At 39.9% G+C, this 72,089-nt stretch overlaps 2 protein-coding genes across 3 annotated transcripts in view; both read left to right on the top strand.

Annotated features, from left to right (window-relative positions):
- The window catches only part of LOC128507987 (vitelline membrane outer layer protein 1-like), a 3,342-nt gene extending 3,025 nt beyond the window's left edge, over positions 1-317 (top strand). For both annotated transcript variants that reach the window (XM_053479177.1, XM_053479178.1), the window contains exon 5: positions 1-317. This exon is cut by the window's left edge and continues 356 nt beyond it. The gene's annotated coding sequence lies outside the window, so the exon portion shown is untranslated.
- Positions 318-29,600: 29,283 nt separating this feature from the next.
- Positions 29,601-50,943, top strand: LOC128507988 (vitelline membrane outer layer protein 1-like). Its single transcript, XM_053479179.1, has 4 exons — positions 29,601-29,795; positions 30,454-30,569; positions 49,924-50,037; positions 50,763-50,943. The coding sequence occupies exons 1-4, from the start codon at positions 29,601-29,603 to the stop codon at positions 50,941-50,943; spliced, it is 606 nt and encodes a 201-aa protein (XP_053335154.1).
- Positions 50,944-72,089: the final 21,146 nt, after the last annotated feature.

The raw sequence follows: 72,089 nt of genomic DNA, 5'->3' as shown, positions 1-72,089 counted from the left end.
ATCACCAGCACCAGTTCATTTTTACTGAACCTTGGATTGCGAGCATAATACATTCAAGAAGCGTGCTCATTTATCCAAAAAAAACAAAAAAAAAACAAAAAAACAAAAGCGAATTTCCTCCATAAGAAATAATAATCAGATTATTTGTTACAGTACCTAAAAAATAAATACATAAAAATAATTTATACAAAATATAAAGGAAAAATAAAACAAATTAACCTGCACTTTACCTTTGAAAAGTAAAAATAAATCCCGAAAGATAAGTGTTTTTGTAAGTGCGTTTTTGTGTGTGTTTGTGTGTGTATACGCTGTGTATGTGTTTGAAAAGCTAACAATCACAGCTGTAAAGTAAAAATAAAACAAATAAACCTGCACATTACTTTTGAAAAGAATCGTGACAGAGACTTGATTCCGTTTGAGTGTGTGTGTCCGTGTATGTGTGTGTGTAAAGACGAGAGGAGGAGGTGTGAATGTGAAAGTGAGAGGAGGAGGATGTATGAAGGGGCACGATGTCCAATAACTCGTGCACACACACAACGAAATCAGTGCAGGGTGACACAGAGAAAGAAAGAAAATGGATCTTTATCCTCTTTAATGAGATTTGATTTTGCTTTACACGTACACACACACACGTTATAATAAACAGTAAACGTGCGATGTACACACATACAAAACAACATATAATATGCTTTTCGTGCACACACGTGGTCACACTGTAATAGTAAACAGTACACTTGTGTGCATGGATGTTGATTATACCAGTGATAGATGGGCACTAAGCCCGAGCTGGGGAGACTACCCACAGGGGAGCAGGGACGCTCACCCACAATTCCGCAGCACAAGAAAGAGAAAATATATTGGTTCGGTTGTGATCACGTGACGCTCGCCGTCAAAACAAGAAGCACATGCGTACCACATGATACTCTGTACTCGTAAATCAAGAATTGCTCGTTTATCAAGTCAAAATTTATTAAAAATGTTTGCCCATCTTGCAGAACACTCGCAAACCGGGTTACTCGCAATCCGAGGTTCCACTATATTTTTAATGGCTGGTGTAAGGACTTAATACTAATGCAACAATAACAACGTCCTATCTTGGATGTTTTTTTTTTTTTATTACCTACAAATCCTTCTACTCCCAGTTACAATTTAAGAATATGTATTGTGGCAATAAAAATATGCTGATTTAAATCACAGCTTTAGTTTGTGTAAACTTCATTTGTCATCAATTGACTGACCTGTTGAACCAGGCCAAACAAAAAAAACGGACAACATTTGCAGTATTATATCTTCGGAAATTAATACAGCATGAACATTTCTGTTTAAAACAGCAGTATAGTCCCACACAATGCTGCTATAGAGCCTTAACTAAAATGGTGCACCCGGTTGAAAACATTGAAGTGCGCCTTCTTCATAATAAAGCGCCAGCCAATTCAGCTTACGAAAAGAAGAAACTTGCAGGAAACTTGGGGTACAAAATTCTGCCTTATCCTCCCCACATTCCCCACCCCCCACGGCCTCATACCCACCCATAGCAATATTTTGTTGCTCAGAATGATGATTTCTTCATGAGACTAAATTGAGCTTTCTGATTACAAGCTTAACATTGTCTTTTTTTTTTATTTCTCCTTAAAGTGAATTAGAAGAAACAAAGAAATACAACTGAGACAGAACACGAGACTTAAACACTTAAGAGAAGAGTGGTCCATATATAAGACCATAATGAGATTAAAGTCAGATAAATATGAAGCATGAAACACAAATAGAAAATGTAATAGTTTTATTAAACATATAAAAAATCTTTAATTAACAGTATATAGTGATGAGCCCCCACTAGCACCACCTGAGACTATTCATACTGTGAAAACATTCAATCATTTCTACAATCTCTAAAAAAGGAACAAATTACTTCTTGGCCAAATGCATGGAAAGAATTTGGAACACTATAATTATTTACTGGCAACCTTTAACCCAAGAGTAACATGGTCTAAATCGCCACTAAGAAAATAGCTTCAATTATCGAGCCATTTGTTGTTACACCAAACTGCAACAACATGGCACTAGGAAATTAAATCCAAGTGTGCGTCATGACACTCCCCAGTACTACTCAGAAACCACTATAAGGGAATGTTTACATAAGAAAACCTCACACAATATAATTTCTCTGCTGGCATGAGATAAACTGTTTCCCCTTGATATATGTCTGAGGAATGTCTTGATTGTCCCATTCTTGGCAACACTTACAGTAGTTCAACCATTCTTACCCTCGTCACTACTGGGGAAAATCTTGGTTACGGCCAGCATATGGTCTGGGAAACCCCAGCTCTTTGCGATCCTGTCCTCCATGCGTTCCATTCTTTTTTTGCGTCTTCAGGGAGAGGACAGTCCCAGTCAAGAGCTTCAATTGAGAGTTCTCTTAAAAATGTCACCTAAATGATGGGGGCAATGAACCAAAGTGGGTCAAAGGGACTGTTTACAGTAGCAAGTATCCCTCTGAAAGTAAAAGGATTTTGAATGTCTACCACTCGAAATGTGAATATATCCCTTTTCAAATCCCAACTGAGTCCGAGACTACGTTGAATGAGAGTAGAGTAGTGGAGATCTTTGAGTCCCTTCACATGATCTTCTGTTGGGAATACGTTCATTACTTAATTGCAATTATAAGCCAACTTGTGCAGTCTCAGATTAGAAATGGCCAACCTCCTCTTTTGTTCGTGTCAGCAGGTCAATGACTACAACAGCTGTGGGTGTCGACAAAAGTCCATCATTGACATAGAAAACTCTTTCTCTCCAAAGCGTTTAGCATCAAAACTATATTCTGTCTCACCGTAAGCTGCTGCATTACAAAGTCCGTGAATTGTTACAGCAGGAGATGGACTTCCGAACATGTGCACCTTCATGCAGTACTCAATGATCTCTTTGCTGGTGTCATTGTCCTTAACCAGAGCAAACAAAGGAAATCTCTATCTTCCTCTTTCACAACGGAGCTGCAGAATGTCTGCCAACTCCCTTCTAAAACAAAAAAAAATCCAGAAGACTAATATTTAAATCTGGACCAGAGAATCTGGAACATCATTCAAGGAGATGCCCTGTTTTTGAGTGCTGGAGTCAAAGACGACTCTGATCAGACCGGGCTTCTGCGGGTGGTACACCCCAAAAATAGGTAAATACTTACATTCCTGTTTCTCCATACTTCAGCAAAATTGCAATCAAAGATGTTTTGATAAAGGTAACAAAGTGAGACTCCATCTCAGGCCTCTTTTCCAGTGTCTGTAAAAGAAAGCTTAGGCGTCTTAATACCTCATCATTATTAGGAAATTGCTGGTTAGTTGTCCTGAATGGAAGTGGTGCAACCCAACAATTGATCTTGTCCATGAACATCTCTCTGTCCAATTTCTCGAATGCACTTGTCTTCTATAGACAACCCAACCTTGATGTTAAAGTTCTCCTTGACACTAAGTTTGTTGAGACATGGACTAAGTAGAGAAGGTTGTCCATTATTAAACACATAGGTACGGCAAGGACTAGGTGTTGAAGCCTAGGTACAGATCCTAAGCAAACTTCTCCTTCTATGACCTAGCCTAGGTCTAGCTTTTGCGCATAGGGTGCATTATTAGGGCCGTTACGGTGCTCCTGTACTTAAACATGGACGACATCACGACCCAAAAGGAGAAAAATTTCCTTTGCTTCAGGATTCAAAGGAGGATTGCAGTGGGTGATGGGCCTTAGGTGAGTGTGTCAGCGTGCTGTGTCAGGAGTCGGTAGCTCAGCCCTGTCGTCCAGCATGTAGTTGTATTCAATCAGAGAGGGAAATTTTACCTTCGTCACTACATCTAAAGACTCTTAAGAAACATGTGGCTCTTTTTCCTGCCATCTGTGTTACACCTGCAGAAATAGGGTGTATGTTGAGCTCTCTTCTTTTAAATGCATTAAGTTGAAGAACTCAGTCCTGGTGAGCGACCCATTACTCTGGTCATCCAGGATCACAAAGGCTGATTGCTGCTTCTTGGTGGCCCTCTTGGTAAACCTTAGCCAGACAAATCTAGGAGCAGGACCAGGAACTACTGCCATATCCACAGACTTCAGTGCACTTGGAAGTGACAGCAGGTTGAGGCATAGCCATTTCTACCTCCCTTTGCAGCGCTTGAATCGGGCAAATCTTATCCACGTCATCCAATTCACAATTTGAACTCTGTGTCCGAGTCATTGTTTCTAAAGAGACTTCTGTTTTGTGGGTGTAGACTGGACTTTTTCTCTGCTTCTTGGTTGTTTGCTACAGTTTCAACACACTCTGGATTCCTAAATGCAGAGCAAAACTTGGGTCATTGCGTGTTCGAGCCTTTTTGCTGGTGAAATTACAGAAGAATGAGAATAGAGGAAAAGCAACTTGATATGCAGTTTTATACTAAGAGCCCTGAGCCATCCACTTTTCTTGCAGACTATAAGGGTTCGATTCCAGGCCAGGCTTGATTCCTGTCTCTGTGGGCATGGAGTTTGCCTTCAAGTGGCGCAGTGGTAAAGTGATTACCCTATCATCCGGAGATCGCTGGTTCGATCCCCGGGTGATGCTGATGCTGTTACCTCTCACAGCCAGAGGTCTAGGGAGAGCTGATTGGCCGAGCCCTCTCTGAGGGGAGGGATGTACTCGTGCTCCCATATTAATACAGCTCTACTAACCATTCAGGGGCGAAAAGAAAAGATGGTCGGTGACATCACGTGGGTCGAAGGAATCAGGATAGTCTGCGGCCCTCCCGACTGAATGGTAGTAGAAGCTGAATGTGGGAGCCCCCTAGTGTCTGGGAGGAATTCGACACTACTAAATTTGGGAGAAAAAACTGGGAAAAATCCACAAAAATAGCAAAAAGGACATGGAGTTTGCATGTTCTACCCTTGCTTGGTGGGTTTACTCCTGGTACTCCGGTTTCCTCCCACAGTCCAAAGATATGCAGGTTAGGCTAATTGGCTTTCACAAATTGCTTAAAGTGTGTAAATAAAAGTGTGTGTATATGTGTGTGCCCTGCGATAGATTGGTACCCTGTCCAGAGTGTACCCTGCCTCGTGCCCCTAGTCTCCTGGGGTAGGCTCCAGGTCCCAGAGACCCTGAATACAGAATAAGGCGGTATAGATGAGTGAGTGATGAGTGGAAGTTACACCACAAGCATATTTAAGATAAGCAAGGCCGGATAGGTAGCCTTCTTGTTTTGCATACTCAACTTCTTGTAAAAAAAAAATCTCCAAGCCATTTCATATCTTTGTTGCCAATCCTAGGAAAGCTATCAATCCTGTCAAAAAGAGATTTTTGGATAATCTCCAGAGAGCCGTAGCAATCTTTCAAGCACTCCCAAGCTTGCTTTAAGCCCTTGTCCAGATTACTTGTATGCACAGCTCTGATTCTTCATAAATGATGTGAAGACTGATTCCCTAACCATTTTGACAGAAGGTCTAGATGCTCAGTAGCTAATAAGTACAACCCTTTAATGGCATAAAAAAAGATGCCTGATAATTCTCTGGATGATCATCAAAATTGAAAGGGCCAGAGTTAACAAGATCGCTGCATGTCAAGTGTCACACAAACTCATATTATTGTTGTTTAACAATGGCTGTAGTGTTGTTTTATATGGTGAAGTGAATGGCGGCACTTGAGATTTATGCAAAGTGATTTGCACCGACCTCTGAGGCTGTGTCATATTCTTATTATCAAGTTACTTGTAAGAATCTCCGACATCCCAAGCTGTAAAGCAATGCTGCCTTTGTGGTGTTTTGGGCTTCAACACAAGGACAATAGGTTCTATAGGCTAGTAAAATGGATCATCTCCCACTAATGATAATACCAGTTGGGACTGTTGTGCGACATAGTCACGAGTGTGATTAGAAACCTGTCTCACATTGGGAATCCTTTCTCCAAACTTACTTTCTGCTGCTGCTCTGTTCCACCGAGGGCTGCCGCCACCTCACTCTCGTGTTTTAAAGCTGAAAAAGGTGCTTTCATGCGTGCCTCTATGGTTCTTTTTTAAGGAATTCATCTCCGGCCAGTGCGGCTTCCAGCTTAGAGCCAGCCTTGGAAGCAGCTATGCTAGCTGATAATCTTCTTGAACTATTAGTCGAAACGGAGACTATAGATCTTTTTCTAATGCTTCACTCTGTAGCTTTTTCAACTCCCATAGCTTTTTCCGCCATCATGTATCACTGATTCACAGGATGTAATGATGAAAAAGGAATAACAGAGGTATGAAATACTCTTAAACTGTCATGCCCACTGTATGGATACTATTCTGTCCTAGATGCGCATGCTGTTTACAGAGCACGAAGATAGCTAACAGTTAAAACTCAGACAAAAGGGGAAGGCAAATGCAGCTGCAAAGTTTGAAGCTTTACTATTCTTTTCTCTTCCTTTTCTTTATCTTATTCTTACTGTAAAACTGGAACTATAGTTCAAGTCCAAGGCTATATTCAGCTCCGCATCGTATGGCAATCATTGCAAAATAGCATTTTTAAATTGTAACATAAAATTTACATTTAAAATTTAAATATACACTTGTACAACCTCTAAAGAAAGGGAACAAAACACAGGAAAAAGAATAAAGAGAAACACTGCAATTATTTCCTGGTTAACCTTTAACCCCAGTCACATGGACTAAATCAACCACTAGGAAAAAACCTTTAATTATCAACATCCTTTGTTGTTAAACCAAACTGCAACAAGATGGAGCCAGAAATCTATAACCAAATGTGTGCCATGACAGTATAATTATTTTTATATATTATGATGGCAGATCTATGTTCATTACTACTTACCCTGTAGCAGCCCTCAACACACAATCTGCACTATGGCCAATTCCATTGCAGGAATAAAGGGGCAGGCCACATTAACTCTTCAGGGTTGTCAGCACGTTATTTCTCACCCATCATGGCCTAGTATTAGTCCCGAGAGTGATATATTCCGGGAACATGACCCGCTAATTTTCTCTCTCTGTCTCATCCCAGCATATAATACCAGTACTTTTGTCTTGTCAGAAATAAGTAAGTATAAGCATCCAGTGCCTAATGTCCCTCACACATTCCTTAAATGTATTAGGCTGGTGTCTCTCATCTGGCTTGGCTGAGACATACAACTGTGTCATCAGCATAACAGTGGAACCTAATACAGTGGAAACCATCTCAAACAGCTGCCTGAAGCATGGCAGGTCCATGGCAGAACCATGATAAGTCCATGCTTGATCCATGCACGGAATGTGATCCACCGCAATGATGCAGTTAGCGATGCCCCACCCCATAAACGCCCTCATGCGCTTTCTAAAAAGATGGTTGCAATGCTGTATAATCCCACCAGGTGGAGCATTGACTGCTTCAGTTAACTGTAGTGTCCAAGCAGCCTTATACTATGTTCAATATATAACATAAATTAAGTCGACATAGTTTTATAAATAGATGTGGTAAAAAAAGAGGGAAAAAATTATTAATAAAACATTTAAATCACTCAATACACAACCCATGATGCTTATGCTATTTTTAATTAATTAATTATTAATAAAACTACTTATTGAAATATTTCTAAAGACTCTAAAGACACAGTAACATCTGTAATTTACCTATACCGATCGTTGTAGGTACGGAATACAAACGCGGGCTATGTACAGTATTTTATATTACGGAGTATTTAATCTATTTCTGTTTAATACACTGGTAGATAATATTTAGCTGCAAAGTAAAGCTTAAAATGTAACTTCTGCTAGGGTTTGTTTTTGTTATATTTTTGATGTTTTCGCTGATGTTTTTTTCGCTGATAGTCATTGGCATAACAAATCGATTTATGGCGCATAATATCTGGAACAAATATCTGTCCATACGGATCAGTATTTCTTTAGTTATTTAACCACCTTAACGTTTCCGTATCAAAGATCTGATGGGCCATTAAACATTTATCACAACTGTAAATAGATACAGCAGCAGAGACAAATTAAATCCCCATTAAAATTTACACTTAAAAATAATACTAAAAGAACTAAACAATTCCAGAGGGTTAGCGCAGGACAGGGATCACCTACAGTTTACTACTGTATTTTTCACTGCTTATATCATATATTATATGTACTTTGATGTTGAAAATAAAACAAGAGACAAAGAAATCAACGAAACGTCTGGAGTCGTGAGTGACACTGTAAAAAAAAAAAAAGACACGCGTCAGAACTTGTGAATAACATGCACGTACATATGGGTCAATGACGTGACGCCCCCTTTTTCTGTCCGGGTTAATTTTATTTTGCAGAAAAAACTAAAAAATACATAAAAATTTCTCATCTACTTGTTACCTTCCTTACCTACTAAACCACTCTAACTTCTCCAAATTTTTTAGTTTTTCATCATTTTTCTGCTATCCGAAGTGCCAAAACACCATATGGGGCGACTGTCCGGCCTTGACTTTAGTTAGGACAACTGGTTTAAAAACACTTTAAATCAACTTGAATATATCTCTTTTCCTATAATTTTAAACATGTTTTACATCCATTGACAAAACTATAAAGAATTTGCTCATATATTTTTATCATGATATACAAACGAATGTTGTCCGAATTATGTTGATTCTATCCATTTCATCCGGGGGGACCATCAACAAACCACAATTTTGGGACCTTTATTTTAAAAAACATTTCAAGGATGGAATACAGCATCCGCCAGATACAAGTGAAGACCCCCTGGAAACAACTGGATAGTAAATCAGTCTCTCTCATATAGTAAGAAAAAGCTGTTTTTTAACGGCTGTGATGTCGTAGTCACTTTTGGTCATCATGTGCGGCGACCACCCCAAAACTGTAAATTATATTTTGTTGATAAATTTGATAGTGCTTTGTCACTAGAAGAAGCTAGTTTGGTTTCTGAGGCTAACTGTTAGCCTGTTATACTTGAGTAAACTTGAAAACATCATATGGGGCGACCGAGTATCATGTGGGGCGACCACTGCTAAATGTGTTAAATGATAGATACATGTCCTATATTTGTAGTTTTCATATCCTATACATCAATTATATACATAGAGTTAATTGTTTAAGTATAATTATTTGTATATTTTATCTTTTTTTTCTAAATTCAGCCATTTTCCATTCCTTTTATAGGGATAAACATTTATTTTAACTGGATAATGAAGGAGACTCTGATATTATAGAATAAACTTGTGAAATAATGGTTCAAAATGAAAGGGCACTAAAGTTTATCTTTCTTCATCAGTTTATCTACTTACTGATATGAGTTCAACTAGTCTTAATGATACATAAAAATGTGAATTCTGAGATATATATTACGGTCGCCCCAGATGACTTTTTTAAGGCTTTTTTTTAAAAAAAAAGTCTTATCTGTCAATGACCCATATACAAAAAACAAATATAAAAACAATCGACTATTATTGTTCAAGTCAGCCTGTGGCTGTTCAGGATCAAGTTTACGGGGCTTCTCAGTCTTTTGATAATTTTACTTCTGACTCAAAACCAATATGGCTTTTTAAAGATGCACTGTTTTATTGGACATGGCTGTTTTGTAATGTTCAGCAAAATAAACACTGTCCATATGGCGTTATATTCCTGCCACAATTCTGAGCGCATGGTTTGACACTTTAAGAGCAGACAATGCACTTTATGCGCGTACAATGTCTCCACTGCATGCTCAACAGCTCGATTCTCAATGTGTTGTCCACACACGCGCGACTTCTCGATTCTGTGTGCGCTCGACTCTGTCTGCATGCACGTGCAACATTTCTTTTCTGTGCGCGCTCGACTCTGCCTGTACGCTAGCTCAACATTGTCAAGCGTTACAACACCGTCACAAAACTTCCACACACTACTTCTGATTGGCTGTTTCTCCTCCAATCATGAAAGCATTGTAAATAAAGTTGGATAAGTAAAGCGAGCGAGTTGAATTTTTATTCTCTGACGTGTCTTCGGTGAGTATTTAATTATTATTGTTGAGTTACATATTAGAAATACTGATTTCATTTGTCAGTTGTCTTTTTATTTATTTATCTAATTTTCCTTGGATAGCTCATTGTTACACAATGACGACTAAACCTGATCAGGAGTATGCAACACCAAGGCCGCAGTTAAGTAGTTCCGTGTGGCTTGTACAAGCACATTATAATTATTACCTTAAAAACTAAAACTAGCTACCTCGCTGGTAGGTCGCTTAGTATCCATAAAAATGGAAAGCATGCCACCAATTCACTCATCTGAATGTATAACTAATATTTAAAAGGATTACAAGGTTCTACATCATATAGTCTCATGTTATTATGTACTTACTCTGAGACAAACTATGGTTACCTATATTTACTAAATCCCTCTTATTTGTTAACATGACCTCTTTCTCCCTGGACCAGGACATTTTGAGACAGCAGTTAATGCAGAGCCTTCTCACCACACTGCAATCTGCAATTAACCAACAGCCACTAAATATGGATCATTTGGAGTTTCTGACTCGCCATGAGCTTATTCTTTAAGAATCGTTCTCTGACCAGATAGATGGTCTGTCAGAGATTACAGAAGCACTTTAAAATCTCTATCATTTGGTCCTGTGTGAAATTAATGCCAGCTCTGGACCCATTGTTGGTCCTGGTTCTGGTCATCCCAAAATTGTGATAGAGAGAAAATGAAGAATTTGTTGGACATGCATCTGCCAGTCCCCTGCATTGCTAAATGTCTAGGTGTTTCAGAAAGCACAGTTTACAGGAGGATGCAAGAATTTGACTCGTCTATGAGAGGATCATACAGCACGATGACGGACCAAAAGCTAGACGACAACATACTCTTTATTAAAAATCAGATGCCAAATGCTGGTTATCGAATGGTTAAAGGACATTTGATTACGATGGGTCTCCGTGTTCAGTGGTGGAGAATGATGGCCCCACATCGACACAAACCACAAATACCACAAAATAAGGTAAATGAGCCTTGTTATACAACACAAGTTGAATAGCTTGATGCATGCCATACCTAAAATTGCTTTAATAAATCTGAGCTTGTTATTTTATAGTACAGTATATTAAGAGCACCATAGTTAAGTGTCTTAAATTTAAACAAAGGCTTCAAGCAAATGTCATTAAAAAAAGCATGGTAGAAAAAATAAATAAATAAATAAATATTTTTGTTGTGTAGACATGGCTGACATCATCGACAAAAAAATATAAATGCAAGTTTCTTCTTGTAACACAAGAACATTCTTATTAAACTTACTCTTCCATCAGGTACAACATTGTGGTTTTCGGTGGCGTGGATGGCTACTCAAGTAAGGTAATTGTTTTTACTGTTAAATTTAGAATTTTAATGCAGAATCTGCTAGAGGTACACATTAATATGTAAATATTATATGTGTATAATAGTTTAATATAATTATTGTATGCTCCAGTGGCGGCTGCTAGCTTTTGAAACAGGGGAAGCTTATAATAGGAATTCATTAATAAAATCATTATGTTATTTGTACGTAAATTCTGGCTAGTTTCCCCTTCCACAAGCTACTTTAATTATATGAACGAACTAACTTTACAATGCTGAAACACTGAGCAAAGTCAAGAAGGCTATAATAAGTTTTTTTTTTTATTATTTAAAGAATGATTTGTGCAAACAAAAATGGTTTATATCACCAGAAAACAATACAGAGTGCCGCAGTTCATCGTAGCACGTCACCTGCAAATCAGCATGGGCAGTGGCGGACTGGCCATCTGGAGTACCGGGAGTTTTCCCGGTGGGCGGCTGGCCAGTGTGGGCCGGACCAGTCAGTACGCACATATATTAAAAAAAGACGGAAACCATAATATTGCATCTTTTTTCTACTTATATGATAAGCGTGTTGTTGCGGGAGAGAGAGAGGTTGATTTACGACAGCTGTTTACAAATTCAATCAAATTCAAAACACTGATGCTTGCCTACAAAGCTAAAAATGGCCCAGCACCCACTTACCTCTCTGCACTAATTAGAAAGTAAAGTAAAAGAAAGTAAAAGTAACTTATATTAAAAAATACCAAACAATATTATAGTTACAGTCCATGTAACTTTAAAGTGAAGCTTTAAATTTGAGGATTACGGCTTACAGCTCATAAAAATAAAAGCTCCAGCTGCAGAGGAGAAGTTCATTCAGAGTTATCAGCCTCAGAAATCAAAAATTAACAAACAGCACCTCAGATTAGAGACGATATGAAGCTTTACAGAGCAGAAGTAGCAAATACATTTCAATATCAACTGTTTAAAGGAGATATTGTGTATTTTGGATGCATTAGGCATTATTTTACAGTGTAGAAATAAATAAAAATCAGGACCATGGAGTGGGGTATTTCCAAACTTTGACTGGTAGTGTATGTACAGAATGTATATATGTATGTACTGTGTGTATCATTATTGCTAGAATCGGTGTAGTCAAGCTGCATTCCTCATAAATATAATGCACACAATTTAGAATTAAGTAAAGCTGTGCATTTCAGATCAACATGTGTACTTAAGTATTAACTAAAGGTCAACGGCAACACCAAAAATGCACCATAGTCAGTTGTCAGGTGATTAGGTACACCTAGCTAAAACTTATAAACTACAATTAAATAATTAGTTTAAAGTTGTATTGAGATGAAAGCAGTTTTTTTTTCATGTGGCTTTACTGTAGATCTTGTACTTGGGTGCCGCAACAAACAAAGCAGAAACAGCATTTAAATTCTTCCTGAGATCAGCTGCATGGCTTACAATCAAGGTATTTTATACCGATTTAAATTCATATACCAGCAACAAGTTTAGTTAAATTTTTACTCACAGTAAGCGTTACTGATGTCATTCAAATGTAGTTTATTTTAGGGTTTGGCGAGATCAAGAAGTTGAAAATCTGGACACTGCATACTTTGTTCCCTATGAGGGGAACAGGAAGAGCAAGCTTTATCTCTGGAAAGAGTGTCTAAACTAGTTACATTTTACTAGTGTGTGGAGCGACTTTGGCGTGACGTCTGGGTTGCAGTGACTAGCAAATACCATGATGTTCTTCACTCTCTGGAGGAGGATGGTCTGCCTAATATTTCAGATGTCATTCATCTTTTTGGTGTACATTACATATTTTTTCCTCCTCTTAAGGCAGATTTTGACACATTTGTTGGAGGATGGAATAATCATCCTCTACGAACAGAGGGAGGTCTCACCCTTATGCAGGAGCTCTGCTGTGGGGATTAGTGGCATATTTGATAGTGTCCAGCATTATTCCAGTAATCCTAATTTGTATATTAAATAGACAAGTACCTAGGCCTGACTGATTTAAATGTGTTGTGTTTCTGCATTAAAGGAACTTCAAGACCCCTTTATTGACCGGGAGAGCGCTGTACTGCGAGAAGTCTCTAACGGCACAGTTGTGGTTCCTGAAATTCAGTGCCCACTGGATGAGCAAACCCTGCAAGAACTTCAGAGAACTGTCAATCCTCTGGAACCATCCCAGTCACATGGTCGGGACTTGTACATACGATTTCTGCACAGTGTGTCAAACTAATGATGACATTTTAGATTGAAAAACAAAATAACTAGTCAGAAATATTTTTTATAATTAATGCAGGCACTTGGGAGTATTTACTGACAATAAACAATTGTGCTACTTGTAACAAACAGATGAGTTCTGTACATAATGTCTACACAAAGCTGTTTAAACTGTATTATTAAAGCTATGTGGAAATAAACAAACTGAAGTGAACCTATTGCAACAGCTGATGTTTAAAACAATAAATGAGATGGTCTTAAACTCTGTAGAATCCATCTCCATATCTAACTGCTTCGCATATGATTCTTTTAGACTCTGTGTAAGTTTTTAGATGCTGCACTGGAAAAGCCTGAGCTTTCTACGGCCACTGCCACCTTTTGTGGAGAAAAAAAGATAAAAAATAAGGGTGTACACTGGAGAGAAGTGTGTGATAATAGTAAATAGTAAAGAAATAATTGCAAATAGTAAAAAAGGTGGCAAAAGCCATCCTCCACAAAGATCCTCCATTTTTGGAAATGTTACAGTCAAGAGCCTTGAAATCTTATTTCATAAAGTAAAAAAAAAAAAAGAATACAATTAAACAAAAAATAGTGGCTCATAATTCATGTTACTGATAGGATTTAGGTTAATGTGTTTAACAACCACGCTTTGTGCCAACAATTATACCTCTGTATGGTCACTGTCTTCAGAAGGACACACCGTCTTCCCATGCCAGCTTGGAGAAGTTCAATTACCTATGCTGGTATAGGTATGTGGGATGTGTTGAGAATTGAGGGGGGTAGTCTTATATTTTCTTAAGTTGCTTGGTGGGAGTTAAACACCTCTTTTTACCACGATTGAACTGGAATTTAAAATACCCTGGGAAAGATCTGGGGGACAAAAGTAATAATAAATAGCTGTACAAACACAGGCATATAGATCAATGCCATGTAGAATTAAGGCAGTTCTGAAGGCGAAAGGGGGTCAAACACCGTATTATTATGGTGTTCCTAATAATCCTTTAGGTGAGTGTGTGTGTGTATGTATGTGTGTATATGTATGTATGTATATGTGTTTGTGTATATATGTATGTATGTATGTGTGTATATATGTATGTATGTATGTGTGTATATATGTATGTATATATATGTGTGTGTGTATATATGTATGTATGTATGTGTGTATATATGTATGTATGTATGTGTGTACAGTAGTTGATCAATTGGAATGGTTATTACCGTCGCGCTCACCGCCGCGTAAAAACGTCAGCGGCCAAAATAAATCAGTTGCATTTCAAAGTCATTCGTAAAATGGCCGCCAGGTGGCGCAAAGTGACATTTTCGCTCGTTGCCGTAAATACAACAGTGACCGTTATACAGCGTATCTCTGTATCGGTTTATTGTTATTTAAGTTCTGGATTATTTCAGGTACTTTAAACACATTGTTGGGTTGCTCATGTTGGCTCATATGAGATGTAGTTTACAAATAAACACCTGGTTGGGTTATTTTGACCCAACAACTGGTTTATTCATTATTCTTTCTTTTCTCCAAATATCAGCCTGCAGAATGTTTGAAATATTACTGTTTATTGTGTTACAGGTGTAGTTTTAAGAGTTGTTTAGGCAGGAATGCGTGTGTATACAGCTCAAAACCTCCATCAGTTATTAAAGATAGCGGCTATTTAGAAAACATGCCCAGTGATTTCTGAGCTTCAGGAAATCTCCCGGCGCTCTGCGCATAACACCGGGCCAACTCATGTCGGAAAGAATTTATAAACGGTTTCTAAATGTGCGCTATTGTTTTTTTACTTATAATATTTGTTAAATTTAATTTAAATGAGGTTTGGGCTCAGGACTTTGATTCGGCATCGTGATTCTCCTCTTTAATTTACTCCATAGTTTTAATCAGCGCTCAGCCGCATGCATGGAGTTTTCCAGAGCGCACCGGCAGAAGTAGAATAATGATTATGAACGCGTCGGGAAAACAGCAAGCAGACTGACTCTGACCATTTAAAAAAACGTTTGCGTTCATTTTCTGACGCGCTCAAGTTCACCAAAAACAATACAGAACAGCGCAGCTTACAACACTTACAAAATCACAACACTTACAAAATCACAACACTTACAAAATCACAACGTTTTTTCGTTATTGTAAGTGTGCTTAAATAAAAGTTGAGTCTTATAAAGGCATGTAGTCTTATATAGTTTTATTATATAGTTTTTGCACATTAATCTGACAGTTTTTTCAGCCTGTCACGGTGTGCGCCCAAATCAATATCGCTCCTCGCTCACTAGTTAGGCGGCCTTCCCTTCAGACATGCGAAGCAGCGGGACCGCAGAATTACACATGACTGGTGAGCTATCGTTGCTATCGTTGCCCGGGCTTGCACCCCGCGCTATAAAATACTCGGGGTTTGTTGGGCTACAGTGGATTTTACTACGCGCTGTGTATGCAGCGCGCGTGCAACAACGCGGAAGTGCGGCAAATGGAACGCGCCCCAGGGACTTCAAAGGAGCGAGAGGTGGGAGGGGCCGGTCCGGCCATCCGCGGAGAGCAGAGTCAGCGCGAGCAGACGGATGGCCATTGCACTCACACCGCGTAGTAAAATCCACTGTAACCCAACAAACCCCAATCATCACCAGCCGTGCCTTATTCCGTCATGTCATGTTATAAGCTTTGTATTGAAAACTTCCAACTAAAAAGTGGCAGCTGGCACGCCTAAAAATAGACGCAGGTTATTTTTTTAATAGTCTAAATAAAAACCCTCCGATTTAATTTCCTATAGTCTAACCAGCGCTCAACCGCACGCATAGTTTTCCCGAGCGTGAGGAATTTTTTTGTGCTAAATAATGTTTATGCAGTATAAGAATTCCTATTAATCCTGGGTTGTTCTTTTAGTGTCACTATAGTGCTTTACAATGCCAGACAACATTCAAATACAAATGATTCACCCTCCCCAGGTGTGAATCGGCTGTTCTCACCTATACATTCAGAGGAACTGAAATGCACTTCTCCCCACTTTAAAAACCTCTTGAATCTGAGGCTCTTCTGGAGACTTTTAGTGATTTAAATTTGTGTAATTTTAATCTCCTGGATTCTAGATTCTAAAGTTGACATTGTTACCTTTTTTAATCATTGGAATGGAAGAACTTGTTATTTTCCTTATGATAGCATAAATTGCATTGTTTTTAATCAGTCTATACACAATAATATTCTTTGGTATTTATTTATTTTTATTTTTTTTAAACGGGTATGGGGGCTATCTTGGTTCATTAATCTCCGTGCCTGGTTTAGGTTTAGTATTCAGTGCGCATCTGTTATATTACAACTATCATAACACTCAAATACCTTTTATCGGGGGTTAAGTGACTGATGTGCCTAACATTTTTCAGCTGAGCCTTTGTTTCACTGAAAACGACCGCGACACCCCCCTCTCTCTCTCACACACACACACACACACAGAGCCGACCAAATCATTAGCACGTCCCTCCCCCAAACAGCACAGACATTTACTTTCTATCCATTTACTTACACCTGAACTGAGTTGTTTGAGTAACCTGGGTCGAACCCCTTACAAATCATAACAGTCTACTGCATTTCATTCTTATAATAACGCAAAAACACAAGCGGGGCTAAATAACCGACATCTGCTGACGCAGTACAACGTCCTAACACTGTTTTAATTGTATGGTCATTTATTTCAGTTAATAAATCTAATATAAATTTAAAGAACACCAGAAATAAGATGACACAAATCCATACACGGATTTTTTCTAATTACAAGTGATAAAATCTAAAGGCTCACTGTGTTAACATTTATTGTGCTTAAATTTGATCCTAATAAGATTTGATTTAATTTGAATTCTAGAACAGTGGCAGCTGGAACACCTAAAACAGATGCAGGATTATTTTTTTATAATCTAAATAAAAAAGCTTTTTTAAACGTGGGCTATTGTTATTTACATGCAATATTTGTTAATTTAATTTAAATGGGGTTTGGTCTCCGGAATGTTGAGCATCAGGATCCTCTTCTTTACTTTCCTACGTAGAATCAGCGCTTAATCGCACGCATTAAGTTTTGTAAATTCGTTTAATGTTTAATAGTAAATAATGACCCCCGTTGCGCTGTACCACCGCTCGGAAAACCTTACGAAATACAAGTTTAGGACAATTATGATGATCTGCCACGGCGTGCGCGTGTGATGGGTGTATGCCCAAATCTACTATAACTACTCCCTCACTCCGTAGGCTCCCTGAATAGGCAGCAAAGGGGACGGGAGCCGCCTATTTGTGCCGGCTGGCGATAATTAACGTTAATATGATCTCGGGCTTGCTCCGCATTATAAAAGCAAGGCGCGGAGGTTTGTCTGAGGTCTGGGAAGTACGTGATGTAATGGAGAATATAAAAAAAAGCATGTCAGTGGGGAGATGTGATGCGGCCCAGGCGCTTTAAACAAGGACACTAGAATTCCGCCCTTTGATCTCCGCGCTGAGGACAGCGCGAGAAAGAGCTGCGCGAGCTCCCGCGGCACCTTCACTCCCGCACCGTGCCCGCCCTCGCAGCCCCGCTGCCGAAGAGGAAAAGTGTGGTTAGGTTTTTGCGTCAGCGAGAACTCGTTCCGGCCATCGACAGCGGGAGAAGCGCCGCCACGAGGGAGCGTGCAGGAGCGCTGCCTCCGCGTGCTCAGTTCTGCCACTCCGCGCACCAACACTTAGCATCAGCTGTGTGCCCGCATGCCAGTGTGGCACAGCCCCCGGAACTGCACATGCACAACCTTTATCCCTTTCTTTCCATTCTCCCTCCTTCAACACTTTCCTTCCCCATTTTACCTAAATAAATTAGCCTTTTCCCGTAAGACCTCGCCTCGTATCCGTGCTTTATGGTGCCGCCCGTGCAACATGGGTCGAATCCGTTACAGATCATAACAGTCTACTGCATTTCATTCTTCTAATAACGCACAAACACAAGCGGGGCTGAATGACCAACATCAGCTGACGCAGTAGAACGTCCTGACAATGTTATAATTTTTATGGTCATTTATTTTAGTTAATAAATCTACTATAAATTTAAAGAACACAAGATATAAGACGACACAAAACCCTACACGCGTCTTTTCTAATTACACGTGATAAAATTTAAAGGCTTACTGTGTTAACATTTATTTTGTTTAAATTTGATCCTAATAAGATTTAATTTAATTAAAATTCTACATTTGTATCGTCATTTTAGTTCTGTGATTATAAATTTGTTTAACTACAATGTTTTACTTGATTTTATCCGCTACTACGTGCAGTTCTAAAACTCCGTGTCTCATTAATCCAGCAGAGAATGAACTAAGGCATGAGGCGTCAGCCTGTAGTTATATAGCGCCACTCAACGGTAAAAGCCAGCAAACGCACAAAGCCAAACGGTACCGCCGAGCGGGGCGACGGTAGGACCTACATTCCGATTGATTAACCACTGTATGTGTATGTATGTATGTGTGTGTGTGTATGTATGTATGTGTGTATATATGTATGTATGTATGTGTGTATATATGTGTGTATATATATATATGTATGTATATATATATGTATGTATGTGTGTGTGTGTATATATATATATATATATATATATATATATATATATATATGTACGTGTGTATGTATATATATATATGTATGTACGTGTGTATATATATATATATATATATGTATGTACGTGTGTATATATATATATATATATATGTATACACACACACTGGCTTGCAAAAGTATTCAGCCCCCCTTGAACTTTTCCACATTACTGCTCTGTGACGGCCTCAGAGGTTGTCTAAGAGAATATTGGAAGCAACAACACCATGAAGTCCAAAGAACACACCAGATAAGTCAGAAATAAAGTTATTGAGAAGTTTAAAGCAGGCTTAGGCTACAAAAAGATTTCCAAAGCCTTGAACTTCCCACGGAGCGCTGTTCAAGCGATCATTCAGAAATGGAAGGAGTATGTAACCTACCAGGGCAAGGCCGTTCACCCAAACTCACAGGCCGAACAAGGAGAGCGCTAATTAGAAATGCAGCCAAGAGGCCCATGGTGACTCTGGACGATCTGCAGAGATCCACAGCTCAGGTGGGAGAATCTATCCATAGATAAACTATTAGTCGTGCACTGCACAAAGTTGGCCTTTAAGGAAGAGTGGCAAGAAGAAAGCCATTGTTAACAAAAAAACATAAGAAGTCCCGTTTGCAGTTTGCCACAAGCCATGTGGAGGACACAGCAAACATGTGGAAGAAGGTGCTCTGGTTAGCTGAGACCAAAATGGAACTTTTTAGCCAAAATGCAAAACACTATGTGTGGCGGAAAACTAACACTGCACATCACTCTGAACACACCATCCCCACTGTCAAATATGGTGGTGGCAGCATCATGCTTTGGGGGTGCTTCTCTTTAGCAGGGACAGGTAAGCTGGTCAGAGTTGATGGGAAGATGGATGGAGCAAAATACAGGGCAATTTTGGAAGAAAATCTCTTGAAGTCTGCAAAAGACTTGAGACTGGGGCGGAGGTTCACCTTCCAGCAGGACAACGACCCTAAACATAAAGCCAGGGCAACAATGCAATGGTTTAAAACAAAACATATGTGTCCATGTGTTAGAATGGGCCAGTCAAAGTCCATATCTAAATCCAATTGAGAATCTGTGGCAAGATCTGAAAACTGCTGTTCACAAACGCTGTCCATCTAATCTGACTGAGCTGGAGCTGTTTTGCAAAGAAGAATGGGCAAGGATTTCAGTCTCTAAATGTGCAAACCTGGTAGAGACATACCCTAAAAGACTGGCAGCTGTAATTGCAGCAAAAGGTGGTTCTACAAAGTATTGACTCAGGGGGCTGAATAATTACAAACACCCCACTTTTCAGTTACTTATTTGTAAAAAATGTTTGGAATCATGTATGATTTTCATTCCACTTCTCATGTGTACACCACTTTGTATTGGTCTTTACCAGCACGCTGCTCTCACCGTCACTTGTTTAGATTTAATCTCAACATCCAAAACAGTCACAAAACCAAATTAAACAGTTATTTTTACCAAACAGTTCCAGTTGGCATCACAACAAACATTTAAATCTCTTTTTTTTTTTTCTTAACATAAAACATGAATATGAAATCAGGCAGATTAGATACTACTGGCAACCAAATATCAGTCTCCATGTTGAGTTGAGCACTGCTGAACCATGTGCTTCCATGTAGCTAACTCAGTTAAACAAAGACTTATAAAACTAATTAAATTATAGAAAGCATATACATCTTTACTATTTTCTACCACAATAAAGATAGGATTACCAACAATATGTCACAGTCTTGTAATGTTTTGTGGAGCATAATTACCTTAAATAAGCACAAATAGTGAGGGGAGAAAGATGGAAAAATAACCAGCACGCTGCTCTCACCCTCACTTGTTTAGATTTAATGAGGGAAAGTAGCGTGGGCTCCCCCTACTGGAGCTCCAAAGTAAAAGACATTACCAATGGATCAATGCATGATTAACTCACCCAGGTGATAATGCACATTACCTATCAGTACAGTATTATACCTTTTTTTTTTTTTATTATCAGTGATAATTTTAACAACCACGTTTAACACAATGATCAGTCACTGTACGCATTTGTAAATAATCAAAAATGACACACATTGAAAATAGAACACTGCAATCTCTGTGATCCAAACAAAAAAATGAACATGCATCAAAATGCATAACATCACTAACGCAAGCATATATCCCTGGGGTTTCCCTTTAGCTTTTACTTTACTGTCCAAACCACCTTGTTACACTCTCCCCTGCCCATAGTCATCGTCCTCGGTGACTACTTACATCCTACTTGTCTAGCATTCCCTGAAGTCTCCCAGAAGTATAAAGGACCATACCAGCTAAAACCTGAGACAGAACATCTGGACTAAAGGACACTGCCTTACAGGCTGGCCTAGGCAGATTATGTGGGTTACTATGGACACCTGCAGTCTCCCTCTGTGTTCTTCGTGGAGCTGGAGAAGGGACACCTGTCCTGCTACTTTTCCCTACTCTCTTCCTTGGGATAGGCACAGGTCTAGACTAAACTTCCTCAGCAGAGAGGTCAACACATACTGGCTCTGGGAGGGATGATACAGGCTTTGGCCTTTGGGTAGCCAGAGAAGCATCACTGCTATCTGTCCCTGAAACTTACTTTGCATTGGCTTCTCCACATTAAAACCAAAATCTCTTTCAGGTTCAGGAAGAAACTGACTGAACTTTTCAGGCATTGGCATCAGCACCCGCCCCTCCCTTGGATATCTAACCTTTTCCACCAACACACACTGTGAATCATGAAATTGTCCCTCTGGCTCTAAAATTGGGATAGGATTATCACTTGAAGAAGCTTCTGAACACCTCGGTCTTGGCCCTACTACCTGGTATTCCACCACGATGTGCTTCCTGCAATCTTTCCCTATGCACGGCCAACCAATTAGGCTCAACATCAGTCGCTGGCTCTTGCCCTAACAAAGCATCGACAGGGAGATGTGGCTGAACACCAAAAAGCAGATAATATGGTGAGTAACCTGTGGACGAGTGGGGTGTCACAATATATGCATAGATCCCCTCAACTAGGTGCTCTGGCCATTTGCGCTTCTTTTCCGGTGGAAGTGCGCGAAAGGGATCATGGAGAGTTCTGTTGAACCTTTTACATTGGGGGTTTCTTTGTGGGTGATGTGGTGTGGTGCGGGTTTCCTTTACCCCATATAGCCGGCAGAGCTCAGAGATTCACAGAGATCACTTTTAAAATTCCGACAGTGGTCCCAGTGCAAGCGCTGTGAAACACCATACTTTAGAAACCACTCTCGGAGAAGGATCTTTGCTGTAGTCTCTGCCTTCTGATCACGTGTGGGAAACGTCTGACTAAACTTAGTGAACACATCGGTCACAACCAGGACATTCTCACGGCCATCAGAAGCTGGTTTTAGTACCGTAAAGTTAACCGCAACCACCTCCAGTGGACAGGAAGCTAAGAATGGCGTCCAGCATGATTGAATCTGAGGCCGCAGCATTTTCGAAAGCAGACATCTCTGACACCTTTTTAACCACCTTTCAACATCCTCATACATCTGTACCCAAAAGCACATCATGCCTCAACAGTCCTACTGTCCTTTCAATCCCCTGATGCCCCATCTGGTCATGAACACTTCTTAGAACTGGCTCGGTCAGACAGGCAGACAAAAACAATTGACAGCATTCACCCAGGTGAACATCTTCTACCACACAGTACAAAAGACCCTGTTTCTCCCTAATCTTATTCCATTGTTTTAGCAAAGCAAGTACCTGTTTTGACAAGCCCAACCTTTCCTGTCGGGTGGGTTTTCCCTTTCTGCTTCAAAATTTCTAAAACACGCTAATTGTAGGGTCTTTTACCTCACCCTCGGTATTCTCGTTCACCTCAGACACTCTCAGCTGCCTAATGCATAGCACTCTACACCTGCTGCCAGCAGATCTAGCCCTAAAGCTGTCCTCGTCTTAAGAGAATTAAAAATAGCCACACAATCATCATATTCCACATCGTCTCCTTCTGACTCAGGCTTCTCCAAACCTGACCTTCGTAAAAAAGCATAAGCTGCCGTATTGCATCGCCCAGGGCGATACTGCACCTCAAAATCGAACACAGCCAGCTGGGATAACCAACGCTGTTCGATTGCACCCAACTTAGCAGTAGAGAGATGACAAAGTGGGTTGTCCGTCAACACAGTAAACTTGGATCCTAGCTCCTAAACTTCTCAGTCACTTCCCATTTTAGTGCTAGAAGCTCGAGCTTCATACTGCTATAATTCTTATCGCTTCGCTCAGCCCCTCGCAGTCTGTGGCTTGAATAAGCAATGACAGTTTTCTTATCTCCCTGATACTGGTACAAAACTGCACTTAGTCTCAGGTTGCTGGCATTAGTTTCTAGAAGGAATGGCAAGGTAAAATTGGCATAACCCAATATCGGGGAACTAGTCAACTTATCCTTAAGGCTTTTAAAAGCCAGCTCTGAGTTCCAGAAATGCCTGTACAACCACTGCACTTTGGAGGAACTGCTCTCCTTGAGACAACTGTTTACCACATCATGCAGGGGCCCCGCTACCTGAGAAAACCCTTCAATAAACCTTCTGTAGTAGCTGCAGAATCCCCAAAACAATCTGAGTTCCCTAAGGGTACCAGGAACTGGCCACTGTCTCACTGCACCTATTTTCTCAGGGTCTGCACTCACCCCCTGTGCCGAGACTTGATGATCCAGAAACCAAACTTCCGACTGCTGAAAATGGCATTTTTCAACCTTAACCTTTAATCCATTGTCCTTCAATCTCCGGAACGCCGTCTCTAGCTTGTCCAAATGCTCGGAGATGGATGATGAATACACTAATAGGTCATCTAGGTAGACTAGCACCATCTGGAAAATTAAATTACTCATGGTGGCTTGCATCAGTAATGGAATGTCGCTGGGGCATTAAACATGCCAAAAGGCATACGTTGATATTCATAGAGCACAAATGGTGTGATGAATGCTGTCTTATGCCTGTCCTTCTTATTAATGGCCATCTGATGATACCCACTAGCAAGGAGTATTGTCTATTGTTGAGAATATCTTGGCCCCAGACAAAGCATCCAAGCTTTCATCTATCCTTGGCAATGGAAATGCATCCGGTCTGGTCTTTAAAAGGTGATATGCATCGACAGTAGAAACACTGAACACAACCCCTTTTATTGGTTGACGAAATGGCAAAAGAGCGGCTAAATTTTTTTGTAATGTGTTATACGCTGAAATGCCCCCCTGCCATGGATTGCCCACCCCTACAAAACCGCTATCAAAAATAAAATAAGCAATATGAAAATATATATGTTGTATATAAAAATTTAAATAATTTATCTTTTAAATACTTTTATATTGTTTATTTTATAATAAAATTAGTTTCGTCCAATTTTTCATTATAAAAAATATATTTTTTTATTATATGTAAATATTTATTTGCATATTCATGACAAACCCCTGAAAAAATAAATGTTACAAAATAAACATTATACAAGAATGTTCTAATATAATATTTGATAGCGATTATGTGGGGGGGCAATCCATGGCAGGGGGGCATATATATATGCAAGATACTTTTCTTTTCCCATGTGAGTCAGTCCGCGTCAGTCATGCTCTTTAACCAATCAGATGTGACCTCGCCATTTTAACCAATCATAACCCGCCAGGAGCGCAGTCTAAATCCTGTTTACATGAAATAAACCAGCTTCCGAGGAGGTTTAAGCTTATAGACATGTTGCTATGACAGCAAATGCAAGAAGCGCATCGAAGAACGAAAAAATCCAAGATCAGGACAAATCCAGAACAATTAAATCCAGCTAACTGAGTTAGCGACCTACAAAGAACGGACCCCTGGTTGTCGTACATCTGTTGTATTTAAGCGCTGCTTGGTTGTTTAAGCTTTCTCTGTGTCTGTCTGTGTCATGCCGTTTTCATTGTTCTTATGCTATTCCATTAAGTTGCTTAATGTTATGCTCCATGCTTTGGTTTTGTTATAGTGTCATGTTCTCTTGGCTTTTGATTATAGTCTGTTTAGTTTAATGGTTGTTGTCTTTTCCCTCTCTCTGCTTCATGCCTATGTTTGGTTTAACTCCTAGTCATGTTTAGCTCCACGTTAAGTTTAACTCTTTTTAGGTTAAGCTTCTATTTAGTTTAGCTTTTGGTTTCTCCTAAGTTCAGTGTTACTGTTTCTTACTTCCCTTATGTACGTGTTTATTTATGTTCTGTTTTCCTTTATTAAAAGTCTTCATAGTTATTCACCTCTGCGTATATGCCTTTTCCCAAGCCCACACACAGGACTTGTTATAGTATGTCTTCAGAGCTGCACTAATGCTCATGTTAAAGTGTTATATCGCTTAACTTATTTGTATGAAAACCGCATTAATTAAACTCCCGGTTAATGAAATGCAGACAATGGCTAATGCTATCAAAGTTAAATGGTTAACATTAGCATAGGCATTCCAAAAAAAACTTTTAAAACACTGTTAGTACATAGGCTTATTAATATCATTTATTTTAGCAAAACTAAATATTCTGTTCATTTATCTTTGTTTTTACTAAATTTTTTTAAATACAAGTTCTTTTTAACCAGAGTTCTGCCATGGAGGATTGGGTCAGACGGGTGACAGCTGGCCTTATAAAGCTATTAGAGCTGTTAAGAGTGCTGTAGTCCTTGAGGGCCTACGTGACTGTGCACCAGCTTTAGGGGTGATGTTTGATCAGAGAATTCCAAAACGTCTAACACAGTGGAAACAAAGACTTAAACTGTTTCATCTTTGATAGTTTTTAAAAATGGATACTTTTAAATAAAAGAACCAAATAGAGACTGATAAGCAGCTGATGTTATCCAGATATTTTACTGACCTTTAACAAAATACAATATGTATTCATCTTTTTTCTACAAATTCCTTTTTTTTGATAGCAGTTTCTTTAGCGCTACATGTGAGCAGACCAACACAAATGTAATGTGCACATGGTCATCTTTGTCTTCTGTTTGCATTTAAGATACTCAACCATCTTGGGAAAGTCAATGTGTGTTCATACAAGACAAATAGGGTTTTAAAGATTATGTGCCTAGAAAGCATAACGGAAGTCAGCACAAGGTACGCTTTGTCATATAAAATGTGCCAGTAAAATGAGATGATGCACTATGGCTCTAACTTTTGAGAGGGACCTGTTGCAACAGTTTGCTTTGAATAAAACATTTTTTCTCTGACTTATCTTTTTTTTATGTGTAGCATTTTCACCACACAAAAACAGGTTGAAGTTGAAAGGTTGAAGTACAAGAGCTGATTAAAGAAACAAGTTTCACGGCTGTAATGGTGTCTTTATGTTATGTGGTACCAAGTGTGTAAGCCATGGTTTGATGCAAAACAGATTTCTGACTCACAACATCTGCTCACATCATACATTAGCTTAGATATAACAGTGTACCTTGATCTATGAGAATTTCATTGGGTAGCCCCACTCAGCTGAATAGCTCCACCAGAATTGGCTCTTGTGATGTTTTTCGATGTAGTTTTGTTGAGTGGGACCACCTTGGGATAACACATGGCATAGTTGACCATCACCAGAATGTACTTTTTTTCAGGAGAGGGCAGAGATAGATTGAGAGGGCAGGTTTAAGCCCAGGCCAGTGAAAGTGGTTTTGGATTCTTTCGTTAGTGTTATTTAACACCAAGTGGCGTCCAAACGGCATTGGAATGGGCCAGGTGCATCCACTTTTGCCTACAGGACCACCAAGGGATCACAGGGTTCATACCCGTTGTGATTTATGGTATTATAACAGGTTATTCTTTACCACAAGGTATGAGACCGGCAAGGGCTGTGGGTGTGCATCAGCTTCACCCTCTATAAATAAAACCTGTTGGTCAGCAACGTTTTAAGCGGGGACCATCCTTTGCAGTTGGGCAAAGTTGTTAAGTCAAGTTCCAGAGACATCTAAAAAAGTTTTTTTTTTTTACATAAAGAACATATTTGACATTGTTGGATTGTTGTTTGTAGAGTAATAAGCAAAGAAATAAAATAAACAAATAAAACTTTTCTGTTCTGGCACCTAGGGGGTAGAATTAACTTCCTGTAGTTGTTTGAACAGCTGTCTCATGCATTGCTTATGAGTTGTTAGTGCCCAGTGTTAAAATGAAAAGAAATCCCCAAATAAGGTTTAGACCGATGCACATCATTATTATTATTATTGTTGTTGTTGTTATTTATTTATACACTAAATAAATAATATTAAGTCAAGTCAACTAGGCTTTAATGACAGTTAGTACACAGTAAAATGAAACAACATTACTCCTGGACCAAGGTGCTACATGCAACATAAATTTACAACATAAATTAACAGAAAACTAACTAGCTAACTTAAAAGCCTAATTAGCTGGCAAGCTGAGACAAGACAGATTGACATGACGTCATAAATTAACAACATAAATTAACGAAAACACTAACCAGCTAACTGCGAGTTCTAATTAGATGGCTAGCTGGGATAAGACAAGACCAAATTTTTAACAGGTTAACAGGGAACTATCTACATTTTATACAAAAGAGACAACAAAGTGCACATGCAAATGTGCAAACAAAAGTGACAATGTGACAAAAATGGCATTACAATACTCTGTGGTAATGACTACTTAGTTATTTATTTACTACTTCAGTAAACATAGTCAGAAGAAGAAAAGGAGGAATGTATGATTCCTACTACTTTTATGTAGATAAAAAGGAATTTATGTTTTGTTTTAGAGATTGATGTGTACTGCCTATAGAATTTCTAAAGGGCATCCCCTGTTTCTGGATCTATAGTTCTTACAGTCTTACTAGACCAACGTTCCAATTCAATTTAAAAAAGCTCAAAATCCAGTTGAGGTATACAGCCTGATCAAAGGGGTTTCTAATTCTCCATTAGTATCAACCTCTAACCTTTGAGGTTTTGTTGATAAGCATTTGTACGTTTTTAACAAAAAATAAATAAAAAAAACACTGGTATGTGTAAATAAATAAATAAATAAATAACATTTTGTTGCAAGAAATGCACATTGTCCATAACATTTCCATGACCTTTTCCTCAGGGATAGAGCTCCCATAGGCAGTGATGTCATACGAGTAGTTCACATTTGTAAAAACTTAAATAGGAGTAATTTCCATAATATTTTTTTTATTTCTAAATATTTACAGTATGTCTAAACTATTCATTATGTTGTAATATATTTTGTACATGCTCATTTTTAGTTTCATACATTGTTAACCCTTTAATTTAAAAAAGTCTATTTTAAAAGTCGCTCTGATTTGGCTGATCTAATTTCTCTGAGACCGACAATTAAATTGGCTAAAAAGAGCTTGAAACTATTTGAAGTTTGGCATGTTTTTCCACCACTAGTTAAAGCTAATTTCATTTAAACATTAAAAACAAAAGCACTAGCACAAATTAGAAAAGTTTTTAAAAGACTCTGGTGTCTGTTGATCTGGACAAAGTAAGCAGGTTTTTATTGGAGCAATAAAAGCCTAAGTGAGTCAGCATTTGTCCCCAGGTCAGAACCCAAAGCAAGCTCGAGAGCAGAGCAACAAGCGGTTCAAATCACATCTCTTATATATTGTTACCAAAGAATGATGTATCTTATTCTGATATCAAGTTGAACTCTCACTTGCACTCGGCATGTATTTCATTAATTATTTTGGAGGCAGGTGTGTTCCCACAGTAAGAAGGGTATGTTCTTTGCTCTGCTTGGTACAGTGATAAGCACAAGGTCGAACCGATCTGCTATCCTTTCTCACATAGTGATAACCTCTCTCATGTTTAATCTGTAATCTTTGGTATCACCAATTTCTTTGGTGATAGGTGCCACGATCCATGTAATCAGCATTTTAATACAAATTCAATCTTACATATTGAACTCCTAAGCTAATTTAATGTTGAGACTGTTTGGCAGAAGATCTAGGATTAGTGTTACAGCCACTGTTTTTTTCCATGTGAAGAAAAAAAAATTATTAAATCTTATTAAAAAAAAAATTAAAGTTAGGCCAATAAGATCCAACTGGCAAAAAAAAAAGATACATCCAACTGTCAAAACATTCATGTGATTGTTTATGTTGATTTTAAAGTAACTATTTTATGACCTCATAGTAATGTACAAAATGGTTTCTTTACTTAATTCACCTCCCTTTATAATGCTTGTTTAAGTTAAAATGAGAATAAGAAAGAATCTTTATAGAACATTCCAACAGTCTTTAGAGTCTATCTTAGATAAATACGTATAAGATTATTTTTTCTGAGGAGAGAGATCATTTACTGTAATACTTGTGCTACAATATAAACATCACTTGTCTATTGTGGTTTCTACTGGAAACAGCAAATTCCACATTGGATTAATGTCTTTTTAAAAAGTCATGTAATGTTACTTTGTTAACTGATAGAGGAGGAGACTTAAGCACCTAGTGTTTTTTCGTCTTGGCAGCATATAAACAGTTCTGTGCAGCCTCAATTTGTCTTGAATTTTGATGCTTTTCAGTTACTATTTTTAGGACAGAAGACTGTGATCATCTAAAAACCTAACTATTTCGAATCTAGATTGATCAAAAGGCATGGATTTTGTGCTTAGAATTGTTTTCCCTTTGTTTGTTCTCTCCTTTGGGCAGTTCTTAAGTGTTAGTAACGGACAGGAAGAGAGGTTTCCTATAGGCATGATTACAGTTAGTAATGGACAGAGATGGGGCTCATGGGCATATCGAAAAGATTTTTGTCCCTACAGAACCTTTGCTTCAGGCTTTAGTCTCAAAGTAAGTACATTTATATTAAGAGTTCTTTCAGCGGTGATGTTTGATATGTTTTTTGTATGCACATTTTGTTTTAAATCACCCCACAGGATCTCAGTAGGATTCTGATCTGGGTTTTGACTTGGCCAGTCCATAACTCTCCGTCATTCTTTCATTTTAGTCAGTCTTTGGTGTGTCTTTATTGTGGGCAGTATAAGGTACACCTGTGCACTACTCATGATGTCAGATCAGCATCCTGATGTGGCACACCTGTGTGGTGGGATGGATTATCTCAGCAAAGCAGAAGTGCTCACTATCACACATTTAGACTGATTTGTGAACAATGTTTGAGAGAAATGGTAATATTGTGTATCTGGAATGAATTTTAGATCTTTAAGTCCATCTCATGAAAAATCGGAGCAGAAACAAAGGTGTTGCTTTATATTTTTGTTGAGTGTATATATCTGACTCCCAATATTGTTAAAATGATCAAAATTAGATTTTTTTCATATTATTAAATGTGTGTGTGAAAGAGAGCGAGAGAGAGAGAAAATCATTATATATAATAATGATTAATAATGACATTTTGTCTCTCTGGTTTCTCTCTGTTTGAGTTGAATGTTTTATTACTTATTTAACATATTTAATTTTAACTAATGTTAATTAAATGTTTTTCTTTCAGGTTGAACGACTAGTAGGCGATGGGGATAATACAGCCCTAAATGGAATTGCCCTCCGCTGCACTGTACTTGAAGCAGAAAATAAGTTATATTCTACAGTGAAATCTGATGTAGGGAGGTAAACTTTCACATGCAACCAAAATAATTTAGCTTACATTTTACACTCTTCAGTATACTGGAAAAATTGATAGCAAGTACACTAATGTACACAAACCACTTGCTGACTACACAAGTGAAAAATGAAAAAAAAAAAAAATATGCTAAGTATATTAAATCCAAGCATATTTAAGTATGCTTGCAGCATACTAATGTTTAGGATACTTGAAGTTTGCTATTTTGAAACAACTAATTTTGTATCAAGTGTATTTAAGTTGTAATTAAATTGTACAAAAGCACAATTTTAAGTGTGTTAAGTATACTTTTGTGTGCTAAAGTGGAACAACTTCAAGTATACTTAGTACACTTACAGTATATGGCTGTGTGTGTACTAATGTACTGTACTGTATATACCTGACAGTAATTAATACAATTTAAGTATATATTTTTTGAATTATACATTACATATATATAAGTGTACATGTATAAGTACATTACAGCAATTTTTACAGTGGTATAATACATATACAATACATGATTAATATACTATGAGTACTGTATATTCTTATTGCAGCGGTAGCATTTCTAGTCTCTGGTTGGCTGGAATAGTTGCAGAGTTACAGATGTCGTCATTAAGACTGCGTGTGTTTACTGCAAGATGACGCAATTTGGTGGCGGCGTGCCGCAACTTGCTGCAAGCAACATTCGAGAATTTAAATAAAAGTGTTGTGCTTCACTGACTAAGTACAACTATGAATTGTGTATAATTACTTGGCATAAAACAAGTTCAAGTTCAAATAGGCTTTATTGTCATTACAACCATATACAGTTAGTACACAGTGAAACGAAACAACGTTCCTCCAGGACCAAGGTGCTACATGCAACATAAATTTACAACATAAATTAACATAGACACTAAACTAGCTAACCAAGAGGCCTAGTTAGCTGGCTAGCAGAGACAGGACAGAGAGACCTAACATAAATTACAACATAAATTAACAAAAACTAACTAGCTAAGTATAACATTTTTACAGACAACATAAAGTGCACGTGCAAATGTGCAAACAAGAGCAACAACAAAATGACAGTGCGCAACCACGACATAACAGAACATAAAATATGGTGTTGAGGTAGTGGGTAAACATAAACATTCTTTAAAAGCAGCAGCAACAATTGAGGAATTAGTGCAAAAATTAGTCCAGTAATGATCATTGTGCTAAAGATAAACAGTGAAGCATTTACAGGTTGGTGTGTATGATAATTTGGTGGTGTAGGTCAGTGTGTCTGCACTTGTGTTGATTAGTCAGTCCAGTCCCAATATTTTGAGGTAGTTGAGTTAAGCTGTGTGATAATGTTTGTGTGTGTGTGTGTGTGTGTGTGTGTGTGTGTGTTGATCAGTCCAGTCCCTTTTTGTTGAGGAGACGGATGGCTTGTGGAAAAAAACTGTTGCACAGTCTGGATGTGTGTGCCCGCATGCTTCGGTACCTTTTTCCAGATGGCAGGAGTGTGAAGTGTGTGTGAGAGGGGTGTCCGATCAGCCACAATGCTGGTGGCTTTGCGTGTGGTGTAGATGTCTTCAATAGAGGGGAGAGAGACCCCGATGATCTTTTCCGCTGTCCTCACTATCCGCTGTAGGGTTTTGCGGTCCGATATGGCACAATTCCCAAACCAGACAGTGATGCAGCCGCTCAGGATGCTCTCGATAGTTCCTCTATAGAAGGTGGTCAGGATCGGTGGTGGAAGCTGGGCCTTCCTCAGTCTTCTCAGAAAGAAGAGATGCTGTTGGGCTTTCTTGTGTAGGGAGCTGATGTTGAGGGACCAGCTGAGGTCCTTCTCTAGGTGGACACCCAGGAATTTGGTGCTTTCGACTATTCCCACAGAGGAGCCGTTGATGCTCAGCAGAGAATGGTCGCCTTGTGTCCTCCTAAAGTCAACAACCATCTCCTTTGTCTTGTCAACATTTAGAGACAGGTTGTTGTCTTTACACCAGTCCATTAGCCTCTGCACTTCCTCTCTGTACGCTGACTCGTCGTTCTTGCTAATGAGACCCACCGCGGGCGTGTCATCAGTGAACTTAATGATGTGGTTCGAACTGTGTGTTGCTACACAGTCGTGAGTCAGCAGTGTGAACAGCAGGGGACTGAGCACACAGCCTTGTGGGGCCCCAGTGCTCAGTGTGTGGGGCTGGAGGTGCAGTTCCCGATCCGTACTGACTGAGGCCTACCGGTCAGAAGGTCCAGGATCCAGTTGCAGAGGAAGGTGTTCAGGCCCAACAGGTTCAGCTTCCCAATCAGTTGTTGGGGGATGATAGTGTTGAATGCTGAGCTGAAATCTATGTACAGCATTCGAAGATATGTGTCCTTCTTGTCCAAATGTGTAAGGGGCAAGATGTAGTGTAGTGGAGATGGCGTCGTCCGTTGAGCGGTTAGGATGGTACGCAAATTGCAATGGGTCCAGTGAGGAGGGCAGCAGGGTCTTGATGTGTCTCATGATGAGCCGCTCAAAGCACTTCATGATGGTGGGTGTAAGTTGTAGCAAATTAGCTTAAAAGGGAATATTTACAACTAATTATAACTGGTTATAACTAATAATAAATATTTAGATTAGAATTAACTGTAGCAGAATTAATGTACAATTATCTGATCTGTCCGTCCACCGAGCAGGTACTATAATTATTTATCAATTCTAGGAAAGGTTATTTCCTGGCCAAGGAAGGATAGCTTCCCTACTTTGCAGTGCTAGCAGTAATTTAGCATGTAACCGACGGATCAACAATTCAGTGACTTTGGATTGTGTGCAGCACACAATCCAATCTATAGTGAAAACAATTAATTTAATAAAGGGGGCTATAGCTAACATATAACCACGTTAAACAACACATACAGTACATACAGGGTAAAAGAACAGTGAGGAAGAAAGAAAAGAACAAAAGAATGGCAGTACTTCACATCGATTAACCACAACCCAATGAGAATCATCAAAGACTCAAGGTTCACCTTAAAAGGGGCTAAAACTTATACACGCATCTAAAGAGTTTTAAAGGATACTTGCATTGGTCTCTGTTTATGAAAAAGAGTCCTGATTCAGTAGACACGAGGGTGTAGATGGTCGATCTCAAGGTGTGCGCTGGAGATTTTCCTCTGGTTCCTCGAGAGGGAGGAATAGTCCACAGCGAGTTGACAAAGTTTCTTGAAGGTAACACTGCCGAAGGTTAAACTCAAGAGATGAGTTTTGCAGAGAGTAGAAGAAGTGTTCGTCTCAAAAGAAGAGGGTTTCTGAGCACCGAATAGCCTGGGTTAGGGACTTTTGATAGTGCCCTGACACACCCACTGTTTGGGTGGAATGGCCAATCAAAGGCATGAATTTTTAGCGGGAGAAACTTTCTTTGTCTCCTTTTATGGCCCATTGGAATTTTTACTGCTGGTCCAGAGGGTTGTTGCAGTTTATTTCAAAATATTGTAGAAAGTACATAATGTCTTTTGTAATCACATGGAATACATCATTGTTTGAGAAATAAGGATTAGATCATTTTGATACCAAGAAAGGCACTTTTAGGAGATAGGAAAAAGGAGATACATTTATACACTTGAATATAGGCAATTAGAGTCTAAATAAGGCAAATAAAAAGTTGTAACTAGTGTAATCAGATAAGGGAGCATACATACAATGCCTGCATATACAGGATACCTTTATAATAGCAAAATCATGGTATAAAATAGAGTAAATGTCCTTATGTGTGTGCGTGATGTGTATTGCAAGTGTGGAGCCAGACCCCTGGTCTGGTTAGACTGTTGGTGGCTGGCTCAGAGGTCCCCTGCTAGTGTTTGGAATGTGTTTGAAGTTTGATGTAGAGACTTGGGAACTGATCTGTTTAGCCTCCTTGTGATAAGGGTGGGGAACTCACTGGCAATAAACACCCATATAAATGTAAAACATGGGTCCAGACCTGTAATTTATAGGCAAATGCCAAAGGCTAAAAGGGTCTCTTGCATTCATAGAGTCCAAACGATCATCTGTGATCCTAACCAGACGCTACAAAGTGCAATGGGATGGTAGTCATTGAGACAGGACACAGTAGACTTTTTGGGCACGGGGACGATGGTGGTGGCCTTGAAGCACGTGGGAACGACGGCTTTTAGAGAGATGTTGAAGATGTCGGTGAGAACATCTGCCAGCTGTTCAGCACATTCTCTGAGCACTCTGCCTGGGATGTTGTCTGGTCCAGCAGCTTTACGTGGGTTGACTCTGCGAAGAGTTTTCCTTACCTCAGCTGTAGTGAGACACAGCATCTGGTCGTTCGGAGGAGGGGTGGTCTTTCTCGCCGCCACGTCGTTCTGCCTGTCAAACCGAGCTTAGAAGTTGTTCAGCGCATTTGGGAGGGAGCCGTCACTGTCACAGGCAGGTGATGTCGTCCTGTCGCCGCTGTCCCTAAAGTGATTGTGGATTCTCTGGGCATGTGCGCGCCTTGCCTCTCTGATGGCCCGAGAAAGTTTGGCCCTAGCTGTTTTGAGGGCCACCTTGTCTCCCACTTTGAAGGCAGAGTCTCTGGTCCTCAGAAGTGCACGCACTTCCGCAGTAATCCACGGTTTCTGGTTGGGTCGTGAGATCGGACAGTAGAATTTATGGTTCCATCTATCACAGCAAGCCTTCCAGGTCCTGAAGCAGCAAAACAACCCCAGACCATCACACTACCACCACCATATTTTACTGTTGGTATGATGTTCTTTTTCTGAAATGCTGTGTTACTTTTACGCCAGATGTAACTGGACACGCACCTTCCAAAAAGTTAAACTTTTGTCTCATCGGTCCACAAGGTATTTTCCCAAAAGTCTTGGCAATCATTGAGATGTTTTTTTTAGCAAAATTGAGACGAGACTTGATGTTCTTTTTGCTTAAAAGTGGTTTGCGCCTTGAAAATCTGCCATGCAGGCCGTTTTTGCCCAGTCTCTTTCTTATGGTGGAGTCGTGAACACTGACCTTAATTAAGGCAAGTGAGGCCTGCAGTTCTTTAGATGTTGTCCTAGGGTCTTTTGTGGCCTCTCGGATAAGTTGTCTCTGCGCTCTTGGGGTAATTTTGGTCGGCCGGCCACTCCTGGGAAGGTTCACCACTGTTCCATGTTTTTGCCATTTGTGGATAATGGCTCTCACTGTGGTTCGCTGGAGTCCCAAAGCTTTAGAAATGGCTTTATAACCTTTACCAGACTGATGGATCTCAATTACTCTTGTTCTCATTTGTTCCTGAATTTCTTTGGATCTTGGCATGATGTCTAGCTTTTGAGGTGCTTTTGGTCTACTTCTCTGTGTCAGGTAGCTCCTATTTAAGTGATTTTTTGATTGAAACAGGTGTGGCAGTAATCAGGCCTGGGGGTGACTACAGAAATTGAATATTTTTGTGTGATAAACCACACATTGTGTGATAAACCACAGTTAAGTTTTTTTTTTAACAAGGGGGGCAATCACTTTTTCACACAGGGCCATGTAGATTTGGAGTTTTTTTTTCTCCCTTAATAACGTAACCCTTCATTTAAAAACTGCATTTTGTGTTCAATTATGTTATCTTTGACTAATAGTTAATAGTTTTTGATGAGCAGAAACATTTAAGTGAGACAAACATGCAAAAGAGTAAGAAATCAGGAAGGGGGCAAATAGTTTTTCACACCACTGTTTATAAATTAGATTTTTTTCATACATAATACTTTAATCATATATAAACTCATGCTAGGGTACTTTTACTAGGCTGAAGTATTTCTGTTTTATTTGCTTACTTATTTACTTACTTACTAACCAAAGAATGCTTTAGTAAAGGGCTTTAAAACAATGGCAGTATGAATGACAATAGAATATTACAGAATGTGCGAGTTGACGCCCATGCACCAATCACTGACCATTAAAATGTTGAATTTAAATTAAAATGCCACTTATATATATATTCATGTTTAATTAAATTCTTGAATCATCATGTTTACCCATGGGTTTACTGCATAAACACAGGAACAAAAGGGAGGAAACAGAGACATTTTTCTTTCCGTTTTTTGCATTGAGTTTAATCATGCAGCACTTTTAATATTAATGTAGCAACCCAACAGTGTGATTAAAGTACCCGAAATAACACAGAATTTTGACCTAGCATAAAACAACCCAACGATGTGTTTACAAAAACCCAGCATTTTTACTAATGAATGGAGGAAGTGCAGTCAAAGCCCGGGGATTCTGCATGCTCTTGCATTGTATTTAGCGAGTAGCATATATTTTTATGTTTGTTTCATATTATGTCTGTAGTTTTATCAATAAATCTGCTTATATCTGCGCACACGTTTATCAGCCTTTTGATCAAAAAGCTGTACGTGCAACTCACTTTCACTTTGCACAAGGCAGTGTTTATTGTTTAGTGTTTATTTAAAGCGCATAAACACAATTAATTAATTAATTGTTTTAGGCTAACATATCATACATTTTTGTATTATTAGTTGTACTTCGTCTTTTTGCACACATGGTGCGTTACAATAGCAATAATAATAGTAACAATAATAATAAATTCGGAGCACTACTACTATCAATGATAATAATAATAATAATAATACTGAATGGAGAAAGCGCAGTTACAGAAGTATAATCATTGAAGGAGAGAAGAAAATAAAGAATAAATACATATCAGTATTTACAGTTTGAGCTCGACACGTTTACAGTAGGTGGACAACCAGAATGCGTATTACTGTCGCACTCACTGCCGTCGGAAAACGGCAGCATAAATCAGTTGCATTTTAAAGTCATTCGTGAAATGACCGCCAGGTGGCGCAAAGTGACATTTTTTTACTCTACGCAGTTTAAAATATAATTAAGTCATGAAAAAGTCACAATATGTTGTATTGAAGAAATACTACAGTAATTGCAATTTCCACATCTGAGTATTTTATACAACAAAAATACAAAATCTGAACCAGAGCTATTGATATTTATTACACAATAATGATAAAAAAAAAAAAATTGGTTAAATGTTGTTTAGACAGACAACCAAGTTCACTAGCTAATAATTTTATTTGTATAAAGAATGACCTGTTATATCTCTGTTTGTAACTGTTTATTATTATGAGTTTTCCTCACCTCAGCTGTAGTGAGACACAGCACCTGGTTGTTCGAAGGAGGGGTGGTCTTTCTCGCCGCCACGTCGTTCTGCCTGTCAAACCGAGCGTAGAAGTTGTTCAGCGCATCACTGTCACAGGCAGGTGATGTCGTCCTGTGTCGCCGCTGTCCCTGAAGTGATTGTGGATTCTCTGGGCGTGTGCGCGCCTTGCCTCTCTGATGGCCCGAGAAAGTTTGGCCCTTGCTGTTTTGAGGGCCACCTTGTCTCCCACTTTGAAGGCAGAGTCTCTGGTCCTCAGAAGTGCACGCACTTTCGCAGTAATCCACGGTTTCTGGTTGGGTCGTGAGATGATGCTCTTGGAGACAGTGACGTCATCGGTGCACTTGTTGATGTAGCTGGTCACTGATGACGTGTACTCCTCCAAGTCAGTGAAGTCGCCGTAAGTTGCAGCCTCCCTAAACATGTTCCAGTCAGTGCTCTCGAAACAGTCCTGAAGAGCAGAGATGGCTCCTGCTGGCCAGGTTTTCACCTGCTTCAGAACCGGTTTTAAGCATTTTAAGATGAATGGTCTGTATGCTGGAATTAGCATAACAGAGATGTGGTCTGAGTAGCCGAGGTGGGGGCGGGGCTCTGCCCGATATGCGCCGGGGATGTTTGTGTAAACAAGATCCAGCGTGTTTTTCCCTCTCGTTGCAAAGTTCACATCCTGATGGAATCTAGAAAGCACTGACTTGAGATTTGCATGGTTGAAATTTCCAGCAACAATAAACAGTCCATCCGGGTGTGTATTTTGCAGTTCACTGATCTTTGTATACAGTTCCCATAGCGCTTCCTTAGCATTAGCGCTAGGTGGAATGTACACTCCGATAATGAAAACAGTGGTGAATTCCCGTGGTAAATAAAAAGGTCTGCATCTAACAATCATAAACTCCACTAGCAATGAGCAATAACTAGAAACTAGCACAGAGTTCTTGCACCATTTTGTGTTGATGTAAACACATAAGCCGCCACCACGAGTCTTACCGCACAGAGCTGCATTTCTGTCGACGCGAAACGAGGCTAGCCCGTCTAGCTGAATAGCGGCGACCGGTACTCTGTCGCTGAGCCATGTCTGCGTGAAAACAAAGACACAGCAGTCTCTAACCTCACGCTGTGTAGCCTGCTGGAGTCGGATGTAGTCCAGTTTATTGTCCAGGGAGCAGACGTTAGATAAGATGATGGATGGGAGAGCCGGCCGGCTAGGGTTTGTTTTTAGCCTAGCACAGACTCCCGCCCGCTTGCCGCGCTTCCGCTTCCTCGGGCACTGCTTCCAATGACCCTTTCTCCGGCCTCCGGCATCAGGCAACGCCGAGGCTTCGAGGCCTGGTTCACGCAGCAAGCCGAGGACGCATAGCTTTTCCCGCAGCTCATCAGGGATATCATTAACCGGGTTATTTAGGTTGAAAAGTGTCTGGCTGTTGTATGTACGAACACCAGTTGCGAAGATATCCATACACATAGAAAAATAAACAATATTGGTTCCAATGCTGAAGCAAACATAAATTTTATTTTGTTTTACAACAGATATTACATAATGAACGTGTGTATATGTGCTCCATATTATTTTCATAATGAACTTCGTGCTTTAAAACTTTCCTATATAGTTTTTGTAATGTCTTAAAAGGGACAAAACAGTGAAAGACATGGCAATGCCTCGGTTCAAATGGTATTAAAATTAATTTAATTTCCTGATAGTAGGCTATCTGATAGTGTTAATTATGCAAATGTCCTGATTCGTGAATATGCGAAAAATGTGTCGCCATCATCAGACGACATGAATGAACAATATATATATTGTAGCGTTTTAACAATGATAATGACCATGAATAGCTTCCGGCATTCCTTATCATTAATACGTAGGGTTTACATAATAAAGACAACGAATGACGGTTGCATTGTCCACCAATAAATATAGACATTTTAATGTGGACACAATGCCAACGCATCCGTCATCATTAATAAGTAAATTTTTAGCTCTGGGTCAGAGTTGTATCGAATCTTTAACGATTTGGTTAAATTTGATTAATTGAATAAAAATTTATAACGTACACTTTATCGACTACCCGTCCAGCGTTTAGCACAATTTAGTGTATCTTACCAGTTCTGGTTATCACATGGCCAACGGCTATAACACACAATCTAGTATTTAGCAATTTATGAGCAAGGTAACACAATCTGGGCAAATGTTTAGACTTTAAAATACATGACCAAGACAACAGTTCTTTATAAAGAAACGAGAATTTATTTGACTAATCTACGATACATGAAACTACACTACTTGAACGCACGCACACACACATACACAGCAACAGTTTGGCAAGTGCGGGACTTCGTTGCGGGACTTTGGAGTTCTGGCACGAAGTCTCGTTGAGAGTTCTTGAAGAGCGGATGACGCCAGCAGCGGCGGCGCAGCGCCCGCAAGGGCGGGAGCCCGAGCTGCTTGGAAGATGTTGTAGGTTGTAGTTGTGATGATATCTTCTCTTCTTTTCTACTGTGGACTTCCTGAGGGTTTTTGTCCCTTGGGGGTCAGTCCGTCCCACAGGTGATTCATCCAATCGGATGTGATTGCAGGGCTTAGCCACACCTCACGTGGTTCCTCCTTCCATGCATAAATTAGCCAGGTGTTTCGGCTGTCACGTGTGACCCATCCGGTTGGAGTTTTTAATACTTTATAAAAAGTAATTTTGCATGAGCTCTGTTCATGCTACCAATTACCCATGTTCACCAACATTCTTGAAATAAAGCCAGCTTGAGATTGACACCAAACATTACATATCTTACCCACTCATTCCTTCCTTTATCTAATAAAAAGGTTTGTAAATGCTGATTACACCTTTAACGTTATGCAGATTAATTAAAAATATACACAGGAATAAAAGAAACTGAGTAAATATATGTGAATACGTTTTGCCCTACTGGCACACTTTAAAGATGTTTAAAATAGTGTCCATGCCGTATGATGAGGCCCCTTCCCCCCCAGCTCGGGGTGGAGCTGTAAAACTGTCTTCTTTGTTTACCGGATCGCCAATTTACACCCTCAGTTTCGGGGTCTACTTCAAAGCATCTGGCCTTGTGGAGTTTCTTAGTTTTACAGACGTCCCCCCTTAAGATAGCAAACCAGATAAGGTTATCAGGATGGTGCCATGCATGCTGGAAGAGGGTGTTCAGGAATGTGATCCATTGACCTGGAGCCCTGTTATTCGCTACAATATATATATATATATATATATATATATATATACATATAATGGTACCAATCAAATTTAAGTGATTGACAAATTTACTGAATATATTATGTTTTTATGTGTATACAGTATGTGTTTGTATGTGAATATATTATATAATTATGTGTTTGATACGCTATAATCCACCACACTTCTGAAGATCACAAAACTCTGGACTTCTTGTAATTCCCAGAATTTCAAAATCTACAAAAGGGGGTAGGGCTTTTTCATACTTAGCTCCAAAGCTTTGGAATAGCCTTTCAGACAGTGTTCGGGGCTCAGATACAGTTTCCCAGTTTAAAAGTAGACTTAAGACGCATCTCTTTAATCTGGCATATGCATAACTCATCCCATAACTTCATACTTCAGTACATCTATCCTGAATGGCAACTACACTAATTCTCTCCATCTGTTCTGTACTTTTCTACCCATCCCGAGGCATCTGGAGATTGTACCAGCCTCAGTAGACAAAGGCCAACCCTGCGAGGATCCCAAGGCATCCAGAGAAGGACCAGCTCCAGCTGGATTCTGCTTTATGATGGTTGGAGCTTCACATCCTGCTCCTGTACTCCCAGTGATCCAGACCCCATCTGCCCTCTGCACCTACTGACTCATCCCTATGCTGAACTGGACTTCAAAAATGTTAATTTAAAGAATTTGTTATATTGTACTTTCAGCTGCATAACACACATGATGTTATATCATCTTTATCTGTTATCAGCCAAATGAGGATGGGTTCCTCTCAAGGTTTCTTCCTAGTGCCATCTCAGGAAGTTTTTCCTTGCCACTGTCGCCGTCACCCTTGGCTTGCTCATCAGAGACACTTAATTCATTCATCTCATTATTATCTAGACACATTTTTCTCACACATACACAATTTATTATTATTATTATTATTATTATTATTCAATTTCATTTTTTTTAATGAATTTCTTTAATTTTTGTGAAGCTGCTTTGAGACAATGACCATTGTTAAAAGCACTATATAAATAAAATTGAATTGAAAATTGAATTGTTTGTGCGCGCGTCTCATATGTGACATTCATATAAAATGCAATTTGTGATAAGTGTTTGTGGATATGTATGTAACGACGCGGGTCACGCGAGGGGCAGAGCCGCGCATAAACTGTTCAGAATGGGCCGGGTCGTGATACCGCGACACTCCGTGTGATCATCCGGTCGCACCGGTAAAAGGTGTCAGGGCCAAAGACAAAGCGCGCTAAAGAAGACACAGGCAAAGCCCAAGCCTCTGTCTGTCAAAGTTAAATCGTTTTAAACCCCCCATTTCTGTAAATTCCATTAAAAGCAAAACCGGTTTGATACATTTACACCTACCATGAATGAAAGGTGAAAAGAGGGATTACAGTAACTGGGGGGTTCTGTGGGTGCACGCTGTCGCGTTGTATTCAGCGAATAGACTAAAACAAAATCCTGTTTGCTTCAGCATTGGAAACAATATTGTATTAGGCTAACTTTATTATTATTCACTTTTGTATTCTTTGTATTCGTCTTTTTGTACATACGCGTGGGCATCTTTAAATTTGAACAGAAAATAATAGTAGGTTGGTAGAACCTTCATTTTTCATATAACTTAAATGGCTAAATGAAGTTAAATATACACAATTAATTAATAATTGCGTTTGCTTTACATATGAGCACTCATTGAGCTTTTTCTTTTTATATACTACCATATCATATACAGTGGTGTGAAAAACTATTTGCCCCCTTCCTGATTTCTTATTCTTTTGCATGTTTGTCACACAAAATGTTTCTGATCATCAAACACATTTAACAATTAGTCAAAGATAACACAAGTAAACACAAAATGCAGTTTTTAAATGATGGTTTTTATTATTTAGGGGAAAAAAAATCCAAACCTACATGGCCCTGTAAGAAAAATTAATTGCCCCCTGAACCTAAGAACTGGTTGGGCCACCCTTAGCAGCAATAACTGCAATCAAGCGTTTGCGATAACTTGCAAAGAGTCTTTTACAGCGCTCTGGAGGAATTTTGGCCCACTCATCTTTGCAGAATTGTTGTAATTCAGCTTTATTTGGGGGTTTTCTAGCATCAATCACCTTTTTAAAGTCATGCCACAACATCTCAATAGAATTCAGGTCAGGACTTTGACTAGGCCACTCCAAAGTCTTCATTTTGTTTTTCTTCAGCCATTCAGAGGTGAATTTGCTGGTGTGTTTTGGGTCATTGTCCTGCTGCAGCACTCAAGATCGCTTCAGCTTGAGTTGACGAACAGATGGCCGGACATTTTCCTTCAGGATTTTTTGGTAGACAGTAGAATTTATGGTTCCATCTATCACAGCAAGCCTTCCAGGTCCTGAAGCAGCAAAACAACCCCAGACCATCACACTACCACCACCATATTTTACTGTTGGTATGATGTTCTTTTTCTGAAATGCTGTGTTACTTTTACGCCAGATGTAACTGGACACGCACCTTCCAAAAAGTTAAACTTTTGTCTCATCGGTCCACAAGGTATTTTCCCAAAAGTCTTGGCAATCATTGAGATGTTTTTTTTGTTATTTGTGGATAATGGCTCTCACTGTGGTTCGCTGGAGTCTCAAAGCTTTAGAAATGGCTTTATAACCTTTACCAGACTGATGGATCTCAATTACTCTTGTTCTCATTTGTTCCTGAATTTCTTTGGATCTTGGCATGATGTCTAGCTTTTGAGGTTTATTTGGTCTACTTCTCTGTGTCATGTAGCTCCTATTTAAGTGATTTTTTGATTGAAACAGGTGTGGCAGTAATCAGGCCTGGGGGTGACTACAGAAATTGAACTCAGGTGTGATAAACCACAGTTAAGTTTTTTTTTAACAAGGGGGGCAATCACTTTTTCACACAGGGCCATGTAGATTTGGAGGTTTTTTTTCTCCCTTAATAACGTAACCCTTCATTTAAAAACTGCATTTTGTGTTCAATTATGTTATCTTTGACTAATAGTTAACGGTTTTTGATGAGCAGAAACATTTAAGTGAGACAAACATGCAAAAGAGTAAGAAATCAGGAAGGGGGCAAATAGTTTTTCACACCACTGTTTATAAATTAGATTTTTTTCATACATAATACTTTAATCATATATAAACTCATGCTAGGGTACTTTTACTAGGCTGAAGTATTTCTGTTTTATTTGCTTACTTATTTACTTACTTACTAACCAAAGAATGCTTTAGTAAAGGGCTTTAAAACAATGGCAGTATGAATGACAATAGAATATCAAAGACCATGCGAGTTGACGCCCATGCACCAATCACTAACCATTAAAATGTTGGATTTAAATTAAAATGCCCCTTATATATATATTCGTGTTTAATTAAATACCTAAATCATCCTGTTTACCCATGGGTTTACTGCATAAACACCGGAACAAAAGGGAGGAAACAGAGACATTTTTCTTTCCGTTTTTTGCATTGAGTTTAATCATGCAGCACTTTTAATATTAATGTAGCAACCCAACAGTGTGATTAAAGTACCCGAAATAACACAGAATTTTGACCTAGCATAAAACAACCCAACGATGTGTTTACAAAAACCCAGCATTTTTACTAATGAATGGAGGAAGTGCAGTCAAAGCCCGGGGATTCTGCATGCTCTTGCATTGTATTTAGCGAGTAGCATATATTTTTATGTTTGTTTCATATTATGTCTGTAGTTTTATCAATAAATCTGCTTATATCTGCGCACACGTTTATCAGCCTTTTGATCAAAAAGCTGTACGTGCAACTCACTTTCACTTTGCACAAGGCAGTGTTTATTGTTTAGTGTTTATTTAAAGCGCATAAACACAATTAATTAATTAATTGTTTTAGGCTAACATATCATACATTTTTGTATTATTAGTTGTACTTCGTCTTTTTGCACACATGGTGCGTTACAATAGCAATAATAATAGTAACAATAATAATAAATTCGGAGCACTACTACTATCAATGATAATAATAATAATAATAATACTGAATGGAGAAAGCGCAGTTACAGAAGTATAATCATTGAAGGAGAGAAGAAAATAAAGAATAAATACATATCAGTATTTACAGTTTGAGCTCGACACGTTTACAGTAGGTGGACAACCAAAATGCGTATTACCGTCGCACTCACTGCCATCGGAAAACGGCAGCAGCCAAAATAAATCAGTTGCATTTTAAAGTCATTCGTGAAATGACTGCCAGGTGGCGCAAAGTGACATTTGTTTTACTCTACGCAGTTTAAAATTTAATTAAGTCATGAAAAAGTCTTAACAATATGTTGTATAGAAGAAATACTACAGTGATTGTAATTTCCACATCTGAGAACTTTGTACAACAAAAATAAAAAATCTGAACCAGATATATTGATATTTATTGTATAATAATGAGTCAAAAAAACAAACATTGGTTAAATGTTGTTTTGACAGACGATCAAGTTCACTAGCTGATAATTTTATTTGTACAAAGAATGAACTGTTATATATCTGTTTGTAACTGTTTATTGTTATGTTAAAAAATAAATAAAAAATACATCAAACTTTAAATATAGAAATAACTGGTAAAATAGACTTTCAGAATAAAACATTACAATAACTCAAAAAAGACGCACTAAAGACGCTGTGTTGTTTCTGTAAACACATCGTTGGGTGGTTTATGCTGGGTCAAAATTCTGGGTTATTTCGGGTACTTTAAACACATTGTTGTGTTGCTCATGTTGGGTCAGATGTAATGATTGCAAAATGCAAAATGTTTGAAATATTACTGTTACTGTGTCACAGGTGTAGTTTTCGGAAATTTGAGCTTCAGTAGGCTACATCCCCCGGCGCTCTGCGCATAACACCGGTCCAACGCAGCCTTGTAAAGAATTTCTAAACGTGGGCTATTGTTGTTTACTTAGAATATTTGTTAATTTAATTTGGCAGAGTGGCAGAACGGAGCACGCGGAGGCAGCCCGCCTGCACGAAGTGAAGGCGCCACGAGAGCGCGAGGATCAAAGGGCGGACTTCCAGTGTCCTGTTTGAAGTCCCTGGACCGCGTCATATTGCCCCGCTCGCATGCCACTCTGTCCTGCTCCACCGCATCACGTACTTCCCGGACTCAACTCCGCGCCTCGCCTGGCCCGAATAGGCAGCTCCGTCCCTTTATATACCTGCCGCCTATCTAGGGAGCCTACAGAGTGAGCGAGAAGCGATAGTATATTTGGGCGCACGCCCTTCATAGGCGCACACCGTGACATATCGTGATCCACGTCTTTAACTTCGTAATCTAATCAGCGCTCAGCTGCAGGCATAAAGTAAAAAAAAATGCGTTGGGGGAAAAACAGCAAGGAGAATCACCCTGACCATTTTAATAATTCACGTATACACAGAGTTTTGGTTCATTTTCTGACACGCTAAACGTGGGCCATTATTGTTTATCTCCTCCTCTCGCACGCATAAAGTTTTCCCGAGCGCGGAGGAATTTTGTTGTAATATTTAATAATATCTTTGCCGTTTAATCAGGGTCTCTTATTCCTATTTGTCCTGGGATGTAAGTGTTACTGTGTGTGCTTAACAATGGCAGGCAACGTTCAAATGCAAATTATTCACCCTCCCCAGGTGTGAATCAGCTGTTCTCACCTATACATTCAGATAAATGAAATGCAGCCCTCCCCACTTTAAGACCTGGATTTTGAAGACTTGCAGTGATTCAGGCCTCTTTTTAAATTTCTGCAAATTTTATCTTCTGGATTTTAGATTCTAAAATTGAAATTATTACTGTTTTACTGAAATAGAAGAAATGAAGATTTTCTTTATCATAACATAAATTGTATTGGTTGTAATCACTCTATACACAATCATTTTCGTCATTGTGAGCGCACCTAAATAAAATTAGAGTCTTTTTTTTTTTATGACATTTTTTTTACTCTACGCAGTTTAAAATTTAATTAAGTCATGAAAAAGTCACAATATGTTGTATTGAAGAAATACTACAGTAATTGCAATTTCCACATCTGAGTATTTTATACAACAAAAATACAAAATCTGAACCAGAGCTATTGATATTTATTGTATAATAATGAGTCAAAAAAACAAACATTGGTTGTGTAGCTATATAGCTTATATAGTTTTTACAAATCTACTACAAATTTAAAGAACACAAAATAAAAGATGACACAAGACCCAACACGTGTAGCTTTTCTAATTACACATAAAATCTAAAGGCTCAGTGTGTTAACGTTTACGTTACTTAAATTCAATCCTAAGAATATTTTTTAAGTAATTGTAATTATAAATTTGTACTCTAATGTTAATACTGTGATTATGAATTCGTTTAATTACAATGGTTCACTTGATTTTATCTGCAACTACATGCGACTATAGCCGAGCTGCGACTCATTAATCCTGGAGAGAACAAATTAAGGCCTGAGGAGTCAGTCTGTAGTTATATAGCGCCACTCAGCGGTAAAAGCCAGCAAACGCACAAACCCAAATGCAGTTGCCGTGCGCGGCGACGGTAAAAGTCGCAGACTGCCTGGCCACCTACTGTATGAGCTCTGTCGCTTGCTGTCAATGGGCGCCTAAGAGACATAACACATTTTCGGCTTCAGTAGACACACAATACTTCAGACTGAAACACGACTGCCCCCTACAGTTAATGAAGGGTATATTTTTACAGCTTGCTCAGCACAGCCGCGGCAAGTCGCATCTGTATAACGCTGCTGCAGTTTGTGCAAGTGTAGCTTTTTGATAGTAAGCGCACAGAAAAGTGAGAGGTCAAACATAAATTATCTTGAATAAGGAAAAATGACTTTCAGTGCACAAAAATGAGTCTAAAAGCGCGCACGCACGAGAGAGTAGTGAACTAAATATAAATACATATGAATAAGTACATTTAAATTTAACTGATAGTATACTAAGACGTATATTGAAAATTGTATTCTAAAATATACTTTGTAGTAGCACAGCTCTAGCCCCTACAGCACTTGTATCAACTTTAAGCTTAAAAGCCCTAGACAAATCTGGGCTTGTAAGCACAAGTGCATCACATATCATAGCCTTCACACTGTCAAATGTAAATCTTACTTTGACACAAAATGAGTTGAACCCACATTGTCCATTCTATCCATTCTTGGCAAAGGATAAGCATTAGGGACTGTAACAACATTAAGATGTCTATAATCAGTGCATATCCAATAATAATTATCAGGTCTAGGGACCTATAAAAAGGGGAACTGCAAGCGCTACAACATGGTTTGGCCAACCCCTGTTCCAATAAATATTTAACCTCTTCCTTTACGGCTGCTTTTAACGAATTTGATACAATAAGCTTGCTGCTTAATAAGTATAGTTGTGGTCTAGTGTGATTTAAGGAGAAACATCCTGAAAAATGCTAGGGAACTTTTCATTTAGCCAGTTACTGTACCGTCACTCTTCTAGGGATCAAGCTAATTATTTAAGAAAGAATACAAATCAAATAACAACTCACAGTTTGAAAGTCTACAAGAGGCTTGAGGTACGCCTAGTTCCAACCTATCTGAATCTTCAACAGTGAGCTCCTCACTACTATCGTGTACAGAAATTAATCTAGCCAGGACTACCTTACCATTAGTTAAGTCCTTGGCTTCTTAACTAGAGATGCTTTCATGAGTTTGATATTGTAGCGTTTTACCGCCGGAAAGGACGTTGGAAAGACGAGTGAGCTTAATTGCTGCCCAATGCAATGGCTGGGACTACTTTATTCTGCACACAGCATGTATAGCATGAGCAGCACATTCACACGAGAACCTACTGTACATACAATTCAGCCTAAGCATAAACCGGAGCACATTCAACAAGTCACACACACACACACACACAACATGGCAAGGCTCTGGTCGTCAGCCATCGCCCCGCCTACTCCACAATATGTTTTCAGCATATTACTATGACAGATGCAGGTTGAAATTTCCTAGGAATCATCTTATTGTCATACCACTGCTTCATTTGCAGTTCTGAACAACCTTAGGCAAACCAAATGCAGTAAACACTAACCACAACAGGAATAGTAATTCCATTTAAAGAAACCTAAAATTTTTCCAAAAATTTTTGGAAACCTAGTAGCAGTGCACATTAGAGTAAGTAAATACTAGTTTTCAGAAGTTCTAGACACAGTCAACAAGGACAAGATTAAACGGCTCCCCAAGTACAGGTGTAGGGCAAAGGGGGACTAAAGAATTAACTTAATTTGGCTTCCCAGTACACCAACAAACACGGCAATACTGAGGAAACTTCACCACATCATTCCTAAGAGCAGGCCAAAAAAAAATGCTTAAGAACACATATGTTTTGCGACCTCTAGGTATCCTGACCAGGGGTGATCATGGGCTACCTCAAGTACATGTTGCCGGTACAGATGCTGTTGAAACCTAAGAGGGAAGACTATTTGACTATCAGAACATATTTTTCTATATAATAGGCCACCTGTCTTTTGTCCACTTTTTCAGGGCCAAACACAGATAAATACACTTCACTAGGATAGGATCAGTCTTTTGAGCTTTAATTTCCCAGAATTAATGTAATGCACACCGCTTACCTAAATATCCCTGTAGCTAGACCCAAGTAAAAATGTACATGAGGGAGGGGAGCCTTAATGTACTGCATTCTAATCCCCTTAAAAAAGACATATGTTCCACGGAATAAGTGCTCTGAAAAGGGTAAATTGGCAGCTAATAAATGACTGAGTGGCCCAAGTATTACATAGGATTTTAACTGATACTGGAGTTTGCTCTTTACCAACCAAGGGACACATATCATCAGTTACAAATGGCCGATAACTAGAATTAAAAGATTATTTGACTTCATGTCTAATAGAAGGTAGAGATGTACATGTTTCTGTACAATGATGTTATGTGACTCACTAGCTCATGAAAAAAAACAAAGCCAGATCTTAGGAAGTTCTCTATAAATTTGGATCCCTAGCTCCAGACATGAACTACTAGCACCTAGGTAACTTTGGTTTAAAAGAAGTAAATAAAAACCAGATTTGTTCTTAACATAAGAATTTCTATTGTTTTTTCTTCCCTTTAAGCTGGGGGGTGTGGACACAGGACATTTGGTGCAAAAACGGAGTGCTAAGTGCATTTCAGTTACGCGTGGAAAATTTTCAAGAAAATGATGATGATACCGCTGTCAACAACATAAGGTGATCAATATCTACTAATTACTCTAATCAATTTTTAAAAGAAAATGTATTCATTTGAAGTCTGTGTATACTGTATATGTTTATAATGTATTAATATTGCTTTATGGGGCCTCAAAGTGGCGCAGTGGTAAAGTGCTCGCCCTATCATCCGGAAAACGCTGGTTCGGTTCCCGGGTGATGCTGTAACCTCTGACAGCTGGAGGCTTTGAGAGAGCTAAATTGGTCGAGCTCTCTCAGCAGGGAGGGATGAGAGGTACAGTGCTCCTACATTAATCACGGCTCTAAGCCATTCGGTGTGTCTGTGAGCTCGTTCACGCGGAGGGAGCGGATAGCGCTGTCCTCCGAGTGTGTGACGCTGCCCCCGATGGTGCGTGAGCAAGAAGTTCTAAAAAAAAAGAGGTCGGCTGCTGTCACGTGGTTCGGAAGAATCATGTGCCAATCCTTGGCCCGCCTGGCTGAATGGAGGTAAGTAGCCTTAATGTGGGAGCCCACCCTAGGGAAGGAATTGGACATGACTAAATTAGGGAGAAAATCGTGGGGAAAGAATTGGACACGACAAAATTTATTTAAAAAAAATCTAAAATAAAAAAAAAGGCTTTATAATAAAAATTGTACAGCTCAATAAACAGATTTTTTAACTTCCAGTGCAAATAAACATGGCTTATGTTATGAAATAATGCAAAATTTGTTCTTTAAATAATAATAATAATTTAAAAAAAAAACAGGTTCTTATGCACGTCAGGAGAAATACTGACTGGCAATGGCATGTCCTGGGGAGAATGGGGTAAATGGAGTCCTTCGTGTAATGGGGCAGGGATTTGCGGAATCCAAACGAGAGTTGAGCCCATGCAGTTTACAGGAGATGACACTGCTCTTAATGATGTCCGCTTCTATTGCTGCAACTAAGGTAGTTTTTATTCTTGTTGCACCAGGAAAAATATAGGGATTTTTCTTACAGTAGGTGTAGAAAAGAATCAACCCTTTCAAAAAGAATCACATTTTGTTGCTTTGTAGTTTGAAATGTGGACATCTTTATTTTTATCCAGCTGTATTTACTCAGTGCAACTTTTAACGCACAAGTAAAAATATATTTAAAAAAAAAAATGAATATGTTTAAGGATCAACCCCACCCCCACTCTAAAAATTACTTGTAAACTAAAGCATGTAAAGATTACCATCTCAATAGCACACAAAGCCATTTTACTATAAACTGTGGTCATTTTAATTACCTCAGCATTAAAAGATGGAGCATTTCAGTCCCTGGTACTGCAAACAGTCAACTATGGATGTAAGGTCACTGTCCAAAGATCTTCAGGATAAAATTTGCACAGGCACATATCAAAAGTTAGATATAAAACAATTTCAAAGACTATTACTGCCTAGAATCACAGTGAAGTCTAATATCAGAACTAAAAAGTATTTAATACAAACCAAACTATTGGCCAAGAGAAAACTGGTCATCAACAGAGGCCACCAACAGGCCTACAGCAACTCTGAAGCAGTTGCAAGAATTTTTTACAAAAAGCGATCATTGTGTGCATGTGACAAGAATATCACAAATTGTCCTTGATGAACTTGTCAGGATAGAAGTAAAATGAATGGGACAAAATATTGTCAAATTCTTAATGAAAATCTGTTGCCGTCTTACAAAAAGTTGTCAATGAGATGCAGGTTTACCTTCCAACATGACAATGACCCAGAGCACACAGCGAAACTTACCACACAGTGGTTAAAAGAGACAAAGTTAAATGTCCTTGCATGGCCTAGTCAGAGCCCAGATACCCCATTTAAAATCTGTAGAATAACTTGAAGACTATGGTCTACAAACAGTTACCATTAAATTTAACTTAACTTCTGCAGTTCTGCAAAATATTGCAAAGTCCAGATGTGCAAAGCTTTTGTGCCATTGAGAAGGTTATTAGCTTCACCTGAGTTTACAAGTCATTTTAAAAATGGGGTGATACTTTTACAAATCTTTTTTTTTTATTTGTTTCTGATGGGTTGATGTTTTGCTATGTAAATAATGCTGGATAAAACAAAAACTGTACATGTCTTCATTTCAGGCTTCACAGCAAGAAAATGTGATCATTTTAAAAGGGGGTTTAAAGGTCTGATTCTTTAATATACCCACTATATATATTTGTTAAATATGTAATTTGTTAAATATTATTTTATTTATCACACACAGTTCAAAATTTAATGATGTAGTAATCTTATTTAGTAAATAAATCTCAATTTATAGCAACAGTTTCCAAGCAACAGACTAAGTACCTAAAGTGTCTTATTTTCCACAGTGTTTAGTTAATACTTGTTAGTACTGCTTTAGTTAGTCAAGCTTTATAAACATTTTATTAGGAACACCTTTACACTTGCTTTATTTATGTGATTATCCAATCAATTAAGTAACAATATATAATTAAAACATCACAATTATCTTTGTTGCACATAATGGCCCATATATGATTATTCATATCATAAAGTGTATTAAAATATATTAGAAAATTTTAATTAATTGTTCATATTTTTCAATACTTTTTTTTTTATTAATATCATTAACATTAAGTTGTAAGCATATTTATTTTATGTGTTCTAGGATAAACGATGAAGAAAACTGATACAGATGAACTCCAACCTTCATCCTTACTGGACTTGATTCCATAGTGACTTTGCTAATCTATTTACTATTTTGGCTACAAACGTTTAAATAAACTAGAAATTATATATATATAAATATAACAATGAGCTGCAACATAGGTTTCTGTTATTTCAGCAATAATTTTTCATGAATATGTAATTAAAATATGCAATAAAAATATGTTGACTTACATTACAGGCTTTGTGTGTAACTTTCATTTGATTTCAATCATTGCCCTATTTTTTAAAAACTAGAAACTGACATACCTCAGGCACCTGGAAAAAGTGTGATGGCATGCAGATTCTACAAAAAAAAGTAGTATTTTTCAGTGGCTAATACAATACCATAATTGTGGTCATATGCAACTGGCCGAAACTCATGATGCGCATTTAGAGAGGAATAAAAATAAGAATCATTCCATCCATGTACTTCTGCAAAAAAAAATTATAACTGAGTAAACCAACTGAAGTCAAGACATAGAAAAAATTAATATGCTAAATACAGTTACTGAATATGTAAATAAAATTACATTAGCTACTTAGCCTACTTCACTAATGAGCGACAAAGCAGCCAACTATGTCCGACTAAAGGCTAAATAGGTAAAAAAAATATATAATAATAGTAATCTGTTTCCTAAACAAAGAAAATCTTCAGTGGTCTCCACTGATATTTATAACTGAGGCTGGAGGTTTGTCTATACTGTAGTAATGACACGGTTTAGGCTCCGAGTATGAAAAAGAGAAGAATGCTCAGTTAACACCAGAATTACAGTTCAAGACATCATTATGACAACTAGTACATTTCAATATAACCATTCATGTAGGACGTCAATGGATAAAAATTAGACAAGTCACTAATAGTCAGACACGGCATGATTTCATTGTCTTTCCTAACTGCCTACAGATAGGACCGATGACGGAATTCCGTTGTGTACACTAACACCGTAAAATGTCATTTTTTTTTACCAAGAGCACTAGTTCAACAAACTTCCTTGTTACAAGGAATTCAATTCAATTCTATTCTATTTGAATAGAGCTTTTAACAATTGTTATTGTCGCAAAGCAGCGTTACTCAATAAAAATAATTATTTAGGTTTGTATGGAATGTGAGTGTGCATGAATCAAAATGGTCACATAGTTCCTGGTGAGCAAGCCGAGGGCGACAGTGTCAAGGAAAAACTCCCTGAGATGGCAATAGGAAGAAACCTTGAGAGCAACAACACTCAACAGGGAACCTATCTTTATTTGGGTGAAATTTAACTGCATTTATACTGCGTGTTAGGTGGCAGCCAGTTCAGCTATACAGTAGGTGGCCAGGCAGTCTGCGACTTTTACCGTCGCCGCGCACGGCAACTGCATTTGGGTTTGTGCGTTTGCTTGCTTTTACCGCTGAGTGGCGCTATATAACTACAGACTGACGCCTCAGGCCTTCGTCATTCTCTCCAGGATTAATAAGCTGCATCTCGTCTGGAGCCACACATAATTGCAGATAAAATCAAGTGAAACATTGTAATTAAACGAATTCATAAGCACAGTAGTAACATTACAGTACAAAGTTATAATTAAAATTAATTTAAATATTTATAAGATCGAATTTAAGCAACTTAAACATTAACACACTGAGCCTTTAGATTTTATGTGTAATTAGAAAAGCTACACGTGTAGGGTCTAGCGTCATCTTTTATTTTGTGTTCTTTAAATTTGTGGTAGATTTATTAATGAAATAAATAAAACTACAGTAAACGACCATAAAATTAAAACACTGTCAGATTAATGTGCAAAAACTATATAGTAAAACTATATAAGCTACATATCCTTTATAAGACTCTACCTTTATTCAGGTGCGCTCACAATGACGAAAAAAACTTTATGATTTTGTTAAATAAAGAAAGTAAATAGGGTGCGCTGTTTTGTATTGTTTTCGCTGAACTTGAGCATGTGAGAAAATGAGCCGAAACTCCGTGTATACTCGCCTCACAGACGTGAAAATATATATTTATAGAAAGCGAAATATCTGCTTTTATATAAACTAATGAAAAACAAATTATTAGATTATGTAATTCATATGAAAAGTGAATTATAGGCGCGTCCACTGGTGCGGAGACGACGAGATGACATGATCACTATCAGCACAGCAAACCAAAGAAATCACTAATTTATCAATGAATTGTTAAAATGGTCAAATTCAGTTTTATTGCTGTTTTTCCCGAAGCATCCATAATCATTACTCTACTTCTGCCGGTGCACTCTGGAAAACTTTATGCGGGATCACGAAGCCCAAACCTAATTTAAGGTTAAGATAAATAACAGTAGCCCACATTCTCAAAAGCATTTTTATTTAGACTATAAAAAATAATCCTGCATTTATGTTTAGGTGTGCCCGCTGCCACAGTTCTTATATGGCTCTTTATCGGAGTAAATCATTCAGTTACAAGCCTATAACTTTCCACGTAATACGTATGGTGCCAGCGCAGATTTTATTATGCTTTCTTTGTAATAATGCCGGTCCATAATTCCTGTAAATTTATAGTAAGTCGAAATTCTGTCATATTAATCAACAATTCAGCTACTGTATCTCGTAATGTTAAATAGGTTGTACATTATATTGAACTAACCTTCAAACACAACTATTGGTCCTGGTCCCTGACGGGATATGGTCCCCCAAACATGAAGTTTTACAGGATGTTTGGCCTTAGGTTTCGCTACATGCCGACCCTTTTTTTTGTAGCACATCAGCGCAAAGCACTCCAAGGCCACAGTTGTTTCGTCAGCAAAGATTAAATTGTCAAAGGTCTCTTTGACAGCCATCCACTGCTGCGCTTGGTTAAGACGCAGGGCTTTGTTGGTGTCTCAAATCATATTGTCTGTGCTAAACAAACAAACAAAAAAAACATGAACACAAAGTAAATATATAGATAAATATATTAAATACATAATATAATGTGTAGTCACCAAAATTACTATTGATACTTACTGGGCTTTGCCAAAAGTCCATCCAAATTTTTTTATTGCCCTTCTTACGGTGCGAATTGATAATTTCAATTGCAATCGGATCCGAAGCTCGTTTTGAATCTGTTTAGCAGACCGTTCATCATCCTCGTCCAGAATTTCTTCAATGCACTGGAGTACAGCACTATACAAATAAAAATTGCATTTTATTCGAGTTCAGATTAATGTAAAATTTTAGATGTTATACGAAACATATACTAATATAATCTACCTGGTCACTTTCAATGTAGTTGGTGTTTTAATTGCAGGAGTCAGGCGACGAGAACGACAATGTCGTCTAATCTTTCAGTTGGAGACATGAACACCTGACTGTATCAAAAATTTCCTGATATCAGAGAAATGGTGTCCTGCTGTCCACAGAGACCTGATCTTGATGTTCATTTCAGAGGAAATCATCATGGTCGATAGAGTGGCAGAAAGCTCGAGCGCAGAAAAAGTTATAGGCTAGCATTTAAAAAGAGACCACGCAGCATTTAAATGAATGCATGTGGGTGGGACAGGACCCACCCACTTTTTAAGACCAGTGATATTGGACCCACTCACCTTTAGCGTCTCTAATTTAGCGCGTACTGTAAGTCTGTCAGTCAAAATGAATAGTGTTTCACAATGTATTATTTTTGTACGTAAATGGTTGCGATGTCAACGCACCGGCGCAAGCATTTAACCTTGAATAAGAAATAACAGTGAATCCAAAAAAAAGGATAAAATACACGAGAGTGTATCAATAATAAAAAAACAAAAAGAATACAGACAGGATCCACTGTTCATTTTTAGCTTCTTTGTGGTGGAGAGCAAAAACTCATCATACAGACTGTTACTTCCACAGATTTTACTCTCTAATTTCGGTAATCTTTTATTTGTATGAGTTAAATATGCTGTGCATTTATTATTTTTAGACACTGTAGTTCATATAATAAACCATTGTGCATTAAAAAAAATTCCTAAGACAACCCATTGTATATGCAATCTCCTGAAGGAGGGCTGTTAATATTAGGGTGATTTTACCCCGGTAGAATGTATTGGGAATTAAAACGAATAGATTCTCAAGTATGGGCTAATGCTTAACAGTTGCACAATTATATTTCTATTCAATGAAGAAAAACACTATTGTTATTACTTCAATAACAAGCAAGGTTATGATTGACAATCAGGTAATAGCTCAGTTATGCTTTTCTTTTTAAATAACTGTTCTTACAGTACATGGCTTTTTGCCAGGGTAAATCGTTTAGTGACAGACCTGTAACTTTCCATGTAAAACAGGTACAGTTCGACATTGTATAAATAAATACTTTAAAAGTATTATTGGGACACTTTAGAACCTTGGTAAGTATTATTTAGCAATTAAACCTCTCAAAAATCGTATAATGTATTTTGGTTTATATTGCAAACAAATAACAAATTAAGAGCCTATAATTATATTACATAAATATTATTTTGCACAAACAAATATCTGAAAAAAAAACTTTTTTACAACAAATCTCTCAAAAATCGTAGGATGTATTTTGGTTTATATTGCAAACGAATAACGAATTAAGAGCCTTTGATAATATTACATAAATATTATTTTGCACAAATAAATCTCTGAAAAAACACAATGATATTTTCTTTTTCACAAACGTAAGACGATATATTTTGGTTCAGTGGCAGACGAAGTGCGAGCGAATAATGACTTGAGAGGCCCTGATTATACTGCATACATATTATTTGTATAAGTTTTCGCGCTTTTCGCGCTTTTGTTTTACACATTGCAACTCCACCCACCATCCACCGCCTTGTTATATAAATGGCATGTGCCATCTACAGTAACTTCATCTAGGACGAACTTCATTTGCAAGGTGACTGCTACGCCAGATTAAAATGAACACTTCATCATTTTACAGCAGGCTGAGGAGCGCAAAGAAGGTAACAAAACTAAAAACTTTGTTGCTTATCGATTAAACAATATTCTATCGTTCTTCATAGTTTTACCTACGATGTTGTAATCATTGCACTATGTTGACAGGAATCTTTGGAAAACAGAGCCCCCCGCCCTCAGCCGTTAACAGAGAGGAAAGCAAAAGCTCCTCCTGCTGCCAAAAAGAAGCGCTTGGTGCAGAAAAAAGCGGTAACTTACTTTAAGTTATATAATTATATAAGTATATAATTGCAAATGTAAAACTGAGAAAAATACTGTTGTCAAGTTTGGAAATTACTATAAAGACAAGACATTATTTTCTCGAGCTAAAAAAAAAAAGTTGCCCACACGCTGTACTTAACCACACGCAGATTTGAATTAACACATACTGTATACTTTATCCTAATATAGGCAACTACCCTGTATAGCCGTGTGGTTAAGCAAAGACAGACTGCGGTGGACGTGACGCCTGAGCTGGAAAAGCGTGGCACAGAAATTGAGGCGCTGAATCAGCAGCTGTGTGTCTGCAAGGCAGAGATGGATACCCTTCGGGGTGTGTTGCAAGTTTGCAAGGCAGAGAAGGATGCCCTTCGGAGTGAGTTGCAAGTCTGCAAGGCAGAGAAGTTTGCCCTTCAGAGTGAGTTGCAAGTCTGCAAGGCAGAGAAGGATGCCCTTTAGAGTGAGTTGCGAGTCTGCAAAGAGGCACACGCAGATCTGAAAGCCACCCACAAAGAACTCGCTGTTGTAGCGCAACTCACAGAGGCTCTTGGTACACGGTTAAACTGTGTGCACACCACAACCCCAGACTTTGTTACGCCGACCAGGTGTACTGCTCGTGGGGATGCAGAGAGCAGGGAAATGATGTCTGCAGCTACAGCATCAATTAGAAACTGCCATCCTGAACTTCAGTTTACTCCTCCCACTACGGAGCTTCTTGAGTCGCTAATGACTCAGAGTCAAGGGCGGCCAGATCGGCTTGGTTGCTTGCTGTTCCGCACTGTGGTACCGCAGGCTGTCTATGCAGAATGGGCATCCACAACGAACTGGGATGGTACAAGAGGCAAACGTGGACTGCCAGTGAACTTAAGAAATTTTTTAATGGTGACAGTGGTCGAGAAGTTTCCCTTCCTGTCTAGCGGTGACAGCAAGCGTGTCAAGGACCGAATAAACGAATTTCTACGCTCACCGAGGGTCACTGTTGCTCACAGATGCTTACATTATTAAATATAGTTTTTGCTCTGTTTTATTTTATCGGTTCTCAAACTTTTTACATAGTTGGTTCTTTTTTATTGATTTAATTTTTTTATTATCTATTCTGGAAGTTTTCTCTATTTGTTTTTAGTTATTTCTATACTTAAAACTTACAACTAACAACTGTAATTATTGTTAAAATAAATTTTTTTACAAGCCCTGGTACTGTTGTTTGTGCAGTTTTCTTTAAAAATAACACTAAACAAATATAAACAGAGAGTCTGTCTAAACAAAATAAAACTAATGTTTTCTAACTCATATTTTTTTTATATTTATAGTTTTTCATGTTTGTTGGACACAGTACTTGGATGTGGAAATTATCAGCATTGTAGTATTTCTTCGATACAACATATTGTTATGACTCTATTATGACTTAAGCTCTAAATATATTTAAAAACCGAGACGACGGAAAATGTCATTTTGCGCCACCTGGTGGTCATTTCACGAATTATTTTGAAATGTGATTGGTTTATTTTGGCCGTCGCCGCTTTTCCGCGGTGGTGAGTGCGACGGTAATAGGCATTCTGGTTGTCCAACTACTGTAACATTTGATGTAAATTGATGTTAATATGAAGTCCAGGTGGTTATTGAAGACTTAGGTAGACTTGGAAATTTCAGTCCTGAACTATCGAGCAACTGCAGACAAGTCCATAAAGCTGTCATTAGTTGTTAGTCGAGGCCAGATCCGTTTTCATGGTAGAGTGAAACTGTCCCCAGACTCCAGACGCATCTCAAAGAGACACACCGGGCATCGTTGTGACGAGATATCCAACCAGAAGCGGGGCACCATCATAAGTCAGACAGATCTGGGGGGGCAGAGAGTCTTGATCACTGGCAGCTCAGGAACAACATGTGTAGCTCGACAGAAACATATACTAAGAGACAGAGACCATAACAGCATAACTAAAAGGGAGAGCCAGAAGGAAACACAGACATGAGGGTTCCCTGAGATGTAAAGCAAACAATCACCTCACCGTTAACAAACCTGAGTGATCAGTGAGAGTGGGGAAGACTAAACATCTAAACATACCAGTTCACCTAATACTCTACATCCATGGGTCCCCCAGATCTGCTCCTTTACCCAAGACAAATCTATTTATAAAAATGTTTGATTAAATAAATAGGTTTTTAGCCTAGACTTAAACACTGAGACTGTGTCTGAGTTCCGAACATTATTTGAAAGGCTATTCCATAATTTTGGGGCTTTGTAAGAAAAAGCTCTGCCCCCAGCTGTAGTTTTCATAATACACGGTACTGACAAGCAGCCTGCATCCTTTGATCGAAGTAGGCGTGGCGGATCGTAAGACACTAGCAGTTCACTCAGATACTGCAGTGCGAGACCAGTTAATGCTTTATATGTCAAGAGTATTATTTTAAAATCAATGCCAAATTTTACAGGGAGCCAATGAAGTGAAGATAAGATAGGTGTAATGTGCTTATATTTTCTGGTTCTAGTGAGGACTCTCGCTGCTCCATTATGGACTAGCTGAAGCTTGTTTATGCATGTAAGGGCCATATTTCATTCTTGTGATTTGTTGTTATGTTTATCTTATTTCAGTTTATTAGTTAAGCATTAAGTATCTGTAAAGTTTTTCTAAAGTTACGTAGTAGCAGAGATTCATAATTAGTAAAGTCAGCAAAGATGATAAGAAGGATGATAAAGAGAATAGATAGAATAGATAGAACAGTTATAGAGAAGATCAGGATTAAGTCACTTCTAGAATCACAATTACAAATGAAATTAACAGTACATAGGTCATCGGGCATTGGCACAAAATAAAATAAAATGTGGAAAAAGAGCTAATACAAAGTTGAACCTATATGTGTATGTGAAAAAGGTAAGAAGCGACGAGAGCCCCCTTTTGGGGTGTCTTCAGGACGTGTGTCTCTCCACTAGCCCCTCGGTGCGGGCTAGGAGATCTTGTGAAGTAGTGGTCGATTATCTCAAGCAGTCAGAGTCGTCTGCGGTGTCTTCTTCACACGGCTGGCCTGAATCCACTGTGGCTGTGAATCTGTGAAAACAGCTGTGCGAGTCACTGCAATTACAGTTGTAGGTGTACTGTAGGCAGCGTCCCCCACCTTCCTGGGATTCAAACTTTTCTCCAGCACTGTATCACCTGAAATGAAAAAATGAGTAGGCTTGTCTGTAGGCAGAGGGAGAGAAGCAGAGACATTACCATGAACACTGTTCGGTTTTTCAATGAGTGCTTGCGTGTAATCGCCGACAATCACGTCCAGATCACCTGTAAGGGAAACACCAGGGTTACCTTTTACCCAGGGGGTGAGGAATCGTCGTCCCATTATAATCTCAAATGGTGAAAGTTTGGTTGTAGAGTTGGGTGTCATTCTAATTTCACAAAGCACAGACGGTAACAGGTCAACCCAGTTCTTACCTGTATCCATCATGGCTTTGGTCAACCTATCTTTGATTGTTCTGTTCATCCTTTCTACCACACCAGAACTTTGGGGATGGTAGGGGATGTGAAATTTCCAATCAATGCTTAAAAATTTACACGATTTTTGTGTCACTTTGGAGACGAAGGGCGTGCCATTATCACTGTCAATAGATGTTGGAATACCATATCTAGGAATGATTTCTTTAGTCAGAATTTTAACTACTATTGTTGCATTTTCTTTTGAGCATGGAAATGCTTCTACCCATTTAGAAAATCTGTCCACAATTACAAGCATGTACTTAAGATTTCTGACAGGTGGCATGTGTGTAAAGTCAATTTGTAAACATTGAAATTGTGCAATAGGCATTGGCAAGGCATCATGTTTAACCTGTTGTCCTTGTGTATTTGCGCGAGCACAGATCAAACAGGAATTTAATAGAACAAGTGTAGCCTGTTTGATTTTGCGAATGCAGAATCTGTCCTCGATCATACGGATTACCCCCCGTTTTGCGACATGTAAAATACCATGAAAATGTTGCACTAATAACGGGAGGACAGATGCTGGAAGAGCTATACGGCCAGTCTCATCCCGAATTAGCATATCGCTGCCAGGTGAACACTTATGGGAGGACAAAAATGTAGATCTTCGGGTGATGAATGGGTTTGCAAGAAGGCTATGTCAATGTCAGATGACAAACTTGGGACGTCAGAGAGAAGAATGTATTCCTACAAACCTGTGGGGACAAAGGTGGTCTTTAGCGGCCCATTTGGCAACTTCATCAGCTAAACAATTACCCAAAACCTCTTCAGAGTCACCAGATGCATGACCTTTGACCTTCACTATAGCCAATTGTGAGGGAAGCAAACTAGCTTGTAAAAGATCAGTTACAAGAGTAGCATGTGAAATAGGCTTTCCATCGGCTGATTTAAAACCTTGCAAAGCCCAAATCTTTCCATAATCTTGTGTGACACCATAAGCATAATGCGAATCCGTAAAGATAGTAACAGGTTGATTTTTAAATAGGAGGCATGCACGAGTAAGAGCGGTAAGTTCAGCAGCTTGCGCTGAAAGAAAAGGCAACGAATAAGCTTCTAATACAATATTGGGCAGTTGACAGATAGAATATGTCACATTATCATTAGGCCTCGAACAAGAGCCATCAACATAAATATGGGTGCCATGCTCTAAAGGAGTGGTAGATAAATCGGAGCGTACTGCCGAGGTAGTGGTGATCTCATGTAAACAGTCATGATCAGCCCAGTCTGGTTGGGTCTGATCGGGGCCACAGAATGTCATGAGGCGGTGTAAGAGTACAGCTGGAGTGTTGGGTGTTGATATTGGTTTAATAGTTAGATTATGTGTGGCACAAAGAATAGCTTCATATCCTGAACGACATTGAGCTGTCATGTGCTGTGTTTGAATATTATTAAGGATCGTTATAACTTGGTGAGAAGTGTGTAATACTAAGGGGTACGAGAGAACAATCTTTTCAGCATCCGTGACAATGAGAGCAGAGGCAGCCACCGCTCGCAGACAAGCAGGAAGTCCTGATGCTACAGGATCTAGGGTTTTAGATAAGTATGCAACTGGCCGATAAGACCCACCGTGATCTTGGGCTAAGACCCCCGCTGCGACCCCCCGCCTTCAGAGACATATAGGTGAAATGGCTTGCCATAATCAGGTAGACCCTATGCCGGAGCTGAACTTAGAGATTGCTTGAGGTAACACTGTCGCAATATCTTGTCATAGTAGGAACAGTCAGGAATGAACTGCCTACAATAATTTATAAATTCAAGAAAGCTCATCATTGCTTGCTTCGTGGCAGGTGGACGAATCTCGACAACAGATTGAATGCGATCAGCAGATAATGTTCTTTGTCCCTGGGCGATTGTGAATCCCAGATAGGAGACCTGCAGTAAGCAAAATTGAAGCCTAGTGAACAGAAGGCGGACTTTCTCAGGCAGGGTCAGGGAAGCCATGGCATCTCTTACAACAGAGGAGAACACAGCTGGAGAGTCTATGAACCCTTGAGGAAGACGAGTCCAGGTCAGTTGTTGGTTTTTGAAGGTGAAAGCGAATATAGGCTGCGTCTGCTCACTGACAGGGACACAAATCAACTACTGTAAAATATGAATGATTTGGAGGTATTGACGTCAAGATGGATGGGACATCTGGAACAATGGGACTGGCAGGAATTACAATATCATTAATTTTTGTCACGACCCGCCAAGCCACAGCTCCACCATGATTTTATAAACACTTCTGTTCCATGCTCCCAACCTCTCCTTACATCTCACCACCTCACCTTCCGCCTTCCACACACCTGTGTGCCATCTGTAATCATTCCCCTTACGTATTTAAACCACACACTAACACCACCTTATCGCCAGATTATTGTGTGCCTTCCATAGCCCAATTCTCCAGCGTTTATTTCATGCCTTGACTCTTTGCTACCGACCACGCTTTGTTTTTTCTCGACCTCGCCATTGTCTCATGTTTTGGATTCCCACGCTCACGGATTTTGTTATTGACCATTGGATTTGTTTCAACGACTACGAACTCGGATCACGAACTTTCCCTCGTCTTTCTGGCACTGAACTCTGCTCACCCCCGACTACGAGAAAGCTTAACGAAATCAGCCACCGACCTGCGCGACGTCTCCATTCACTGCCGGCTCTCCACGTCTCCGCATCCCTGCACGAGTCACGCTGCACGCAAAGCCCTGTCGCCGGCCCTTTGCACTTCCGCATTCCTGCGCGGGACACACACAGCGCTCTCGCCGACTCTTCGCACTTCCGCATTCCTGCGCAGAACACACATAGCGCTCTCGACGGCTCACGGCGCTTCTGCATTCCCGCGCCTCTCTCTCCCTTTCTCTGCACACGCAGCTCCCCAACACAGCGCAGCAAGCGCTCCAGCTACAAACCCGTTTTCAAAGAAAACCACTGCCAAGCCAGTTCCAAATCCCACATCCAACATAATCAATTCCTTAAAGTTGCTCCACTGCACTTGGATCCATCGCGACCTGCGCACGTAACAGTATAATCTGGCCAATAATGGATCCAGCAGAGGCAGCTCGCCTGAGGGGGGCACTGGAGAGCCAGGGAGCCCTCCTAGGCAGTCACCAACAAGAAATCAGGCAGATCACCTCCACGCTTCAAACTATCACGGAAACCTTAGCGTCACTGACCACTCAGCTACAGCAAACACAACCACCTCCGGCAATTATCCCACAGCCCTCTCTCCCAGTACATGCCACTGGTCATGAACCACGCCTACCTGCCCCACCCACTTACGATGGCGACCCGTCTACTTGTCGCTCCTTCCTGTCGCAGTGTTCCCTCGTTCTCGAACTGCAGGCCGCTTCATTTCCCACTGAACGATCCAGAGTGGCTTATATAATCACGCTCCTCTCAGGGAAAGCAAGGGAGTGGGGAACAGCATTATGGGATGCCCAGGTTCCTTGCTGTTTCACGTACAAAACATTTACTGATGAGATGAGGAGGGTTTTCGACCGTTCGTTCACAGGACACCAGGCAGCAGGACAGATACTTCAACTACGCCAGGCATCTAGCTCTGTTTCCAACTACGCCATTGATTTTCGGACACTGGCGCCCTCCTGTGGCTGGGACGAAAGAGCCCTTTTTGATTGTTTTTTTTAACGGACTCTCAGACTCAATCAAGGATGAGCTTGCGGCCCGGGAGCTCCCGTCAGACCTGCAGGGTTTAATCGACTTGGCGACACGCATCGACGCCCGTAAACGATCCCGACGCGAGGTACACCGGCCCTTCAGTAAAGTTTACACTCCAGCGCCCACATTTACTACCCCTGAGCCACCTCCTGAACCAATGCAGATAGGTCGCGCACATATTTCTCCAAGGGAGCGTCAGCGCCATAGTGATGACGGGGCCTGCTTTTACTGTGGCCAGTTAAGCCATGTTGTGCGTTCCTGTCCACTAAAAGGTCGGGCCCCCCAGTAGTTCTGGGGTTACAGGGGGTCCCTGCTTCCACTTTTTCCACAGATCAGCGTTCATGTTTTCCTGTCACCTTGACCCTGAACAGTCACTTCTACATCACCCATGCCCTAGTAGACTCTAGAGCTGACCAAAACCTGATCTCCACCTCTGCTGCTTCTCAATTCAAGATCCCGCTCACTTCTCCGTCTCAACCATTCGTTGTTCAGGCCATTGATGGCAGTAGACTCACTCCCATCACTCATTGCACCGCTCCCATTACCTTACAGTTTTTCGGCAATCACATTGAGTCCATCACCTTTCTCGCTGTCCAAAACGCTCACGCACCCATTGTCTTGGGTCTCCCGTGGTTAAGATTACATAACCCTCACATAGATTGGTTGAAACGAAGCATCCTGGGCTGGAGCCCCACCTGTCTCTCGTCATGTTTGCGCTCTGCTACCACAGGGCGAATCTCTCCCACCTTCCAAGAGGAAATTCCTGACCTGACCAAAGTACCAACGGAATATCATGATCTTCGACAGGTCTTTAGCAAATCACGGGCTGTCACCCTACCACCTCATCGCCCCTACGATTGTGCTATCGACCTTCTCCCTGGCACCTCCCCTCCTAAGGGCCGACTGTATCCTCTTTCCCGCCCAGAAAGAGAGGCTATGGAACAATATATTAATGAGTCACTCGCAGCCGGCATAATTCGCCCCTCCTCCTCACCTGCAGGAGCAGGATTCTTTTTTGTAGATAAAAAGGACAAGTCCCTCAGACCCTGCATTGACTACAGGGGATTAAACGAGATCACAGTCAAGAATCGCTACCCCCTTCCACTAATGTCGTCAGCCTTTGAACTACTCCAGGATGCCTGCATGTTCACCAAGCTTGACCTGAGGAACGCCTACCATCTGATCCGAATAAGGGAGGGCGATGACTGGAAAACCGCCTTCAATATACTGGCTATTATGAGTGCCTGGTTGTCCCGTTCGGCCTAACCAACGCCCCAGCAGTTTTCCAGGCACTCATCAATGACATCCTCAGAGACTTCCTTAACGTCTTCGTGTTCGCTTACCTCAATGACATTTTAATCTTTTCACGCTCTGAGGGGGAACACAAGCTCCATGTCCGTCAAGTTCTGCAACGCCTACTAGAAAACAAGCTGTTTGTCAAGGCAGAAAAATGCGAATTTCACTGCACCTCCACTTCTTTTCTTGGTTTCTTTATCTCACCGTCCGGCATCCAAATGGACCCCACCAAGGTTAAGGCGGTAACTGACTGGCTGCTACCATCTTCCAGACGTGAACTTCAGCGCTTCCTGGGATTTGCCAATTTCTATCGTCGCTTTATTAAAAGTTACAGCATGATGGCAACCCCACTCACAGCACTCACGTCGACCAAAACCCCATTTCAATGGAACCCCATGGCAAGCAACGCTTTCAAGGAACTCAAGCATCGATTTACCACAGCACCCATCCTCACCCTACCCGATCCCTCCCTCCAGTTTGTAGTGGAAGTGGACGCTTCTAAAACTGTAGGGGCCATCCTTTCCCAAAGATCTCTTAAGGACAACAAACTTCACCCTTGCTCCTTCTTCTCGCGCCAACTCACACCCCCAGAACGAAACTATGACATTGGGGATCGGGAACTCTTGGCAGTCAAACTGGCCCTCGAAGAATGGCGACACTGGCTGGAGGGAGCCGAACACCCTTTTCTTGTATGGACGGACCACAAGAACCTTGAATATCTAAAGTCAGCCAAAAGACTTAATGCTCGGCAGGCGCGGTGGTCACTTTTCTTTTCTCGTTTTCACTTCACACTATCATACCGGCCAGGCTCTAAGAACATTAAACCCGACGCCCTCTCCAGGCAATTTTCCACCTCCCAGCACACGTCCCCAGCTGAAACCATCCTTCCTCCTCCATGTCTTGTGGCTACTATGCGGCTGGAAGTAGAAAACCTGGTCCAGCGGATCCTTGATCAGGAACCAGGCCCAAGTAATGTCCCTCCCAGAATGCTCTTTGTCCCTGCGTCAGTGAGACCCCAAGTACTTGACTGGGCCCATAGCTCTAGGTTGGCTTGTCACCCTGGGGTGGCACGCACACTTTCACTCCTACAGCAACGGTTCTGGTGGTCTACTATGAAGGAGGATGTCAAGGAATTTATAGCCGCCTGTGACATCTGTTCAAGAAATAAAACAACCAACCACCCCCCTAAGGGCCTCCTAAGACCCCTCCCCATTCCCCATCGGCCCTGGTCTCACATCTCTATCGACTTTGTCACTGGATTACCACCATCCGACAATAACACGTGCATCTTGACCATTGTAGACCGGTTTTCCAAATCAGCCCATTTCATTCCGTTACCCAAGCTTCCGTCCGCCAAGGGAACAGCCGAAGTTCTGATCAACCAGGTTTTTCGTCTTCATGGACTTCCGTTGGACATTGTTTCCGACAGAGGGCCTCAATTCTCAGCTCGTTTTTGGAAAGCATTTTGTGGCCTTATTGGTGCCACCCCCAGCCTCTCATCTGGTTTTCACCCACAGACCAACGGACAAACTGAACGCATGAACCAGGAACTGGAGAAAACGTTAAGGTGCATGGCCTCTCGGGACGCAGCTTCCTGGAGTCGCTTTCTACCCTGGGTGGAATACGCCCACAACTCGCTCCCTACCTCCTCCACAGGGCTGTCCCCGTTCCACTGCTGCCTTGGTTATCAGCCACCATTATTCCCCTCCCAGGAAGAGGAAGCTGCAGTCCCCTCTGCTCAAGCTTTCGTCCGCCGATGCAGAAGAACTTGGCAGCGGGCTCGTGCTCAATTGCAACGCACTGTCAGCTCCTTTCAGCGTCAGGCTAACCGCCACCGTTTACCAGCTCCCAGATATCACATCGGCCAAAGGGTCATGTTATCTACTCGTGACCTTCCCCTCAAAACCACCTCTAGGAAACTCTCACCAAGATTCATTGGTCCATTCACGATCACTCGCATCATCAACCCATGCTCTGTCCGGTTGGCCTTACCTCTGTCCATGCGCCGAATCAACCCCACATTTCATGTCTCACAGATTCGCAGACTGGTCTCCTGCCCACTATCCCCACCCACCCAACCTCCCCCTCCCCCTCGACTCATAGACGGAGGTGAGGCCTTCACAGTCCGTAGAATCCTCAAATCTCGCCGCCGTGGACGTGGTCTCCAGTACCTTGTGGACTGGGAGGGCTACGGCCCCGAGGAGAGAAGTTGGGTACCAACCAGGCTCATTCTGGACCGCTCCCTCATCACTGACTTTCACAGACTCCACCCTGAGGCACCTGCTAGAACGCCAGGGGGCGTTCATAGGGGGGGGGGTACTGTCACGACCCGCCAAGCCACAGCTCCACCATGATTTTATAAACACTCCTGTTCCACGTTCCCAACCTCTCCTTACATCTCACCACCTCACGTTCCGCCTTCCACACACCTGTGTGCCATCTGTAATCATTCCCCTTACGTATTTAAACCACACACTAACACCACCTTATCGCCAGATTATTGTGTGCCTTCCATAGCCCAATTCTCCAGCGTTTATTTCATGCCTTGACTCTTTGCTACCGACCACGCTTTGTTTTTTCTCGACCTCGCCATTGTCTCATGTTTTGGATTCCCACGCTCACGGATTTTGTTATTGACCATTGGATTTGTTTCAACGACTACGAACTCGGATCACGAACTTTCCCTCATCTTTCTGGCACTGAACTCTTCTCGCCCCCGACTACGAGAAAGCTTAACGAAATCAGCCACCAACCTGCGCGACGTCTCCATTCACTGCCGGCTCTCCACATCTCCGCATCCCTGCACGAGTCACGCTGCACGCAAAGCCCTGTCGCCGGCCCTTCGCACTTCTGCATTCCTGCGCGGGACACACACAGCGCTCTCGCCGTTTCACGGCGCTTCCGCATTTCCGCGCCTCTCTCTCCCTTTCTCTGCACACGCAGCTCCCCAACACAGCGCAGCAAGCGCTCCAGCTACAAACCCGTTTTCAAAGAAAACCACTGCCAAGCCAGTTCCAAATCCCACATCCAACATAATCAATTCCTTAAAGTTGCTCCACTGCACTTGGATCCATCGCGACCTGCGCACGTAACAATTTTGGCAAATCTCTCTATCCTTTTTCACCTGCCTTTTGTATAGGATTAACAGGTGTATTCTATGGAGATTGGGTAGGAACTAGGACACCTTGTTGTATTAATGACAAAATCACTTTCTCAATGCCAGCCTCTTTATCTGGTGAAAGAGGGTATTGTTTACAATACACAGGTGTCAGTGTTTTAAGTTTTGCTGTGTATGGTGTAGTGCAAACTGTGCCCACTTTATTAGCATGAGTAGACCACAACCTCGGGGGTACAGACGACAAGTAGGATGGGATGACAATAGATTCACCAGTAGAATCAACCTGTGGAATCACATCAGAGAACATTATTAGGGGTCTTTAAAACAGTTTTGCCCTCTGCAAAAGATATAGAACAGCCTAATTTAGACAGTACATCTCGGCCTAGTAAATTGAACGGAGATGAGGGTATCACAACAAATCGATGACGGAAATGCAAATTTGAATCATCTAGGCTAGTTACAGGAAGTTGAAAAGTTTTAGGGCATGAAATTGGGACCCCATCAATCCCTACAGAGCTGATAGTCGATGCAGAAACAGGTCCACTGTACTGAGAACCACTGAAAGAAGAGCATGTAGCTCCAGTATCTACCATAAAAGGATAAGGAGTACCATTAACATTTAACATTAAAATGGGTAGGTTTTGTGGATCCTTATTCAGTACCAAGTTCATCATACTCACTGTGGGGTTCTTGCTCTGTGGGCAGCCCTACGGGCGAAATTCCCATTGTGTTTTAACATGTGTAGGCCTGGTTCGGCCCATAGTACCTGATGGGGTGGTCTGATGCATTTGGTGAGCCTGTGAAGTAGAAGAGACATACCCATTTTCCATATCGTTCTTTTTTTGTCTACAGTCACGTGCCCAATGTCCTTCTGCCTTGCAATAATTGCATATTGTTTGTTTGCATTGCCGTTCCCAGTGCCCTAGTTTATTACAGCGTTTGCACCTGGCATGTTGTCGTGAACCATGATCATAGACAGCGGCAAGAGTTTGATTAGAGTGTCCGATGCAGGTGGTGATAAAGGCACCTGCAGCATCCAGATCGCTCACCATCCGTCCCAGGATTTGAATGTCAGGTTCATTTCTGGTTCCTGCTAGAGAAATTTTGAGAGTTTTGGCAGAATCGTTGTTCATATTATTAACAAACGTAGTTTTAAATAGCCGTGTGAAATGTGGAAGAATATTATGACCAAAGGGAAGTCCTCCGTGTTCAGACCATGCAGTTTTAAACCTGTTAAAAAAGGCAGTTGCTGATTCACCTGGTTCCTGTCTGATCGATGCCACCTGTGAGAGATCAAATGAAGAGTGATATTTCTTTACAAGAAAAGCTTTAAGTTCACTGAACATGTTATCAACATGTTTGTAATCTGCCCATGCATAATAGGCACTCCATGTGTCCCCATTAGCATCAACCTCATCATCTATAGGTATATCATGTTTGTGATGAAGAGAGGGCACGTCTTCCTGTAGCGAGGAATCCGTCACCTCTGCTCCTAGAACTCAGTCAACTGTGAATAACGTGTTGTGCTTTTAAGTTGGTCACAAAATAAGTGAACATCAGATGGTTTAGGAAGGCTAGAAACAATGCTGTGGATATCAGATAGAGTTGGAGGTGAAATATTCCATCTCTTTTCTTCACATGTAACAAAGGGATATGCATAATTAGGTGTACTTTGTGTACAGTGTTCTTTGGCCTTTGTAATGAATTATCTGCCACATTAGAGGCAACACCTTTTGATTTTACCATACCATGGCCCCCACCTTGAGAGCTATGTGTCTCCGTGGTTGAAGAATAGCTAGGGGGAGCAGAGACAATAGGTGATTCCACCTTATTAGTGAGAACAGGAAAAGCATGTATGAGTGGATGGAGCTGGTGGTCAGTTTACACTTACGAATATTATCTTTACCATTTTTAGCTATCACATTTTTAGAGCACTCACCATCCTACTTCGGTTTTAAATCACGCCATGTAGTTTTTTATATATTGACTGTCCTACTGTGGATCACCATAACCTTAATTAATTAAAAGATCAGCAGTGATAATGTCAGCATTGTCAAATGAACCTTCTCTTGGATAATGTCTCCACTGAAAAGAACCCTCCGTCCATCCAGCCAAATTTTTAATGAAAGATTGAACAAAAATTCCAAATCCTTGATTATACATCCAATCATTAGGAGTAAGAGACTGTTTGGAACAACCATTACCCATTTTGTTAGCAAGTTACAGTTAGTAAACAAACCAAGCTTATCGAAGTTAAGCGGAAACTTTAAGCTTTTTTTTTTTTTTTTACGGGTGGTGTGACGTTCAAAGAGAGTGTATCAAAATTTATTTAAAACTGAAGAATACTGTAATTTATAAGTGTATTATCAAAATGTGCAATATCTCCTGATAACACTACCAGGAATATGGATTCTATTTCAAATCTCACGTGCCTCTACACCTTTGGAGACTATCCACACCTTTATTAAATACCAATATAGTGAATTAATAGGGCATTCGGCCAATCTACCCTGTTTCTGAGAACACTCTCAGAAAAATGAACCTCAGGTGCGCCGGGCTGAGTCCACACACCTCTACGTCAGGGAGACAATAAAACTCATGCACCTCCCACGTGTATAACTGCAACTGCACGCCGTTCCCTGTTCCAAAGAACACTCTAAGAAATATGGCTATAACCAATTAATTTATTTATTTTCTAACCACGCGCCTCTACGCCAGGGCCAGCTTATACACAAAGTGCACGCTACAAATGCCTCACTAA

This window comes from Clarias gariepinus, chromosome 19, assembly GCF_024256425.1.
Source record: "Clarias gariepinus isolate MV-2021 ecotype Netherlands chromosome 19, CGAR_prim_01v2, whole genome shotgun sequence".
NCBI lineage: Eukaryota > Metazoa > Chordata > Actinopteri > Siluriformes > Clariidae > Clarias > Clarias gariepinus.
The sequence above is the reverse complement of the archived record's forward strand: the minus strand, read 5'-3'. Positions and strand labels throughout refer to the sequence as shown.

Coding starts and splice junctions, on each gene's coding strand:
- LOC128507988 (XM_053479179.1), top strand. CDS start 29,601: ATGGATTTTGTGCTTAGAATTGTTTTCCCTTTGTTTGTTCTCTCCTTT. Junction 30,570..49,923: donor GTGAAATCTGATGTAGGGAG/GTAAACTTTCAC, acceptor CTTCCCTTTAAG/CTGGGGGGTGTGGACACAGG. Junction 50,038..50,762: donor ACCGCTGTCAACAACATAAG/GTGATCAATATC, acceptor AAAAAAAAACAG/GTTCTTATGCACGTCAGGAG.